Source organism: Ostrea edulis, chromosome 7 (genome assembly GCF_947568905.1).
Source record: "Ostrea edulis chromosome 7, xbOstEdul1.1, whole genome shotgun sequence".
NCBI classification, from domain to species: domain Eukaryota; kingdom Metazoa; phylum Mollusca; class Bivalvia; order Ostreida; family Ostreidae; genus Ostrea; species Ostrea edulis.
This window is the reverse complement of record NC_079170.1, coordinates 61,604,393-61,666,085: the sequence shown is the minus strand read 5'-3', so window position 1 is coordinate 61,666,085 and position 61,693 is coordinate 61,604,393. Positions and strand designations below refer to the sequence as shown.

Here is a 61,693-nt window from a genome sequence, read left to right as displayed (position 1 = left end):
CAATAAAGTTTAACTAAAATATTCTGATAAATAAAATAATAGAATTATTTTATGAATTGTCAATTAAGCTACAATAACAGATTTTCCCCAATTATTTACTGTTCAGCTACTATAAAATCCACTAAAATTTCCCACAAATGTATAAAGTTATTGAATAAATCTTATTTATATTACAAATAGATCAAGAGAATAACCCTCAGTCAATTGTAATTTCTTAATATAATTCCTAAGTAAGATCAAGAATTACCCGATCTTACCAGACCTACCGTACTTACAATATATTACTTTCAGTTATATATAGTATTTATAGAGTTCGGGAATAACCCAAATTCTATAAATGTATAAAAAAAATCTAATAGAAAATCCCAATGAAAAGCATTAATATCCCTACCGAAATTATGCGTCCTGTATGTATAAGAGAAAAATCGAGAGTCCCCGGCAGAGCCACTGCGTTGCCTTTTTATCCCTACAGACCGTCCCCCGGGCAACGCTCGTGCCTAGTGGAAAACCAACGGCAGGGCTCGCCGCTGGACACCGTCCCTGCCGTTAGACACCGGCCCCGCCGTTTGACACCGGCTCCCACGGCAGATGCTAGTAGATCTACTAAGAATAAATTTTAAAATCCTACAAAATATCTTTTACATACGATGAAAAAGAATGATAACCAATACAATTTACATAGTATAGATTCTAGATTTACATATCATAATAAGTTAACATGCTAAAATGAGAATCGGGCTCGAAATACAACAGTAATATAGGTCAATACAGCGATGGCGCCGACGACAAAACCACGAGCTAACAAGGGTAGAAAAGGTAGTTATTTCACTTATAACACAACATTTTGATAAAATAAACGCCTTATAGAAGCAACGCTGACTTAAAAACATTATTGTTTATAGGTCAAAATTAAACTCGAACGAGGAAACAACACACAAACTTCATATAGTTATACATGTTAAAAAAATAGGGTAAGTGTCAAAAGCATATACTCGATCACATACAAATACGATCCTCTCAACTCAAAAATAGGTATCCAAGATACGACATATAATCCGACATTATTTTGATATCACTTATCCCTTTATGTTTACAATAAAAAATGTAACAGTAAATATTTAACATCCAAACGCAAAAAGTGTAACGGTAAATATTTAACATTAACATCGGATACAGCTCCGATAAATTTTCACACTTGTGATGTATGTTCACTATCTTGTGATGTATGTTCTATATCTTGTGATGTATGTTCAATATCTTGTGATGTATATTCGATAATCTTGTGATGCATGTTCAATATCTTGTGATGTATATTCGATAATCTTGTGATGTATGTTCAATATCTTGTTATGTATATTCGATACTCTTGTGATGTATATTCTATATCTTGTGATGTATGTTCGATAATCCTGTGATGCATTGTGGGTAATATGATGCAACAGTGTACTATTAAAGTAAGAACGATTTTCATTGGCTTCTTCTGGTTTCTTTGATTTGATTTGAACATATTTTATTGTCTGGATGTTATAACAAAAGGATTGAGCACAAGTTCTTAAAACTTAGAACGCCTTCTATTATATGACAATTGATTACATATGATAATGTTCAAGAAATGAAACACAAACGTATCAAAGGTAAAAAATGATTAGCTTTCATAAAGCAATTATATAATAAATTATATCTGTAGATATATATGTACAATTGATTAATATATACATGTATGTACAGTTGATTAATATATGCATGTAGTATGTACAAAGTGATCGCTATGAAAATTCCATCAACTAAAAACAACCAGATCTCTTTATAAATAACTGAACATAGGAAAATAATTCTTCATTTTCTGTGGTACTGATTGCGTTATCTCACCATAACAAACATGCGTGTCTACTATATGCAAATTATCCATTCTAAAAATAGCATTAAATATGTCATTTCTTGGAGCGGTGTATTTTGCACATGAGAAAAAGATACGGAAAGCATCCTCTACTTTACCACAAGTACACAAAGGACTGTCAATGATGTTACATCTAAATAAATCTATATTCAATACACAGTTGTGTCTTAGTCTCGTATGGATTACGTTCTAATAGCATTCTCCGAAAGAAAAGAAAAAGGATGGAAGGTGCGATTTTTGGAGGCGCAAACAATTTTAAACGAGCGTAGATTGCCTTGTTCTTGGGGACAAGGAATTCCATTCACGTACCCTCTTGCTACGAAAGATGATTATCTGCATTTAGGAATGCCATATTTTCACGATTGTCTTGTAACGTAATTTGATTCATGTGAACGAATATTTGGTAAAATGTCTTTCAGATACTCGGGTACCATATTGTGATTAATTTTATACATAGGTATTCTTAATTTTGTCAATCTTCTAACAATAAGTGGTTCCCACCCAGTTTCGAAATATAGAGATTCCCGTGATGCCAATGATGTTAGTCCAGTAACCAATCTTGCTGCTAACTGTAGTTTTTCAAGTTGTTCAGAATCTTGATTTGAACACCCACCCCATACTTCAGAGGCATATTAAAGAGGAGGTCTAATGAAAGTAGTATAAAAAATAGCAAAACTTTTCGAACTGACCTTGAACTAAACTTTTCGAACTGATCACGGGAATTCATCAGGAGGAGTAAGCATCCCCTGTCGACCGGTCACACCCGCAATGAGTCCTATATCTTGATCAGGTAAACGGAGTTATCCGTAGTCAAAATCAGTGTGCCAAGAACGGTTTAACAATCGGCATGAAACACGTCAGACAGCTTTTGACTCAATGATAGGCTGTATTGGCAAACTAGATTGTTATAACGACCATAGAATTTAAGAAGATCAGATATTGCTTTAAACAAGTTAATGTGACTGAAGCCTGATTGGTATAAAGGTGTACATAAGTCATACAGAAATACTTTAACTAACAGTTCATTGCAAGGCATTTAAGCTTGGTTCAAAAGATGCAGGTCAAAGAACAAGGGCACTACGTAAAGGGAAGGGGACATGGCCCTTCATTTGAACAAACCTGAATCCCCTTCACCAGAGATTGATTTTTGCCACGTTTGATTGGAATTGGCCCAGTGGTTCTGGAGAAAAAGATGAAAATGTGAAAAGCGTACAGACAGATGACAGACAAAAGGCAATTAATAGCTCACTTGAGGTTTTCAGCTCAGGTGAGCTAAAATATAGGCAATACCCATTCCACAACTTAGCATCCATATTTCTTTTTTATCATGTGTCACTGACATTCTTTTCCTCCACCAAGTTCACTGTCATTTAAAGTTCCAATTAAATTAAAAGTTCTTATAAATTTGGGTGGTTTATTTTGATAGGCTAATAATTCGTCTGAGGGAAGAACCTGATGAAGAAATTCAGCTTGAAAAACTATACAATGTATACCAATTTGAGAGTGTAGAATTATTTGGCATAAAGGATCCTATAAAGATTGAGTGGTTTTCCAAGAATATGCAGGCTGTATTAAAAATATTCAAGTTTTAAGGAAAACTGGAAAAAAAAATCAGATATGTGAAAGATCTTTCACTTAAAGATATTCCCCATCTAACTGACAATATTCTGGATTTCAACAGCATTCCAAAATATATGCCATCTGAAGTAGTTTCAGAAATCATATCAGAAAATGAAATTGTATGTGTATTCAGGACTCCATACACGGTAACAATTATCCCATTGACAAGAACATCTCTTTCTACGGAAATGGTGAATGGGAATTGAAATGTGCGAATCAGAAAATAGATTTATCATTCCTAAACATTTATCCAAAGTATCTCTGCTCTAAGGAGGGTCTAGAATCTATTTTGAAAATTACTGATAAACTAAATATGTGTGAAGGTGTGAAAATAACTACCTTAAAGTCAATTGCATGTAGTAGATTCCAAACAATAGAACAACTTGATTATCACCCAGATAATGAATAGAATGATAATTCTTCTACAAAAATAATTATACGTTTAACTTTGTGCAGCAGATTCTTATCTGTCACATCTAGAAGCAACACAAGTACAAAATGTCAGAAATGGCTGTATCTGCTGAAAATGGTCAGATTTCAAATTAAAAGCAAGAGGAAAAAGAAATTGATAGTGCAGATCAGTGTGTAACAGAGGTAGATATAAGAAAGTTATTGCCTACTGCATCTGACAGCATGTTAACATTGCTTCTGAGCCAGGTTAAAAACCTGGGACGTAATCCAAAGGCCAGAAGATGGCCAAAAGAAATAATTTCCATATGTTAGGACATCTACAATAGAAGTCCTAAGAGTTATGGATGTTTAGAAAAAAAGTAACATGTTAGTACTCCCATCTGCAAAACTGTTGATTTTGTACAAAAACTGTGTTAGTCAAAACGTTGGATTCCGCAATAGAATCTTGGAGTGGATGTTTTATGACAAGATTACAAGTTCCTAAAGAAGGCTTTGTAGGGGATTGTTCTTGACAAAATGTCAGTACAAGAAGATTTGAAGATTGAGAAAAACCAAGATGGGGTAGAATTGGCAGGATTTGTCGACAAAGAAGATGAGGCTAATTCACTAAGGGCAGGCATAAAAGAAAAGAAAAACTTCGAAACCTCGTCCTTTAATTTTTTTTTTAGGACTGACAGGTTTTCGCCCATTTCATAAGTGACCAGATACAGGGCTATGATCTGCATATGCTTTTTTGGGATGCAGTGGACAGATTGCAGATGTTTGGATTTGCATGCTCGTTTACGTCAATGGATGGAGCAGCTAACAATAGATCTTTCATGAACATTAATGTTTCTGACAAAAACAGTAGAATAGTAAACAATCCCTGCAATTTTGAAGAAAAGGTTGCTTTCCTCATGGACTATTCCCATGTAATAAGAAAGGTTAGAAACAATATTTTGGCCAGCGGAATTAAGAAAGGTTGCACACGAAACCTTCAATGAGTATCAGGAGAAATCATTCAGTGGCAATTGTTCCAAGACTGCTATACATGGGATAAAACAAATGCACTCCAGATACATAAAACTGACCAATGAACACTTGTATCCATCCCAGCAATCGAAAATAAGGAACCATCTTGCTGAGGATGTTCTTGATAAAGAAATGCTTCATCTATTCTTAGAATATCAGAGTACATTAGGAAAAAATGGAATAATTTTGGATGGACCCATTAAACTGTTGCAGCAAACCTCAAAGTTGGTGAGAATTTTCCGAGACATAAGACCTGTGATGAGTCTTGATGATGACAGACTAAGTGATTTGCAGCATGCTCTTTCATGGTTCCAAGAATGGAGGGAAGGGATACTGAAAGAGTCACAAACACCACTGATAAAGAATAACTGCTTGATGTATTACTAATGTATGGATGACATAGAATCCTGCATCATTGGATTAATTGAACTTTGTTCTGGTCTACTAAGCAGAAAAGACATGAATATTTTCATCACGCCATCAATGATAAATTCAGACATAGTAGAAAACATTTTCTGCGAGCAGCGTTCCACATACAATGGGGGAAATTCAAATCCAAATGCATATATTGCAGTACCAGAAAAGTCTGAACAGCGGTTTTTTTTAGGACAGTTAACTATTTCCAAAAAAGCAAATTCTTCAAAAAATGGGAGAAAACCCTATCACTGACACTGAGTAAACCCCAACCTATCAAGAGAATATGAAAGTTCAAGTGTTTCTCCTACGGTGCCTATTAAAGTTATTCTTTTATAGAGCAAAAGCATGCTATGAAACAAACTTTAAGGTGACTCACTACACCCTGAAATAGTTTCTCAAATAAGTACAAATTGATTTAATCATAATAGATATGATGATATATAATAAGTATATATTCCAAAAAGGCAGAAAATATGCAAATTTGGATAAAAACATGATTTTCCAAAAATATTATTTCAACACATGTGAACAAAAGAATCTGACATATTTGAACTCAAGATATACGGTTCACCAGCCCAATCCTGGTGAAATAATTTCACAAAACATTTAAATCGCCATCTTGTGACGCAGTGTCATAAAGAGTATAAGCTTTAGTGTAGTGAGCTACCTTAATTAGTTACGGCATCGAATAAGACCATATTTATCATTTCAATTTAAATGATCAAAAACATTTTGCATTTAAGGTATTCAATGTATAACAAAGGAGAATGAACAATTTTAAATGATTTAAATCAAGGCAAATGTTTACTGTTATAATATTGAAAGATTCACATGACTAGTAAATGATAAGAAAGAAATCTTTTTGCACTTAAAACTTTTAAGAAGAGTTATCTGCCCATGATAAAAATAAATAAGAAAAATCTAATTTTCTGAAAATATCTGTGGTAATTTTACTTCATATTTTTTATCAAGAGAAAGTTTATGTGAGATTTGTATGAAAATAAAATTTCTTTTCAAAATATTTTACTATAACATGCTCTTCCCATATACTGCAACATAAAACAAATCAAGCAATACTAATCACAATTTGGTAGCTCCCTGTGGTAGGTTATTCTTATTTTATAAACCCTTCACATTGATACCATGATTACAAATACAAACTCATACCATTCATTTATTAAAAGAAAAATGTTCATTATACATTGCATACCTTATTTCAACTTGCCACCCCCTTTCTTGTCTATTACATATATCTCAGAAGTAAATGGACCAAATGACCATTCTAAGTTAGCAAAATTAAATTTACCTCACTGAAAATTTCTTGAAATATGATTATTGACAGAAGATATATGTATATTATAAAGAAATATATAACTTCATTTGTTATATGAATATGGTAATATATTCCGATATTTTCTACAAAATAGAATCAAGTATTAACTTCCATCGTTCATCCCACTCGAACTGTGGATAGTCTGGGCATTGGCTCCGGATCCATTAAAATTCGTACAGGCAATCTCTGTGGTACATGTGAGGTACGCAATTTTGTTTTGTTTCTTCAATAAATTGTAAATTTCAAGTAACAAAAATATCTTGCCTGTCCCAGCCTCGCCCCCAATATACAAATTGTGACTGGATAAAGCCAAATCGTTTGCACCTTGCTATCCCTCAGTGATCATATTGTGAATAGATTTTACGTCGTATGCGTATATAAGAGACAGAGGTACTTCCGATTTATTCCGCCAAAAAAGAAAAGGTCATGGTCATGGTCAAATATTACCAAGAATATCAACCAATGACATTTGTTTTTGCATGAACTATCAAAATGGCTGGTTTTGTTAGCAGTCGATGTTGTTGCAGAATAAAAGACCCAGATATAGCATACATGGAGAACTTTATCGAAATATGAGTACGTAAGTAGCATAGGTTTAAATTCCGTACAATAGATGCGAAATGCGTCCCACTTCTCTGGATTTCACTGTTGTCATAGGGAAAAACCCACCAGTTGACCTGAACCGGTAAATGTCCTAGTAAAAATAAACGGCCAAAATCTCAGAAAGGATGAAGTATATCTCTGCAATTTTAAGTCCCCGTGACTGGAAATTTGGCATGCAAGTAGTTAAAACATAAATTTATGCACGTAGACCGGCCAATCACGCATATCACACATAGTTTCTGATTGTTTAGGCATTTGAAGCGAGAGGATATTTTTTTCATGTGAGTTAGAGTTAGACCCCTTTCTATGTTTATGGTTACAATGAGTTTCGGGTCAAAATGGGCTTAGCCCCTGTGTATGCATCAGTAAGCTCTGCTACCGATTATATTATATATGACGTCACGATACACCTATTTTTCGCCAAGTCACCCCTGATTAGATGCGATCTTTTCGGAAGTATAGTAAAATGAATTAATGAAGTAAATTATGTTGGCGTGTTATTTCATGTGTGTTTTCAAATTGTCGATTTTTATCTAAATATTTTAATAAATAGTGGTCTCTTTTCGTGAATGAAAGAATCTTGACATCGTCTGCTGTCAGCAACTCGATTGATTGATTAAATATTGCTTAACGTCCCTCTCGAGAATATTTCACTCATATGCAGACGTCACCACTGCCGGTGAGGGGCTGCAAAATCCAGGCCTATGCTCGCCGCTTATGGCCATTGATCAGGGAGGGATCTTTATCGTGCCCAACTGCTGTGACACGGGACCTCGGTTTTGCGGTCTCATCCGAAGGACCGCCCCATTTAGTCGCCTTTTACGACAAGTAAGGGTGCTGAGGACCTATTCTAACCCGGATCCCCACGGGATCAGCAACTCGAACATGCAACTGTCATTGTGTGTATGCAAAAATCTAAAGGTAACTAGTACCGAGTAGCATATATCTATGACGAGATAAGTCTTAAACCTTTGTAAGTTTTGTTGCTGTATTTTGATAATTACGATGACAAACAGTGAACCTATATATGACATCACGATATATATTTTTTGACATCAAGTGCTTTATATTTCTCGCGTTACATAAAAAGAACTTGATACATTGTCAGAATGGGTTAAAAGCATAAGAGGAATATTAAAATCCCGCATTAGACATATCAAAACAAAAGTACGTACCATCTATCCTTCTGTGTTTAGTAAACCAGAAGTGATAAAGAATTAGATAGGTAACATGAGGAATATGTTTTGGTTCCAGCTGACAAAGCTTGTAGCAACATTGTCTTTGTATGGCTCATTATTACAACCGTATTTTAAACGAACTTGGCATTAATTTCACTTTTTGTAATCGTACTTATACTCCAACTGCCCTTTCAAAACAGGAAATTCTTCAAAACCATGCTTTAGTTTTAGACACATTTAATATCTCAGTTAATGGGTCGAATGAATATGATTTGCCGTATCTATACTTGATTCTTAAACTATATACATAAAAACCTTTACAAACAAAGATACATTGCTGGATCCAGTAAATGTTCTACCAAGTCAGAATATTTGCTCCTCACGAAAATGTTAACAGCTGTGAAGGAGAAACTTCAAGCTTACTGTGGGACTACATATGTCGGAAGTGGTGTTAATCAAATGTGGATTCTAAAATATTCTAAAGAACTTTTAGTAAACTTGAAATAGCAAAACTTTTGACTTTTCAACACTATACACAACCATTCCTCACGATAAATTAAAGACTAGACTTTTTGACATCATAGACAGTTGCATCTTCAACAAAAATGGAAAATTGAATTATTCATATCTAGTGATCAATCATCCAAAACTTACTTTGTTAAACATCACTCTGATTCCACGCATAAGTACTCTGAAGTTTAAATAAAAAATATGCTAGAGTTCCTCATTGACAATATTTTCGTGGTCTTTGGTGATCAGGTCTTCCGATAGTCTGTTGGAATTCCCATGGGCACGAATTGTGTTCCTTTGTTAGCTGACCTGTTTCTATATTTATGTGAAGCAGAATTTATTCAAAAACTTATACACGAGAAGAAAAAATCTCTTGCTGTGGCCTTCAATTCGACATCTAGATATATCGACGACGTTTTGTCTATCAACAATAATAACTTTCATTCATATGTCGATTCAATATATCCCTGTGAGCTCGAAATAAAAGACACCACAGAGTCGTCCACTTCTATGGCATGTCAAACGTTGCAATATTTGATTTTTTCCATTTGTATAGTATAATTTTCCATTTGTATTCTATATTTTCCATTTGCATCAAATATCAAATATTGCAACGTTTGACATGCCATACACTTCTGCTTCATACTTAGATATTTATTGAAAGTAGACATTAACGGCAAACTGACAACTCAACTGTATTACAAACGGGATGACTTCAGCTTCTACATCGTCAACTTCCCATATTTCCATTATCACCTGCATACTAGTATGGTGTTTACATCTCTCAGCTGATTCGATACGCAAGAGTTTGTTCTGTGTATAGTCAGTTTTTAAATCGAGGCAAGCTACAGACAAACAAGTTGATGGTACAAGGTTTTCAACAGTCTCGATTGAAGTCAGCATTTCGCAAATTCTATGGTCGTTATAACGATCTAGTTCGTCAATACAACCTATCATTGGGTCAAATGCTGTCTGACATGTTTCATACCGATTGCTATGTCGTTCTTGGCACACTGATTTGGACTACAGATAACTCCGTTTACCTGATCAGAATATAGGGCCCACGGCGGGTGTGACCAGTCGACAGGGGATCCTTACTTCTAGGCACCTGATCCCACCTCTGGTGTGTCCAGGAGTCCGTGTTTGCCCAACTATCTATTTTGTATTGGCTATAGGAATTATGAGATTGATCACTGTTCATTATCTTCACCTTTCATGAATAGGCGGATCAAATGGCTAAAGTCGTGTTGCTAAGGGTCATCGCTAGTCTCAACGGTCAACATCGTAAAACATATTAAATGTAATTGTACATGTAACTATGTGTAGGAAATCATTATATAGAAAACAGTAATGCGACTAAATAGATGTAAGAGCTGATGAGTTTCTATCAATTAAAACTATAAGACAGTGTTACGTTACCGAAAGTCTGTAGATGAAACAGATAAATTGTTTGGAAAGTATCACAAACATTGATGAGCAGACAAATTTTCTTACACCTTCATTTGTATCTGTTTATATTGCCGTGACGTCATAGTGCGTTGTTTACATCGACTGTGTTATTAATATTTCCCGCCTTATATGAATAGTTGGATGAAATGCCTAAAGTCGTGTTGCAAAGTGTAAAAGTCATTTTGATCATGCGTAAAATATTCTGTAACATCTAAACAAGCAATCCCAAACTGTAACATCACAATCGAACCCCCTCAATCCTCAGTTGACCCCTTTCCATTTCATTTGAACAATATTTGATAGTTGTTATATTTGAATATCACTGGGCGTTTAGCCTCAATGGAATTCCATAATACAGAATTCATTGATAAAGCATTGCTTTGTTCAATGTAAAACGAACACAAACCCCGATTTACGCAATGAAAACACTCCAAATGTGTAGACACAGCTAGGGGGATTGGCTGTATGAATAACCGATGGACCCGGGCAGTAACGTTTATAAATAACTTTTTCCGGATGTTTATGCCGTATATCGTCGAAGGTAAAGTTGGTAGGTGTTACTTGATCGAGTTATTCACTGGTTATTGGTATTCTAACGCGCCTTCAGTTTATCCGGATGATCTCTACTCCTGTCTTAAATGCAGTACACCCAAGACGTAAAGATAAGATTCAATTGTGTCCTGCTTATCGAAGTAAAAATCCCCCCAAGACTCCTACTTGACCAAACACAAATTCAACGACGAACATTCAAGCATTGTAAATTTTGCCCACGTCTGCGCATCGGTAGTGTTAGAATAGTGTATGTAGGAATTATAGAGAACGCAATACATCCCTGTTTTTTTTATTTTCGCTATTTAAATGTGACTCCATTGTCAATTTACAGGTATTTAAATGTGAAGCAGACAACACAAAACAATCATATTTTAATCGAACGCCTTATTAACAATAGATAGAAAAAATATACATTTCAATACAAATTGTCACAAAACGTCAGAAGTAGCCTACCTTTCCAGTTATATTAGTCATCATTCTATGTATGGACCTATAGATTATTCATTGCAAACACCTCCCCACTAAAGGACTACGTGGATGCCATGAACATATAATTAATGTGACAATTGTAGATAATGATCAGTTAGCAACAGTGAACATTTATATTCGGCTTGAAAACTTTAAGAAAACTGCATTCAGCCGATACTCTATAGGTAAGTGTGGATAATTTAAACATGCTCTATATAGTCTTTCATATCTCAAAGTAAGATTATATTGAAAACATGGGGATTCTTGATATCCCTATATCTATTAGGGAAAGTTTGCAAATGTTGGGGCTTGATAAATACGTTACATTACATTTATCCCCTTATTTATGATTTAAAGTTTAAAATGTTAATGTATATTATGTTTTGATAACTGCAAAATTTAGAAGGCACAAGCGTATAAATATACAACTTCTAACGCTAGATACGGATCTTACCCGGTTATTCAAAGTACATATTGTTGTATTTTGTAAAATGTTGTTAGATTGAATTTGAATAATGATAATATATTCCAAGCCTGAAGGGAAGTTCATCAATTTCTCTAAAAGACCCATTCGAAAAATATTTATGAATCGTGTGTAAAATGACTATTGTTCAATGTTTCCCATTAAAATGTGAAGCCTATAAAAACTATTTTAGTGTTTTTACCCTGCTATTCTGGGTTTAACACTCGGTCAGCGAGAAAAATGGACTCCAAAAATGAGGGAGAACGCCGCGCGGAATCTCAACAAAGTCGTGAAAATCGGTACAGTGTTATTTATTGAATGTGCTTGAAAGAAAAGAATTTTGTACCTGCCCTTAGATAGAATTAGATAGAATAAAGTCACAGTGCCACTCGTGTGTCGCCTTGATTTCGAAAACAATAAGTATCATATGTTTATTGTTTTCGCCAACCCAGATTTATAACTGTCTGTGTCCAGTGCTATTTGTAATTATATTTATCAGGCCGTATAATTACAACATTAAAATAAACAGATCTGTCAAAGAACGTGAGGAAATATTATGTCTTGATAAATTGATACAGTTAGATTGATAGGTTGGATGCTATGCTATTTGTGTCATGAATTTGATCCCATGACTGACGACGTGATTGAAATCGTACTATTATTCCGAGTTCTACTCAAGAGAATATCTACTCATATACTTGTACATGTATATCAGTACTTCTCTAATTTTATCTGAATCGCAAAGTTCAGAGACATGTACCTGAATTTTGCTTAAGCATGACTTTTCAACTTTACACAACCATTCCTCTCGATAAATCAACGATTAGACTGAACTTTTTGACATTATAGACAGTTACTTCTTCAACAAAAATGGAGAAAGGAAACATTCTGATCCCACACACAATAACTCTCTGAAGTTGAAATTAAAAATATAGAGTTCCTCATTTACAATATCTTCATAGTCTTTGGTGATCAGGTCTTCCAACAGTATGTTGGAATTTCCTTGGGCACGAATTGTGCTCCATTATTAGCTGACCTGTTTTTATTATCTTATGAAGCAGAATTTATTGAAAAACTTCTACTTGAGAAGGAACAATATCTTGCTGTGCCCTTCAATACGACATTTAGATATATTGATGACGTATATTAATCTACTAGCAATAATGATTTTCATCCATATCTCGATTCGATATATCCTCGAGAAATCGAAATAAAAGACACCGCAGGGTCGTCCACTTCTGCTTCATACTTTTATTGAAAATAGATATTGGTGGCAAACTAACAATTCAACTTGATCATAAACGGGATGATTTCAGCTTCTCTGTCGTCAACTTCCCATATTTATGTTGCAATATTCCATTATCACCTGCATATGGTGTTTATATATCTCAACTGATTCGATACGCAAGACCTTGATCTACGTGTGATCAGTCTTTAAATCGAGGCAGACTACTGACAAACAAGTTGATGAAGCAGGGTTTTCAACAGTCTCGCCGAAAGTCAGCATTTCGCAAATTATATGGTCCTTATAACGAACTAGTTTGCCAATACAATCTATCATTGGGTCAAATGCTGTCTGACGTGTTTCATACATGTACCGATTGTTAGGCTGTTCTTGACACCCCGATGTTGACTCCTTTTACCTGATCAAGATATAGGACTTAAAGCTGACATGAATTAATAAATACGTACACCTTTTTCATCTTATCCGCCATATTTCTCTCAGGTAGCCTAATTTACTCTACCCGTATATACCCCAAATGTGATTGTCACACCTGAGTGATTTTTCTAGGTGGACTCGACCAGTGCACATCTCCGATAGTAATATATAGGGAAATGCGAAACAAATAAAATCACATTTTAAAACAATATGCTTTGCTCAAAATTACAAAATATTTATTGTATACCAATGCAACATTCCGAAAGATTAGATAATTTAGAAAAAAAATGCACAAAAAAGTTTTTCTTGCATACTTGCAAGTGCAAGCAAGTATTTGCAGTTTCTTATGAAATAAATGCGAAGAAATCATTTGCCAATTACATACTGATAGAATGGAATAAGCAAAGAGCATAAAATATATTATTTATATCAATTCTTGCAAAATACAGGTCCATGCCATATGCATAATATGTAATGCACATGGCATATTCGCCACAAAAAACTCCGTATCAAATACGGACGTCTATTCAACATCTGTGCACTTACCGAAAATATTAGATTCTCTTTATTCTGATAAATCTACGAAACAAAATGATAAACTCCATTTGTATCTCGTTAGAACTTTACAACACGTTGTCATTCCATTATACAGACTGCGACACACTTCACCCGTGCCAAATAGGGTGTCTTCAATCAGGGGAGATGTCAGAGTCGAAAATTTTTCCTGCATTGAATGCTTGTCTGGTCGAGGTTTTGCAGTTGATAGAAACCGGGAATCTAATCATATACATTGAGCATCTGGTTGGATATATTGCGTGCTCAATTCAAAATTTATCGATGATCATATACAAATTTGGATATACAAATAAGGGAATAATGATCGAAAATATACATCTGTTTAAAAATGTGGGTATTACATTTGCAATCCATAATAAACAGTTGATTACACAAAGACACATATAAAAGGAAATGTATAAACGAAAATATAGTTTTATTGTTTCATTAGGAACCACATAATTATTTACGGTCTCTGTATGTCCATATTCATTGATTGAACAGGAGAGAGAGAGAGAGAGAGAGAGAGAGAGAGAGAGAGAGAGACTGTCCTACTTCGATGTTCAATATCATTTCACAGAAGGAAAGAAAATTGATCACTGATAAGTAAGCTTACAAGCATTAAAAAATTCCAGCTATTTAAAAATTTGTTATTGACAATATATTAAAAACTTAAAGAAGTTGATGCTTATAATTGAATTCATTACAAATTCAAAATATATATATATATACCAGTTTAAACTGCATGTAGAAAATACTGACTTTGTATGTTAGAATAACGGGAAAAAGTAAATTGTCAAAAAAGTGGGGAGAGCAGACCAGCCCAGCCTCCCTGCCCACCCCAACCCCCTGTATATGTGCCTGAAACAACATATCAATTCGTGTTGAAAGAAAGGAGCATATTTGCATTTCATTAAATTCCAAAGGAGCTCGAATTTATGTGTTCCCCTATTAATTATTTTGTATGCAAGATTAGAATCATGCTTTCAGTCAGAGCAGAAATGAATTAATTTTGAAGTACATCTAGTTTGAATGCAGATGTGGGGTTCCTTCTTTTAATTTCATCAGACTCATTAGAACCCCCTCCCCCAAACTATGCAGCTTTGTTTTTATTGATATCTAAATCGGCATATGAATCCGGATACAAATTATATGATGTTTTTTCGTGATCATATAGATATCGATACTAGAAAATGTTTATACTCTTGCCTTTTGCATATCCTACTAATGCATTACAGTAGATTGACACTGTATCATATCAAATAAAACCTCAACACGAATTTTACTGATTTATGAATACTAACATCTTATCGAATACATTTGGATATGAAATTTCGACGTACAGCGGTATGTCTATTTTCAGAATATATCCATTGCGCCAGATCTACGAAATGAAAATAATCATTATGGCATGTTACAGAAACGTTAAAACACACATGCTATAGTCCTGCAATGCATGCATGCGATTTTTCTGAATACATGTATTTATGTATTCGTGAATGAAGTTCCTACGCTTAAAACTATCTTGGCCTTTATGCATTATGTTTTGTGATTTTGGTTTACCATTCCTTACACTGTAAATGAAGGAAAACTTGGTAAAGGGTGCAATTCTACACCATACAATTAGTATGCATGTATGTGTTGAAAAGTAAAATGTACATGTAATAACCAGACATGTATCGTCATTTTTCATGGGGGGGGGGGGGGGGGGGGGGGGGGGGGGGGGTACAACAGGATGAAAAAAATGGAAAATTGGATTCTTCAAAATTTCTTGCCATTCAAAATAATAATTAAAAAAGATGAACGAAAACAGCAATAAAATAAAATAAAAACCCCAAACAAACCAAGATGTTTTATCCGATGTTCAAAGTCCTAAAGTGGGGGTGAAGGGTTAAAAGAGTCTTTTACTTTGACTGCCTCAATAATTTCCCCCTACACTTCATTTTCTTCCATCGTTGGGGGTGGGATGGGGTGGTTAGAGTCCTCTACTATGAGTGCCTCATAATATCTTCATTTTCTTAATTGGTGGTGGTGTGTGTCTTCTACTATTATATCAGAACTTTCAAGCTGGGGTCAAGTTTGGGGGGGTTGGGGGTTGGGTTGTCACCCAATATATTTTTTACTTGCATTACAAAATAACGGCCTCTCACTTCTGTCGGCGCGGGTTCGAAACCCGCTCGCGCCGGTTGGTGAGAAAGTTTCCCAGTTTACTTTCGGAAGGTCGGTGGTCTCTTCCCAGGTACATTGTATCTGGTTTCTCTCTTCCACCAACAAAAACTGGGTGCCACCAGATAACTGAAAAATTGTTGAGTGTGGCGGAAAACATTAGGAAAAAAAATGGATATTGTTATCAAAAGTGGGGGACAGACACTCTTGTCCCCTCCCCTTGATTCTAAGTACTTTGTACTTGACCTTTGTATTTGGGAGAGGGCCTACATAGGCTATGCCTGTTGCCCAATCCTGTTGAGCTTCTCAATAAAATATGTTTAAATAAGAAAAACAATTCTATGTGCTTGATAACTACGCATATAATAAACTCTCAATTATTACATTTTGCATTACTACAATTTGCGTCGAGTTCAACGCAGAATGTAATAAAGCAAAATGGCATAGATATATAAGATCTATTGAGCGCCGAATAAGCATAAAATGAAGTAATTGAAAATAACATTATTTAAAGATATGTTTAATTTTTAATTATTGCGTGCTTTAAATGAATCAAATAAATCTGTATTATCAATTAATGAGAGCAATATTGAGTTACTGTTCTCTTATATTGAATTAACGATATCATTTGTCTTAATAAGAGCGCGATTATTACAAGATCATCGTTTGAATCTCTCTCTCTCTCTCTCTCTCTCTCTCTCTCTCTCTCTCTCTCTCTCTCTCTCCATACACTCATGCAGTGTTGTATATGCAAATTATCTTTGCACAAAGGATTTATGTGCCTAAATGATATCCTGATTTATAAATCTGCAATACTCTGACAAGTAAATCATACAGTATAAGGATTCATGCACAATACAGGGTAACTATTCTACTCTGATACTTCCCCTGATTGAAGATAGCTGATCGGCACGGGCTAAGTGTGTCGCAGTCTGTACAATGGACAATGTTGTTTACTGTTGGAATACAAATGGAGTGTATCGTTTTGTTTCATGGATTATGCTAATAAAGGGAGTTTTACTACTACTTTTGAGTATTTTCGACAAGTGTACACGTACATTTGTACATCCTCGGTCCTTTACAGATATTACGAGTAGACCCAGGTAAATAGTCATCCGCATTCGATGCTTTTTCATGACGAGCGTACATGACCATGTCTTCTTTATACGTACAGTAGCATTTATGTATTTGCATTTTGCTTGAAGTAAGTGTGAATGGTATAGATTTTATACCCTTTGCTTATTCCGTTTCATCAATAGATCTAGATAATAGATGAAATATTTCTCCGCGTTTTTGTATAGTTTTGACATATTTATTGCAAATGTACGCACATTCACGTAAAGAAAAGACATTCTATATTTATTTATCCAAAGGTTTTAGAATGATTTACTACTGTACGATATGTTTATTGTAATTTTGAGCACTGCATGGTGTTTCAAAACGTGATTTCATTTCTTCTTGATGTCCTATAAATTAGTATCGGAGATGTACGTGTTACCTGTCGAAGCTACCCGCACAGGTAAATCGAAGACACTGATGTGAAATGAAGCGTAGCAAAACTCGTCCCCTTATATACCATGCGAACCCTGATACATATAACAATAGAATATCCAACTAATATGGCGGATTAGCAAAGAAATATGGCGGACATATAGAATTATACTATATTTATTAATTCATGTCAGCTTTAAGGCGAGTGTGACCGGTCGACAGTAGATACTTACTCCTCTTAGGCACCCGATCCTACCTCTGGTGTGTCCAGGGGTCCGTGTTTGCCTAACTCGCTATTTCATATTGCTTATAGGAGTTACGAGATTGGTCATTGTTCGTTATCTTCACATTTTATGTAAACATTTCCATTTTTAGATTTTCACTCGACCTATCATATTTCAGGTTTTACTTTTAAATTCAAACATATTGTGTATTAATCGTATCGTGTTGTTTGTGTATCCTATGGTATTGTTTGTATTCCTATTTTATCTTGTTTTAATCCTGTTTTATCTTGTGAAATTTTATAGTATTGTATGTTGATCCTATGGTATTGCGTGTTAATCATATCGTATCGTGTGTTAATCGTATCGTATCTTGTGTTAATCCTATCGTATCGTGTGTGATGCTATATTGCATCGTGCTTTAATCCTATTTTATAGAGTACTCTCTAAAAGAAAAAGAGAGTTCATAATATTTCATGATGTGTTATTTCCAATCAGATGACGCTCGTCATTTCCCGTAAACGTTTGTTTGCGGTTACGGAAACAGCCGAGTAGTTACGATTGGTGTTCATCCTGTCGTATCATGTGCTAATCACATAGTATTATGTGCTAATCTTGTTCTATCGTGTATCAATCATATCGTATCGTAAGTGTATCATATCGTTTTGAGTATCATACCAAGAATAACGTGCTTTAATGTATGCTATCAAAATGCAATGGAGTAGATGTTACATTTTAACACATTGTTTAAATTGACATTTCAGAATGCATTCTATGCAGTCTTCCCCTTTAGATGGCACAGCAAAGACACGTAAGTATTCAGTCCAAATGCACTTCGTGTTGGTCATATGCGGATTTTCATCATCGCGTCGTAGCATACTTCAAGGCAAAGCATGCATTAGTTAGATTGAACGTGTAGATTTAAATCATAAAGTACATGAATGAACAACTGAAGATAGCGCAGAGTTACCAATCTCATGAATGAAGAATACAAAATTAAGAAAAGGAAAAATACGTCCCCCCCCCTGGACATGCAAGAGGTGTTATCAGATGCCTAGGAGGAGTAAACATTCCCTGTTTACCGGCCACAACAGCCATGAGCCCAATATTTTGATCAGGTAAATGGAGTAATCCATAGTTAAAATAAGTATGTAAAGAATAGCATGATAGCTGGTATGAAACATACAAGACAGCATTCGACCTAGCAAAAGGTTATATTTCAAAATTAGATCATTAGAATGACCATACATTTTTTGAAATATTGACATCAAATGAAATTATTGAAACTCCTGTAAAATAAACTCAATTATTGATAGCCTGTCTCGATTTAGATATTGATCATACACAGAACATTCTCTCGCATATCAAGTCAGTTAAGAGACATAGACACCATATACAGGTGATAATGGAATAATGCTACACAAATTGGGAAGTTGACGATGGAGAAGTTGGAGACATTTAGTTGTGTTGTTACTTTGTCGTTGACATCGATGTTCAATAAAATATCTAAATATGGAGCAGATATGGTAAACTCTGTGGTGTCTTATATTTTGAGTTGACTGGGATATATCGAATCGACATGAGAATGAGTATTGTTAATACATGGTCCCAGCAAGATAGTTTTCTTCTCATGTAGAAGCTTTTGAATAAATTCTGATTCATACGAATACAAAAGCTGGTCAGCTAAGAATGGAGCTGCATCTATGAGTATTCCGACATACTGTTGTAAGAACTGATCACGAAAGATCGAGTGAATATTGTCAATAAGGAACTCCAGCATCTTTACAATATCAATTTCAAAGTACTTGTGAACGGTCGCTTAGTAACCGGGAGATCGTGAGTAACCGGGAGATCGTGAGTTCGAGCACCGCTCGTGTTATGGCCACATTAAACCTAAGACCTTAAAATTGATAGTCATTGCTCCTTCGCCAAACCCTCGGCATTTAGAAGTGAGAACCACGAGTCTTTCAGATACGACCTTAAGGTAGCTCACTACACTAAAGGTTATACTCTTTATGACACAACGTCACAAGATGGCTATTTAAATGTTTTGTGAAATTATTTGTATCGATCGATTTGTTTGTCTATCATCGTAGTTCAGTGGTTAAAGCATTGGGCTGGTGAACCGAACTGAAATCCCTTGGTAAGAGAAATTTGTAGAAACGTAATATATGCAAAGCCATTAGGTTTCAAAATGAAAACCAAAGGTCAAAGTATTATGCTTATATGAAATCCCATGTATTTTCACGTGGTGTTTCACTTCTGTGATTTATTGTAGGTCGCATTTCTACCTCAGAAAATGGAGTTCAAACGGAATTATTGATGGCGGATCCTCGTTCGTGGCGTTTCGTTTTATTTCGTAAGCATATGACATTACTTTTATGTGTAAATGAAACATAGCAATGTAACAATTTATCTTTGCTGCAAAAATTGCGGTATTTTAATTCTTTATTCTTTTTTATCTTCACACATTTACTTCTTTGAAAGAAGATAAATCTGTGCTTTTAATTCTATTGCCATAAAAAATCATCCAAATATTCGATATACACAGTATCATTGTCTTTATTTCCGTTTCTGACTTTTCCCGTCTTTGATCATTTACTTACAGATCACTTTGCAATAAGTCTTCTGTTAGACCAGAGATGTATTGTACCCTTCTTTAAAGATATCAACGGCTAGACTTGAGAACAATTTTTTGTGGACTTTTGTTTGTATTGATAATGAACAAAGAGGCTTCTACATTTCAGTTGTTCTCCCTTATATACATTCGCACAAGTTAATTTCACGAATTTCACGAATCATCAAAAACACAAAGACAAGTAGGGACTTGCAAAGAATATTGTTCATCCGTTACTACAAAAAATGAAAATCATATAAAAGTTCCATTTATAATCATGAGAACACACTGTTGAGTAAATGTCGCACTTGAATATAACTCATCTTCATTATCATCCATGATTCAGATCACCATTGCTATATGATTTAAGATCAGTGGCAATGTCTCTGGTGATCTGAGAGTCGAAACTGACAAAATCGTACTCTATATACAAATGATGGAGAATCTTACAAAGTTGAAAATAGACACGTTGTTGTCCGATGCTTTCAAAGCATCGTTTTATACAGCTTTGATAAAATACAGAATATAGAACTTGTAATAAATTGTGATTGCTCAAATGCCGATGAATATTAATGATCATTTGATGAACGTTCTGAACTTACCTGTCTCGATCTAAAAATAACATTTCACAAGATGCAGTGTTGGCGGTGTCGTATTCACTCGTACCAAAAACTCATTCATATTCCGATGTTTATTTCGATTTCATTTGAAATTATCCAAGATCAGTAGCCTTGGTAACATACTGTTATCAACTATCTAAACTTAAATGTATTTCAAATATTTTCTAAATATTTTTTGTTTTCATAAAACTCCGAAGTGTTGACAACGTTATGTAATGACGGTTTGTTCAATCCGACGTTTAACGACAAAATCTATCTAATATATGCTATTTTGAAGACCGGTTACAAAGAAAACTTTAACATTATCAGAAAAATGAAATATAGGTAAAGAAAGTTTGAAGTCTGTAGATATATTTTAGTCATATTTATTTGTTTTAAGCATGGGCCATGTTTGGCATTTTTTTAACCATGCTCTTTAAATGTACATTAAAAGGTGAAGATAACAAACAGTGATCAATGTCATAACTTCTATAGGGAATACAAAGTTAAGAGTAAGACAAAGATGGATCCCTAGACTTACCAGAGTTGGGAGAATGTGTCTTAGAGGATTAAACACCCCCTATCGACTAGTTACACCTGTCGTGAGCCCTACATCTTGATCAGGTAAACGGAGTAATCCCTAGTCAAAATCAGTGTGCAAAACAGCCTAACAATCGGTATGAATGCGTTCATACAATGGCAGATTGTATTGGCAAACTAGATCATTATTACCATAGATTTGCAAAATGGTTATTTAAAAGAGAATGTTGAAACCCGTGTAATAGGAATTTGTTTGTCAGTAGGCTGCCTCAACTTGTAGACTAATACGCAGAATAAGCTGTTACGTATCGAATCAGTTCAGAGACATAAGCACCATATGGAGGTGATAATGGAATACTGCTGGATACATATGGAAAGTTGACGATAGAGAACCAATACAACCTGTTATTTGGTTAAATGCTGTCTGACGTGTGTCATACAAATTGAAACCGATTTTTGCATATTGCTGTTGACTACGGATTATTCCGTTTATACTCGATCAAGAAATAGGGCTCGCGGCGAGTATGACCGGTCGTTAGTGGCCTTAGGCACCTGATCCCACCTCTGTTATGTTCAGGGGTTCGTGTTTGTCCTACTCTTAATTTTGTATAGCAGTTGTGAGATTGATTGTTCGTTATCTTCACATGTTAATCGTTCATTCTGTGCATGGACAAATTCAACGAACAATCTGACTTATCTAGGACTCCAGGGCGATCGTTCTGTCTGTATTGAGTATAGACTATTTTTGAAATGACAACAATTGGAAGCTTTTAGATATCACTGGTGATTGATACAAATTCACAATGTCCAAGGAGTTTAAGTAACATAGGGATACATTGAGGAATCATGGTTTCTACACAAACAATTTGCAGATATTAATCAAATAATTTCATTTCAATAAAAATGGTAATCTATGAAATAATATACAATTATTGACATTTTAAGGTGAAGACGATGCTTGAAATGCCAAAGAAGTATAATATTCATTAATCAGCGCGGTAGCTAGAGCATTATATTTGCTGAGAAAATGTAAACGAGGCTTTATCATGAAAGGTGAAGATAACGAACAGTGATCAATCCCATAACTCCTATAAATAATGCAAGATAGAGAGTTAGGCAATCACGGACCCCTGGATATATCAGAGATAGGATCGGGTGCCTAGGAGGAGTAAGCATCTCCTGTCGACAAGTCACATCCGCCCTGAGATCTATATCTCGATCAGGAAAACGGAGTTATCCGTAGTCAAAATCAGTGAGTAAAGAACGGTCTAACAAACGGTATGAAACAAGTCAGACAGCATTTGACCCGATGACAGGTTTTATGTGCAAAGTAGATTGTTATAACGCCCATAGAAACGAGGCTGTTTAAAGTAGCGATGAAACGATTGTCGCCGACAATCAATTGTCGATCGTTTATGGCTCGTCGATTCCGATTATCGATTCCATTTTTCACAATCGATTGTCGCCCGAACACAAACCTATAAGAAACAAATCAACTAAATATGCATTAATTAATACATTAGAAAAGGGAGGTGTCCGATATCCTCATCATGCATGGATATTGAAATCAACTCAACAATCATCAAGTTGAAAACCACTAATCCGATATTCCTGACTCTTATCCCCACTTTTATATTGTGACATATGCGGGAGAGAGTCAAAGCAGACTCCATATTGAAAAGTGGGAATTCAGCGACACCGTGTCATTTCGCGCCTATAGAACGTTAGAGATCAAAATTACTACATGTGCTAGTAGTAGCTAGACGATGATCAGCGTAATGCTAATTTAAACGTAATCAGACTAATGTGCTAATTTACACGTAACCAGACTAATGTGCTAATTTACACGTAATCAGACTAATGTTCTAATCTACACGTAACCAGACTAATGTGCTAATTTACACGTATCAGACTAATGTGCTAATCTACACGTAACCAGACTAATGTGCTAATTTACACGTAACCAGACTAATGTGCTAATTTACACGTAATCAGACTAATGTGCTAATTTACACGTAATCAGAATAATACCACGTTATCAAAATTTTGTATAATTGTACTCAATCTGTTCTCGATTCAGAAAATGCTTTCCGTTTTCCAATTGAACTGTCTAGAACAACTTCATCATGCACGATAAGTACTAGTAGTGTGTTGTGAAAATGATTCAAGATTGGCTTGCAGGACATACAAGTAGATTTTTTTTTTTACATGAAGTTATGATTACTGTGTCGTTTTGTATTCACAGCACTTGAAGTACAAAACATTATTCGCAACTGGGAATTGAAGAGACGAGAATTGTGACATGTAGGAGAACGCCATATCCAAAATATAAGTATGATGAACTTTTCATAATGAAATTTTTGAAAATTCAACTTTTGATGAGGTTTTTTTTTTTTGTTTGTTAACAAATAACGACGAGAATCAAATTTTGTGAAGTGTCCAGTGCATGCTACGCAGATTAAGTATAAACTCAGATTATTAAACATGCTTTTGTCGTTATTATATGTGATGTTTTGTTTTGTAGCATTCGAAAAGACAAAGCTTTATCTACATCCAGAAACTCTAATCATATGAATGATAATCTTATATTCACATTTTAACTATATTCCCTTATGTAAAGTTATCACAATAATGATGTCGTAATCCTCAATGTATAGCATCTCCTGTTACTATAATATAGAACTATCTTTAGTATCTATCGTGACACCTAGAGAGGATATGTATTAATAGAATATTTCTCTTGAAAAGAAATGCCCTTCTAATAACATTGTGAAGAGATGCATTAGCATTGTTAAAAGAGATGCATGCATAGTCTTTCAATGTTATTATAGGATTAAACATATTAATCACAAACTGAATAAAAGTGCGAAGCACTTTTATGTGAAGTTTGTGAGTAAAATGTCCGGAGTTTACACATCGATAAATTCTTCAAAAAGAATGTTTGATTCTTATAATTTCAATTCACTCACAGTATTAGCAAATTCAAAAAAAAAAAAAAAAAGAAGATTAATTTCCCCGTACTACGTTATTTGTTTTCAGGCGCATATGGATACATCGCGTTTTCGGATTTATTGATGTGTAAACTCTCGTTCAGTTTTATTTTTGTCCAATCAAAACAACTGTAATAAATAACTGCAGTATAGTTTTCAAAGTTATATATATATATATATATATATATATATATATATATATACTGTATATATTTCTTGAGAGAGAGAGTTTACGTGAGCTTAATTTCTCATTTTTTCTTGTGATTTCTATACGTTTATTTACTAATTTGGTGACAGTTTATGTATTTGAGTTTGATTGTTGATATTTTCACCCAAAAGGTGTATTGATATTTTTATCGGGGTTAGGCAATGTACCGCAATGAAGTGCACTAAAAATGATTTCTTATTGCATCTATATTTAGCTGCAAAATGTATTTTGCTTGACAGATGTTGGGTTAAATGTGTTTAAGAGGCCTTTGTTTGGTCAGTGTAATTGAAATTGTGCATGTATGTTAAATCTACTCATGTACATACTGTAGGTATAACGAGTAAGCGGGCGGATCTAGCATTAGTATATATATTAGCCTATCGTTTGGTATCCCTTTAAAAAGATAAAACAAAAGTTGTCGATGTAGACTTTCAAAATCGAAAAAAAATAATCAATATATCAAAAAGTAAGACATTGAAATGATCTTTACTCGCCCTGCGAATCTGTGTTAGGCTATCTAAGATTTATGGAAGTAGTTTACATGTATTTTATTTGATGAACGGGCATACGGCGTTTATGAAACGAAAATGGATACGTTTACCAGTAACATCGAGTATAGAAACATAGGGTGATATTCTTCGGGTTAATGTAGTAACTTACCCTGGATTAGGATAGTTGTTAATCCATTCTACAAGGATATAATCCACAACCTCGCTTTCCCTTACTGGTTTTAAGTTGTTTTAAAACTACACCTCCTTAGCAAAATCTGTAATGGTATATATTCCATTATTTTTTGTGAATAATTAGGAACATGCTGCATTATGCTAATTTAGAACTCGTAGAACTACCAAAAGAGGTTAAGATAACGTTTCTCTAGAAACTACACGTGGGATTTTCGTAATGTCAGCCGCCAGTGATTTAATTATACTTTAAACAACATCAGTATGTCATGTTAGAATTTTCTATATTACTTGCTTGTGTTTCAAGAACCTTTAGAATGTGAAATAATTGAAAGTACATTTGTGATTTTAGATTTCTTATCTGAAAACTCTTTTACGTTAAGTTTTTCAGAGTAGAATATAGGTTTGATTTGCTTTGTGTGCAGGTGCACCAAAGTCTTTTCTAGAAGATTTGGTGATATATTCGTCTATTTGATTATATATGAGTGTTTTTAGGTCTAGGGTAGACCATGATATGACTGTGAAATTGATTTTAAAGCCGGAAACTGGAGAACGCTCACTCGAGGAATTGTTGAGTACCACACGGAAAAGGTCGAACTACATATAAATCCACCACGAAGACAAGTGTAAATCCAGGACGAAGCCACGTGTAAACCGAGGACGAAAACACGTGTACATACATGATGACACAATGCGTATATAAAAAGACAAATTGGTATAAAACTGTCTGGTGTATATTTATAATTGTTGTTTAATACATGTATTGTGATTGAATACTTCGTCACTCTGTAATTATTGTCATGTGATTGTATATTTATGGAGTTTACATTACGATGCCGTGGTTTTAACATTTTTCGTTGGATACGTTGTAATATCGAGTTTAGAATAAACTAGAAAATGAATTGATCAATTTTCCACCAGAATTATTTGGTTTTAAATCGGTCTTTACAAACAACAGTCACTCGGTCATTTTTATCACGTATTCAAAAGAGAAATCAAGTGACAGTCACGTGTCCAATTCAGACTGATACTATCTGTGTAAAGCTGTATGTTGTTACTGTAGTACCATACTATAAATGTTTCACGTTTTTTGTTTAAGTTTTATTTTGTTTAAGAGAAATAAAGATATGAAATACATCTCAGTTATCACAAAATATTTTCGATGTCTTACGCTTTTTCAAACCTAGAATTAGTTGAACAGTTGCGTCTGAGTTATGTACGTCATGTTGGGATTCCCTTCATGCGTGTGGGGCTATTTATAGACGCACAGGCCATGGCGAGAAATGACAACAGACCATACGTTTGAACAACGAAGGAAGAAAAAACAGTTGAGATAGCAGAATTAATTGGATATGATTAATCGATATACTAGACTCCATGTTGAATCGAATATGATACGCATGCGCAGGAGTTCCCACCACGAGTGACAAATGTATTTACAGGTTCCCACTATATTTATTATTTTTTTTTTTTATCATCTAAAATCATTAAAATACAGATAAGGAAGACTTGATTGATTATGACAAGAAGAGAATCTTCTACTGAAATTAGGACATGCATGCCCCTGGGCAAAAAACCCCAACAAAACTGATGCTAAGGATACGGTCAATATTTTACAAAATAATGCAATGTTTAAAATCTTCTTTAATTCGGGGACATCTGAGAAGCTTATGGCCACCTGGGTCAGATGTTCTGGTTATAAGGCTGAATGTTTTGGCTTATATCGTGAAAATCTACCAAAACCTTACTTGAAGAAAAGTTTTTTATCCATATATGGTTATGAAGAGAATGGATCCCTTAATCACCAAGGGTGTGAACTCCACGACCCCTCTGTCAGGCGCTAGGATCGGTTCCAAATGTGTACATGTAAATGAATTGAAAATGCATTTAATAATATTTTTCTTCTACTTTTGTGTATTGTGAATGAATACTCTAAACATGGTTATGATGAGCATATAGCCGTTTACCAAAATTTGTGAAAATTCCCTGATTTTGTGCCGTGGGAATCCGGGTTACAATAGGTCCTTAGTACCCCTTGCTTGTCGTAAGAGGTGACTAAATGGGGTGGTCCTTCGGATGAGACTGCAAAAACCGAGGTCCCGTGTCACAACAGGTGTGGCACAATAAAGATCCCTTCCTGCTCAAAGACCGTAAGCGCCAAGCATAGGCCTAAATTTGCAGCCCTTCACCGCGGCAATAGTGAGTGAAACATTCTCGGGAGTCCCTCAATATACAATGTACAATCAATCAATCCCTGATTTTGCATCAGGGGTTCAGTTTCTAGAAAGTAAAAAAGTAATGGTATATTTTATCTAGTCCTTTCTACGTCATCGTATGCTATTGAAGACCGTGGGATTTATAATCATTGGACTCGATACTGAGAATTCAGAAAGCATCAATCATAAGCATTATTTATAATAGTGAAAATACAGTGTATATGAAGTTTGTTTTTGAAAGCTAAGTACGAATTATTTTAATTATTTAAAGATAATAAACGTTTTCTTTGATCAAGTTCATTGAAGAGTTGTTGTGTGTTTATTACTCAGGTAACCACTATGACCCATGGGCCTCGTGTTTGATAAATAGCAGCGGTATGAGAAAAACCCCCACCCCGATTTATGTATTGTCAATACTGATACTGCATGTATTAAAATGAAGGAAAAAAATATTGATACAAGAAATAAAAAATAAAAAAAAAATGATAATAAGTAAATATGACACAAACAGACCGCCGTATTAAATCAGTGATAAACGTGTAAACACGGCATGCTGATTATAACAGGACGCTCACAATAAGCCATGAGGTCAGAGGTAAGGTCGTTATTTAAAACGTATCGTGTACCAATTTTTATACCAAATAAACCACAATTAGGCATGCATTGTTTTTATGTAAAAAACAAATCACTCCCACGAGTGATCGTTTTCGTCGTGACTTTGGATATTTCTGATTGTCATAACATAGTTCAAATACTAGGCGGATCTCGTTATCTGTAACTAACTCCTGATAGAGCTGTTGTGTTAGGGGAAGGAAACTCAATTAACTACATGTATGTTTACAAAGACTGAAAGAGTTAGCTTACAGGATATAGATAAAATGTTTTATATCCGTGTATTATCCCCGATACTAGATTGATATTAGACAAATTCTTTATTCCAAATTAAAGTGCCCTTCCAGGCATTATAAATAACACTACATTTAAGTACAGACAAATGGCTTTTTTTCGAAATACAATATTGATAGTGTACATGTAGTATTACATCAAATAACACCGGATTGGCGTGGTTTTAGCAAAATGGCGGGTTGGATAAGTATAGTACTTCACAGTGGCGGATTTAGGTGGGGAGGGCTAAAATTTTCAAATTTAAGGTAAATCTTGGGGTCTCTTGTTTAGAAAAATGTAAACGATAAAAGAAACAATAATTTCTTCCACTCTCGGAGAAATAAATGACAAAATCTTTTGATTTATTGAATTACTTTTATTTGGAGAACATAGTACATCCCCCCCCCCAAACCCTTAAAATTTGCGTCATTTTATTAATTTCACCTTATCAAAAATGACAGAAAATAGTAAAAACAATTACATAGGGGACATATTTCAAGCCCTATAAAATCTGTAAAAATCCGGGGGCTTCGCCACCTGTGTCCCATCAGGGCGAAGCCTTGGACCCACTGGGGACCTCAAGGCGGCCCCAGACCCCCTGCCTCATAATGTTGCCCCCCCCCCCCCGCCGCAATTTCTGGATTCGCCCCTGCTTCATGCATGTAATGATAGTAACTGAAGTAGCACTACCGAATCTTTTACAGTGTATGCATTGTTTATCACCACACTGCCTTCTATATACAGTTTTGTCTTGTCTACGTTTTTTTTTTAATAGCCCATTTTATCAGAAGTATGTTCATTATTTTTAAGATATTAATTGTCAACATGTCATCTATAGGCCTGTACGTATGAGGTTTTATTGGGGGAGGGGGGGGGGGTGTTGTGTTAGGGACTACAAAAATCATTGATATGCATAATCAGCTGTTTCAGCTGAGGTTGGAAAAGTTAGGCCTATTTATCGTATTTTCTCACTATGATGTGATGTTTCGGATGCATTTTGAAAAAATACAAATGTTAAGATATGCATAATTTAGAATTTAAAAAATTCCGAACATGATATCCATCAAAGCGTTTTAAAATAACCTTTTAAAAAAATATCAAAAATGTGATAGATCAGGCCTAGGATAGCTTAACTGTGAATGATACCCTATATAAATAAATGTAAATACAAATAAATGAAAAGGAGGGTGTGTGGGACAAACAGTCGACAGTTTTGATTGTTCCATTATGCTGATTTGTTAAGTGTGTCAGTATTACTGCTTCACGATTCTTTATTCAAAAAGAAACACTGGATATGTATGTAACTTGATTATTTGCGGTGTAAATACACTTAAAACACCGGTCTCGCCTTTCAATATTCCAACAATCATCTGTTTAATTGAATGGTAATCACTGAGTCGTTGCAAAAGTTGATTAAATGTGTTATACGTATCTGTACGTGTGTAAAACCCCAAATAAAAATTATTTACAAGTTATGTTTAAATTACCCATGACTTCAGAAATTAAAATTCTGACTCAGTGTGTTTTAAACTGGGACTTCAAATGGTGACATGCATGGAGTGAATATTGTGGGGATGTAACCATGATTTAAGGTACGAGACACAGGTATGCACGTAGATAGTGTTGCTAAGGAAATCCACAAGATTCGATCTTTTATTCATGTGTAGAGTAGGTTCTTAACCCCACCCTCTTCTGATCTTTCAATGCCGTTAATTGTTCTTGATCCTACGGTAAATCTTTGATAGTGTATGATAGTGACTGTATAGCAATCTTAATGGCAAACTCTCTCTTTTCAGGATCATAGTAATGTAAGTCATTGGTGGGCAGGAGCAATGTGTCCATTAACTAATAAAATATATCGCAGAGAAATTCACTATATATATGGATACTCACTTCCGTCCCTACCCAGAGCTGGCTAGACCATCTACTAGCGTTCTCTCACCAGAGGGCGCGTTACGCAAGATTCACACACAGCACAGAACTCTGGGTAGAGAATGCATCTACTAGAAGCCAAGTCTTGCGGCGGAAGTGGGTATCCATATACAGTATAATTCAAAAATCTACTGTATTGCATCTGTAGTGGTCAGCCGAATTCGATCGCCGGTGGCCAGATAACTCAGTCGGTAGAGCACCTGATTGGAGAATCAGGGGGCCTGGGTTCGAATCCCGGTCTGGTCCGTTGCATTTCCCCTCTTCCTTTTACACATCAAATGCAACAAAGCAAGGGAAATATCGGTCAAATAAGAAGATAACCAGAGTCAGGATGTGTGTGTTCACTTGTACCGCCAACAAAGAAGTGACCAAACACAAAACAATACTCCTTGTAGCAAACATTTCTACACGTGTGCTATGGGAGACGTAAACTGAATCAAACTCCATGATTCTTGTTAAACATGACGTCGGAATAATGAAGGAAACGTAAAAGTTCGGGGAAAATGATTTATACAAAATAAATACTTTACAATATTTATTGTAAAGTTTTTCCTCATTAGGTTGATGGATTCAAAGTTAATTTCACATGCATTGATTATAGTTTGTTCAATTAGGACAGAAGAATTCAATGAAATAGAATGTATTTCCTCCTCGCAGACTCTCATAACGTCAAAAGGTCGTTATTAACGTTTCTTAGGCAAACAACTCCATAGTCACTTTATGTAGTTTCCAATCAATTTTTTTTTAAATATCTAACACAAAAGTTTTAAAATATTATGTCTAGTAAATCTATAAATTTGAATGTTTTCTGTATAGTTAATCAATCATATTATGCCTGACCGTAGGACCGTGTTTGAGGGCGAAGCAAAAAGTATTGATATTAGTCTATTTATATCCATAACTGGATAAAAAAAATCCAAATTTATCCGGACATGTACGGTGTTGTCAAGGCATCCTAAACCTTGTTACACGACTTTAGATCCTCCTATTCATTGAACGCGGGAAATGTAACGCAATTGAAGCAAATTTATAAACATACATGTAGGAAACATGGTACAATCAAGGATTGACGATGTGATTCACAAATTATGGTTTACATGCTTTTACGGATTTTATGTAACATCTCAGAACGACGTGAACTTAGGTAGACGAGATTCAAAATGGCGAAAAACATGTCCTTGCGCTTGCATTCGAATCGACGCCATTTTGACCAAATTTTCAAGTTTTATTGGTATGGTTTAATTTTTCATTAGTCTTTTAAACATGTGTATATACGTGTTACATTTGGAGGGAGTTCCGCTTTCACGACCCTTCGTGCCGTGAGAGGGCCTCGCCTTCCATAATGAATAAAAGTTTTTGTCATTGTACAATGTCATGTAAATTCCACGATTCTAAAACTGTTCTTTTGTTTAATTTTTAGTCGTTCCGGTAGAGCAGGATGGGGATTTCGCAAGTGTTGATGGGATTTGCCGGCGTGACGGCGGGTATTGCTGTGATTGGTAATCTGCCGATGTCGTGGTTTATGACGGCCGAGAACGCAACGCTAAAGTATTTAGAAAATGGACGCGTTCAGACGATAGAGAGCAATCCAAGGAAAATCGATGTAAGTAACGTGTGTGTACGGTATGACCGTCCCTCGGTCTCTGTCTGATTTGCTATAACTGTTACAATGATAGAATGACAAATTGTACGTCAGAATGTATTTGTGGCATTCAAAAAAACTAGAATAACTTTTCAAGCAACTGATGAACAAAAAATATGGCGGCGTCCATACGGCTGGTGGAAGGATAATAATTCGGGCCGTTCGAAATATCTATCTGCATACGTCTCACAAAATTTTCAATGAATGTATGTAGAGATTTAATATCATTACTTTTGCCGATTTTGACATATTCCTTTTACATACGTATTATCTATAGAGTGTGGCTTTGCGGACGGGCCTTTGGTCTGTCCAAGTTTCGCTCGGTATTACATATTTGTAGCATTTGATCATTCTCTACCCAGAGTTCCGTGTGATCCTCGCACTACCTTGCGTAACATGCCCTTTGTTGAGAGAATGACATTTGATACCTGTTTTATAATTTGAATGAGTACGATTTGTCTCATGTCGAAATTTGCAGAACTTCATCACCATTTACATTTGTATATATATTAATGGAAATTAAACATGCCAAGCGTAGCGTGGACTCTATTTGATAGTGAAAGTATGTGCTCAATCAAATTATTCCCTCGCATTTTATCAACCACAGGCCAAAGACCTATGGAAAGACAACGGGGTGGTGATTATGGCTGTCCGAAGACCCGGATGATCAATGTGCAGAGAGGTGAGCATTCAGAGACAGACATGTCTACGAGAACGAGATTAGGAAGACCGTGATTTTGATTTTCGTATTATTCCGCAATGTTAACCTTGGTGGTAATTAAACAATGAATATTCCAACAATAGAAAATATAAACATGGATATACATGTACGATAAAATCAGTAACTTTGCGTCTACTAGTATAGTTCAAAACTTTGAAAAGAATAGTTGGTTCTAGTAAACAATTTGATAGCAGTTACTGTAGTCAATTTTGTAAACATAAGAAATTTGACAATAAACGTAGTTAATTTTAGTAAACTTTTGATAACAATAGCAGACTTAGTAAACATTTTTAATAACAACAGTTGCTTTTGATTAACAAAAGATTTCATAATAATAGTTAATTCTTAAAAACACTATGGTTAAAAATAATTAATTTCAATGAACACTTTGATAATAGTAGTTATTTTAGAAAAAAAAAAACCTTTGACAACAATAGCTAATTTTAGTAAAACCTTTAATAACAATAGTTAATTTTAGTGAAACCATTGGTAACAATAATTAATTTTTATTTTTTGTGAAACCTTTGATAACAATAGTTAATTTTCGAAAAACTATTGAGAACAATAGCTAATTTCAGTAAAATCTTTGAAAATAATAGTTATTTGTGGTAAGATGGATGACAAGTTTGATAACAACAGTTAATTATAGTTAAAGCCCGCGATATTTCTGTTACATGTATATATATTATGTCTATTAGGGCTGGATCTCTAAGTAATTAATTTTCTAATTTTTTATCAGAAAGACACAGGTCACCATGGTTCTTGGTACAATAAATGGGGGCCTTGGATCTTATTATTGATAATTCCTCTAGTGTCCGAGAGGCTGTTGGTTTTACAAATGGTCTTTCTTTTAGTGGGGGGGGGGGGGGGTGTTGGATTTACAACTGCTCTTCTTTTTGTGTCCGGGGTCTGTTAATTTTACAGCTGATCTTTTCTTCGTGTCTAGGAGGCCTTAGGTCTTTCCTCTCTGAAGCCACAGTTGGATGCCCATGGAGTTTCCCTGCATGCCGTTGTCAAGGAGACTCTGGGTGTCGATGATTTCCGGCCTTTCTTCAAGGGGGACGTCTACTTGGATCCGGAGGTAATCTGGCTCAAATGTTATGATAAAAATTATATTCTTACGCCAGTACATATTGCTCTCCCCCCAACTTTCTCTCTTAATTGAAACTTCACAATTAGATCCGTGTCCTTTATCGTTATAGTACATATTTTAAAAAAATTGATATGTGACAGTATACTTAAGTGTCCATTTTGACATTGTATATAGGGAACTAAATGTAGACATATATATTGTTGTTAAATTTCATATAACGCAGGGTTTGACATTTACTTTTTTGAGCACTAGACCAGTCAGGCTACTTCAAATGATATTTACTAGACCTGACCTTACGTCCACTAGCCCTGACCAACTTTCCAGAAAAAAACCTGGGGATTTCTTGATATATACATGGAAATGCCTAATTTAAATGAAGTTTGAAATAAAAAGTATTTAATAGTCTTAAAAAATCTTAAGTCTCGTAATTCAATTTGATGATTTTATTTTCAATTAAATGCATTTTCTGTTTCTTTAAATTCTACCCGGCACAAAAATTCTTTAGTCCATTTGCTAAAATAAAATGACCTCAACCGTTTTATTTTTTTCTATTTCATAAGCTTTGTTTCTTCCCAACCTTTTCCTTTTTTTCTTTTCAACATCAAAAATGAAAAATATTTCTTTCGAAAAACGTGAACCAGTCCCTTTAACATTCAAATTATTTGAATAAATGTCGTAAAACATCAATTCCGACAGTGACTAATATATTAGAACTGAAAATAAAGATTATGTCATCACTCGATTCAAAATTGCTCGCAAACTCTTAACAGGTACTTGGGGGGGTTGGGGGGTTGGGGGGGGGGGTTAAGAATAAAATATCTTACGGTTTAAAGTAAAGTTTCTTGTTTATCTTTTCAACACGACTAGTCGGATTAGTTTATCGACATTTTACCCGACTGGACCTATCATTTAGTAGACTCGGTCGGTCGGACGTGCCTTAGTGTCAAGCCCTGTAACGCTTGATGTTTTCTCACTTTAGAAGGTGTTCTTTGGACCGAAGAAGAGATGGTTCCCCGTTTTAGGAATATTAAGATTTAATTTCCTTAACCATGCCTATGCATTGTCCAAGAAAAACATCCCCGGAAACCTGGAGGGGGAGGGACAATTGCTTGGAGGTAAAGTTATGTGCTAATTTAATTAATATCTAGTTTATGTATATGCTGCACTTTTCATTCAACATTGTTCAAATTTGCACAAAAATACACATACTTAATCGAAGATGTATAGTTCCCGTATAAGGAATGCATGGTATATTATGCGAATGCGCGGTATGCGGAACGAGCGTTCAGCGTCGTGTGAACATCGGATGTTAAACCCTTAAGGACATAACGCTACATAGAGTTAGATTAGTAATGGAAATACATTCACAGGTAAAGGCTTTTTGCACCAATATTAATTACTGACATGTAATAAGAGAATCTGCAGTAAATAAAGCACACTGAATTGTGTGATGTTTTACGGCAGTTTCAGGTATCGACCCCAGGTTGACCTTGTTTGTTGAAGTCGTGACTCTCTGACCGATAGAAAAATACAAGTTGTCATTTTCTTTGATAATTTCAGAGATTGATTGATTTTACATTAGAGGGAGTCCGTGTAGACTACTGGGTCCAGTTTCTAATCGATGACCTTATACACAGAGCAACACATTGCTCACAATCACTAATCGATGACCTTATACACAGAGCAACACATTGCTCACAATCACTAATCGATGACCTTATACACAGAGCAACACATTGCTCACAATCACTAATCGATGACCTTATACACAGAGCAACACATTGCTCACAATCACTAATCGATGACCTTATACACAGAGCAACACATTGCTCACAATCACTAATCGATGACCTTATACACAGAGCAACACATTGCTCACAATCACTAATCGATGACCTTATACACAGAGCAACACATTGCTCACAATCACTAATCGATGACCTTATACACAGAGCAACACATTGCTCACAATCACTAATCGATGACCTTATACACAGAGCATCACAATCACTTACAGCTGTTAAAAAAAAAAATGAAAAATAGTGAAACAATAATCCTTCAAAATGATACCATGATTACAAAAATTCCACCATCCATTTACTAGATATGAGAGATGATTGCTATACATTGAATACGTTAATTTCAATTTCACTCATTATCTGCCTTTCTATGGAAGTTTGAAGTACCGTAAATCATTAATGTTGCTCACCATACCCGTTTGTTTGTGATAGCATTAAACTTATCTAGCTCAAATCGACTGAGTGCGTTAGGAATTTGTTGTACTACTGATCCCCCCCCCCTCATTTTAATTGACCAATATTTATAGATATTTACATTTATACAGTCTTCGGCAGTCAGTCTACTAGTTTAGATATTTGGTATACATTGTAGTGACAGGTTTTATCCGCCGTATTATCTGATTATTACAGGCGATAAGCAGATAGGAATCGGAGAGGTAGTGTCTATTTAAATCAAAACTACCATATTAGATCGCGTCAATCAAAAACAAAATAACATTCCATAAATGTTTATTATCAGACCTATCTATCTACATTTCCGATGTTTTTGTCTCTGATATCTTTACACATTGGAATAATAACCATTTCCTCATGAAGACGTTTCCGTTGTAAAACAATGTGTGTATGAATAAAGATAAATATAGTACATGTGCGTGTCTATTTCAACGACTGGGAATTCTTACAGAAATGAAAGCAGAGTGTAAATGTAAGAAATAAAGTACCTTTTTTTTCAAAATCGATGTAGGTATGAACTGCTATGTTTCACACCGGCATACTTTTCCTGAAGCCCTAATTAATGTTCTTCCAGAAGTGTGCCGGTGTAACGACGAAAAGTGACCCCCGTTGAATATTGACCGAGGGGGGGGGGGGGGGGTGTCAAATTTCTTCGTAGAAAATGACCTCCGGTCAATATTCCACGGGGATCACTTTTTGTCGTTACACCGGCGTGAAGCCTCGCAGTTCATACCCTTATGTATTTTTTAAAAAATGAAAAATATTTCCCCAGATATAACGTATGGTCTTTTGATATTCGTCCAGGTGTGTATGTCATTGGTCCGGGACAGAGTGGGATCTATTATCAGCATCACGAAATGGAGTTTGGTGACCACGCTAACCTAACAGACATTATTGAAGCAGCCAAGATGATTGCAAAGGATTCCAAAAAACAATAAACAGGAAATATCATCCTTGTCTAAAATCAATTATGATAAAGGTCTTCCGTGTTTTAACCCCATTATTGTGTGGTAATGACAGAATATGCGGGTAAAATGAGGATGAAATCGTTTTATTTCAAACATTAGCAATTAGTTGGACTGGGAAATTCACAAATGTTGTTAATTACGCCAATTTGTACAGTAACTGTCATGCATAGAGGGTATTTCTGCCATGTATATTTCATACTTATAGAAAAAAAGTATTTAGTGCAATATGTACTACAGTAACATCTGTCACACATTAGTTAATCGTTACTGTAACACAGAGAAATTTCTGCTTAATTTTATAGCAATTTGTGTATTCAACATATATGTTACGATCTCCAGTTGTTGTCGAAGACAACGATTTGTTTAATTTCTACAAACAGGTAAATTTTTTTTTACTTCATTCCGAATCCGTGATTATAAACCAGTGTGAGATTTTTTTTTTTAACTTTTGTAAAGTTTGGAAGGTATTCGAAATAAATGCGCAATACGTTCAAGTACACTCTGTAGAATGATTAATGACGTTCTTCTCCGAAATTCGATGAAGAGAGTGGAACTGAGAGACTACATTTACAGAGCGTGGTTTGTCCTCATTGTGCTTTTATTTCCATTTTGTTTTCATTGCCATCATTTTGCCTATCAATAAATTACATGAAATAAAATGGACTTCGTGCTTTCATTCTTTGGCGCTACTCTTCAATAGCTGAATGGTTTGAAGGATTGTGAGTAGTAATATTTCAATCATATTCATATTTCTGATTTAAAATATGTTGCCCGATTTGTGCAAACTTATTGTAGCCCTGTCTCAGCGCGGATTCGTTCATGTACTCTGGCGGGTCAGGATGAGTGAAATGAATAGCATAAGCCTCTTTCTTCCAGTCAAAATATTGCTCCCGATCGAAGTCATGATAATGATTCCTGAACGTCGGGTGACATTTCAGCTGAAAGCACATGACCTGTAGATGGCGCTCTACATGTACATATTGAGGATATTTTTCGTAGGTTTTGTATGGAAGCTCGAGAGCGTTATGATAGAAATCTTCTGAACGATAATTCAAGAGACTGTCCTGCCAGTATTTCACAAAGTGAGAGTGCGGTTTTGCCATGAAAACACCAAGATTAATGACGTCAGGGTATCCATTACGCGTCATGTGATCAAAATTAAAGATGGCGTCGTAGCCTTTATCGATTAGATCGTCTACAGGCTTCAGCCAAAGAACGTCCCAGTCCATGTAGATGCCTCCATATTTTAGAAGAACGTCGGCTCGTATAATATCACTTTTGTGTTGAGTGTAAAGAACCTTGTGACCGAAAATTGTATCGGGAACTTCTCGGTATATCATGTGTAACCGAGGATCCGCTTTGAATTTATCAAAATACTTCCCATGTAAAAGATTATCACCATGTATGAACACTTTATCTGGTTTTAGAATAGTCATAACACTCCTAAGACTTAGATACATCATGAAATCCATCTCTTTTGAGTGATACCACACTAGGTGTACTATCTTTGGTATTTTGCCTGGAAGTTTTGGAGTGTCTTTTACAATAGCGGGGTCCCCATAAAACACGCGCCGTATTCTGGCTGCTAGTGTGGTGTTGGAGTACATCATATCCACGGGATATACTTCCGATATCTCGCAACATTCGACGTCATCTGTGATAATTTTGACTTTTCCTTTCGGAATAATTTCACAAACATCCGTATTATTAAAACTATTGAATGATAAATCCTGACTTTTCTTCAGCTTGACCAACTGTCGCAGTCGCTCTTCTTTTTCTACTGCAAATATGAAGCTCACCTCGTCCGCATGCTTGTTTAACCCCAGTTTGAAATTGTACTGACGATATGAAGATATGGACTTCATCAATAATAGATTCTCGGAGAAGTATATACCCCCTCTATCGTGCAGTACTGCTATTCCGAACCACACCCCACATCCATTTTCTTGACCATCCCAATTCTCAGGGATTTTGTGAACCGAGAATCCTGCCACAGTTTTTTTAAGTTCTGTCATCCACATGTCGTACTTTTTCTCTGTGAAGTTAAAATGATGAATGCTGTGAAATTCTATAGCATCTGGTCTCATGAACTTCCAGGCACTTAGAATGGACACATAGGTTTCAAACGAAATTGTTTTGTAGTGACACCACACGTAATGAATAGTATTAGGGACGGGTCTACTTTTGAGATCTTGAAGAGATAAAGCCTCGTACCCTGGTAAGGGATCCATATGATATTCTATAGGCGGCATTATCTTTCGTTTTCTCTCAACGCTATTATTCTTAAATTTGGAAAATGTGAGTAATCTTGAAGGACTTTTAGAGTCAATAACTTCCTCAGATTTAACGTAAAAGAACGCAGTATAGATATACAGTAAAAATGCACAAATACTCATGAGTATCAGCAAGTTTCTGCGTAGTTTCACTCTCATTTTGCCGGAAGTTTTCTGTTGCGGATGCAAGGATTGATCATTCCATCTCATATATACTCCATATGTTGTCCAACCCTGAAAAAGGAATGGACTTGTCTTAAATTAAAAAAAACTTTAAAAAACATACAAAAACAGAAAAAAAAACCAACATCGACAGAATTAATTTTCTCAGAAACCCCCCCCCCCCCCAAAAAAAAACAAAAGCAAAAACAAAACAAACCCAACAACACACAACTTCAAAATATTTCCTTGTTTCTAAGTATAAAGAGGAAATTGCTTGAATGACTGTGAATATTGTGACTGGTTATACGAAAATTATGCACGTGTAATTAGATACATGTAAGTACATGCCATGTTATCTGATAAAAAATTAACAAACAGAATATATATATATTACTGTAAAGTACTCTCTTGAGAGCACTTCTATACTTATCATATATACCCGTGGTGCTTATATAATTTATGAATCATTATGTTCGTTGGAGTGTTAACTACACTATAGTGTTAGGCTAGCGTGTCTGTAACCGTTCTTGAATATGAATTTCACAAGATGGTTGTAGGGTAGTGAGTTCATTTATTTCATCAATCATACGGAGTAAAACATATACGAGATGAGATGATATGAGATGTGATGACCCTAAAACAATGACAATATATAAACATACAAACAACACAAAGACAATACTAAGACATGATATTTCAACAATAACAAATACACAGAACATTCAATTAATAGAAATTAATGCTTAGGCCATTAATTTATAGTTTACATTATTTCTGTGATTAAAATATAGTAATTAGATTAGGTCAATTATATGTACATTACATACCGGTTTATGGAACCGAGTTAGCCCCTTATACAGTGTTGAATCAAAACTGGGCTTTATATATACTGACCTATTAAAACAGCAATTATAACAATATTCACAAACCCTTCTTATTTAAGGATACATGAATTAAAATAAAAACTTGCAATAGCTGAATAGATATTCATAACATTTAGCAGCTTCCATTCTTCTCTTTCATACAAGTTTGGCAATTTATTTAAAATATAACTTTTCTCATTCATTAACTACTTATATAGAATAAAATAAGTGATTCTATAGATTTTAAATAGCTTATTTTACTTACAGGTAAAGTTGTTGTATAGAACAATCCAAGTAATTTTAGATTTATGAAATGTAGTAGTCACACCTATGTAGGACAAACTATTCTTCTACTGGTCTAGCAACTCACTAACTACTCACTTTGAAAAAGAATACCTGCATGCACCCTGAAACACACACTTACTCACAAATACACACTCATACACAAACACACACTCATACACAAACACATTGACCCAAACACACACTCACTCACAGACACTTGCACACACATTCACAAATATACAAACATGCAATCACACACAAATATACACACATAATCACTCACACACAAAACATGCACTCACACACAAACACCCACTCACACACAAGCACCAACTCACTCACACAAATACCCACTCACTCACAAACACCCACTCACTCACTCACAAACACCCACTCACTCACACACAAACACCCACTTACTCACACACAAACACCCACTCACTCACAAACACCCACTCACTCACACACAAACACCCACTCACTCACTCACTCACTCACTCACAAACACCCACTCACTCACACACAAATACCCACTCACTCACTCACAAACACCCACTCACTCACACACAAACACCCACTCACTCACTCACTCACACACAAACACCCACTTACTCACACACAAACACCCACTCACTCACTCACAAACACCCACTCACTCACACACAAACACCCACTCACTCACTCACTCACAAACACCCACTCACTCACACACAAATACCCACTCACTCACTCACAAACACCCACTCACTCACTCACACACAAAACGCTCTCACTCATACCCTCTCACACACTAAGACAAACTAACTCTCACACACTCACTAACACACACATACTCAAACAAAAACATCCACACACCAACACGCACTCACACGCTCGCTTGCTCATTCATTCGCTCACTCACCCACACTCCGATTCACACGCATGACCTTGTTACTACGTCCCCTCCAATGACGTAACGCTGGGATAATAAGGGGAGACGACAAACCTACATACATTTAGATTTAATTAGGATATCAATGTCGAATAACATCACAGTGCACTGTACCTGTACTGGTTCCCATATAACATAAACATTTCATCCCATTCAAAGATGTACTCTCCTTCCTTAAATTGAAGCACCCGGATGATATCATAAACGGCGAGGAAATGATAGTTTTTTGAAAGAGAAGAGCGGCGTGGTTATGGATTAATAAAGATATCATCAGCATCCCTAGATCGATGGACATGATTTATACATTCGGATGTTATGTACCAAATTACATCAATAATTAATCTAGCAAATCGGACAGATGATAAATGAACTTTGCAGCCCAACGGGAAATCATATACAGGGCGAAAGGTGGGGGACTCCGGTTTCTTTTATCTCATTTTATTTTGATTATGGATTCTTTTTTTCTGCAAAGATATGGAACTGGAAAATTTGTCATTATTCATAACTAAAGGTATTCCAACAGCTGGTGGATTTGGAACAGATGTTTAGAGTGAGATTCAATTAGGACCACATACACAGTAATATTGCGTTGTCACGAGAATCACGGGAGAATAACGGGAGAATCACGTGATTGAATGACACACGTTCTTGTACATGTATGTCGATTTCAATATATTATTTTCTTCATTAATACTTCATATTCATTATTTGTGGGACTCTTTCTTCCCAAGAAATGAGAACACTAGCTGAAAAGGTCTTTTGTCATGATCAAACAAATTTAGTATTTGAGAATTTGGGTGTATTTCTGGTGGTAACAAGTACACGTCGATTAAGCACGTGATACACAATTCTCTCAGAAGTTTCTCCTGGGCAATCAAATCATCATTCAATCATGCATACATGTCTAATTACATGTCAAATAAAACCACCATATTTACACTCTATTCTTGACATGCGTGTAACATGGGACAAAATCGGTGTATAGATCATGATTGAAGATGTACTCATTTGAAAGGGTTATCATTAACAAAATGCTTGCAACTGAAAATGCGTGAGGATAAATTAGTATCTTTAGTACTAATTGGTATTATAACAGGAGCAAATACATGTACGTCAGTCATAAGCTGTCGATATAACCTCAGTTGAATGAATTATTGTATTCGCTAGTGATCAACTCGTTATAGACAATACAAGTACAAGTCTTGCATTTGTATACCATAATATGTAAAGGCATTGACTGGCAAAAAAATCTTGAAATATCAACGGTTAGATTGTCATCGATTTAAGCAAATTTAGGGCTTCAGAAGAAAATAGCATGCTAATATTTAAAAACAAGAATTTACAAGAAGAGCTTGCTTTGGAAAACATCGAACAAATGATAACATTTTTATCCTAGAATTGCTGGTGTACAAAATATGCAAGTTTGAGAGGCAAGGAAATTTTCTGAAGGAAATTCGGAATTTTCTCTAACTTGGAATATGTCACATGTTAAAACTTATTATTTTGAGTTAGACATAAATCATGATCGATAAAGTTTTCGCCATGCCGACTTCTCAAAATGGGGGTCATTCTCGTGCCCCCCCCCCCCCCTCTCCTTTTTGTTTAGAGGTGACTATAGTACCATTATTTATTCTTTAGTTTTGCCCTTTTTTCTCTGGAAGAATTTTAAATGAGAAATGATGATAGGCAATATATCGTAGCTCTAAACGGCGAAATTGTAATGCGGTAATTTCAAAACCGGGCATTCTAATGCGGTCGAAAATAACATGTTACGAAAATTTACGAGCATACACATACAATATTATGGACAGTCACAAGTTTCACAGTCGTCCTCTACAACTAGCACAATGTTGCTCAGATTACCTATCAAACTCTAGATTATCCCCCTGTGTGGGGTCAGCCAAAGGTCAATCGGTGAATAACAAAATCTCTAACGTAAAAATGTAAAATATCACCACTGTGAATTATAGTTCATTATTAAGTTTTTATACAAGTTCCTGGGTTGTCCCACCTTAAGACTGATTCTATGTAACTATCAAAATTCAGTGGCCACGGTATGTCACAGATTTTTATGAAACTTTGTGTGTAACAATATTATGATAGATATAAAACAAAAAGGACATGCAAAGGTTTGACTTAGCAACGGTTGCCATGGAAACCGATCCTCTAACAACAGCTGGACAAGATATGCACATGTATGTTATATTTTGAATAATCAAAAATTAAACGCTATTGTTTATAAAAACAACAATTGTAAAAATTATTTTGAGCTAGGTTCTAGCTTTTAGAATTTTTTTTGTATTTATTTAATCCTTGAAAACAATAGAAATAATTATTTTTATGATGTATAAGGGTTTGATATATGTAATTTTTAGAGAGGGATAAAATATATTTGCCCAGTCATTTGGTGTAAACTCACATGCTAGTAAAATGTATTGAATCTTACTTTTAAAAAGTACAGAAACACATTTGTGGAGAAACCAAAGGTAAACACATAAACCAGTAGTTTCCTCTGGTGCACAAACCAAAATACACCAGAAAGAGTTATTGCCCTTTGTAACACTCTCTTGTATTGGAGATATGAACAGCCTTCATTTGTTTTCAGTATGGCAGGAGGTGGAAATAGAGTTTTTATTCAATTTGTTATTCAGAAGTTTATCAATATCAGATGCTCTTTGTTCACTTAATTCACTACCACGATCTTTATCTTCAATTGTGCTAAAGGATTCCGGTTTACATGTATTTCATGGAATACAAATCCGTTTGATCTTTGCCATAGTCACCGGACTCTAGCATCCAATCGTCTACGTATTCGTAGAAAAAGTAAATGTTGTGGAATTTAACGCTTTATTGCATCACATCCGACTAAAAAAATGACCAGGGAAACAGAAGGCTGACAGACATATTCATAGAAAATATGAAAAAGCCCTGCCTGTTGCCGTGTTGGAACTTGTATTGACGTAAGTATTCTATTTGATTTAGAATCCAAATTCTAAAGTAAAGGCTGAATAAAATGTATCAGAAAATTTGGCTTTATAGTAAACATATGAGAACCCCAATTTATTTTATACTGCCAGCCAGGCTAGTCAGCTATAGTGGTATACATGTAGACTGAACATTGTAAGTAGTCCTGTCATTTACTGCATGGCCATGGGTGTACAATATAGAATACTAGTTAAGTATGTCCCCAACCTAACATTCACTCAGGGAGTTTCCTATCACATTTACACAGAGTTCAGGATCTGTAAAAATTGGGGAATACTTATAAAATCATGTTTCATGTGGAAATTTTCAAAAGGACTAGGCTTAATATATGTAATCCTAAGTGATGACCTCTCTCTCTCTCTCTCTCTCTCTCTCTCTCTCTCTCTCTCTGACTGTCAAGTTTACAATAAAAACAAACATGTGAATGCCTGTGTGCATTCTAGATAAAGATTGTTAAAATCATATATATTGGTGAGCCAGGCTACTTTCAAGTTTGTTTACCTGTGGTAACCCCCACTAATATGTGATGGTTCTAATCTACAGAAGAAATCACACAAATACTATTATGATTTAACGTTTTCTCATCTCTGTATATTAAATGTAAATTGTAAATCTTCAAATACTTTTGAATTCTTACTTTTTCATCCAATAATCACATATTTTGGCCAAAGTACATGACCACTATTTTATGTAATTAATGTGTGCTTTTCTGTGTTTCAGCTGTATGAGCATCATACTGTGCAAATCACCTAAAGATGGAGTTGACCAAGTTGCTGACTTTTAGGAGGTAAATATTCAGCATTAATGCATACACATTGAATACATAATTTGAAATTCAAATTTGAATCCCAGTATTATAAATCCTAAAACAAATTAATAGATGTGGGGAATGTGGTACATTGGGTTTAGTTTCTTGGTTATAGAGCCTGCATGGAAACTGAATTCTCTAGAATAATCACAGGAGACCATCCATTTTTTATGCGACATGATGACTTGAAACGTTTTCATCACAATTTATTACTTCACTTAATTAGCATACTCAAAAAGACTAGTTGTTTTGTTGTCAATGACGCACATATATATGTACACATGTGTATGAGCTCAGTATCTTTTGTAAAAATGATTAATTCTAATTAGGTCAATGTTGAGAATCACTCAAGTGACCTACATGTTGCTATTTGTGTGCGTCAGTCATCATAAGACGTTAATTGAACATTAATATTTTTTCTTGATAACCACCCTTCCAATTCTTTTCAAATTTCTTTTAAGCATCTTTGGGACAAGGGGAATTAACATAGATTGTAAATCTAAGGACTCTGGATTGACGGTACTTTTAAAAATGCTCTATACCAAAATTGAGAATTTTGTTTTAGAACCAGGGTTTGATTTCTTCAATTTTATGGAGAAAACTTTTTCAGATATACACTTCGTTAAATTGTAGAGTTGGGGAAGGGGGGGGGGGTTATAAGTGTATTTGACATTTATTTGTGTCCAAATTATGCAATTGATACTGAGGATTTCAGTAGTAGTTTGTTTTTAAAACAACAGACACCTAGAATTAAGAGCACAATGAAAGCATACATGTGATAAGGAGGGGGGGGGGGGGGGGGGGGGGTGTGACTTCATAATAATGCCTGAAAATTCTGAACAAGTAAATTTTAACAAAAATTTTACACTAGAGATGCCAATTCAAGATAATTAACATGCTTTGTTTATTGGCATCTGGTGTACATTTAGCAACAAGTAGTGTTGTTCATTGTGAAACGATAAATTGATAATGTACATGTATGCGTTGGTTGTACATGTGTTTTAGGCATATCTTATTGCATGTTTTGTTGTGTTTGGTTGTCGAAAATATTGATAGAAATTAATAATGAAGAATTGCTGATATACTAAGGACATCATGATTCTGATCTAAAGAAATTGAGGACTAGTTAATATTTACATACTTTGTTACATCATGACCATACATTGCTTGCAAGAAAAACACACATGGGCCACATACATGTAATCAGTGACTAAGACATTTTGTTCATTTATACTGTTTTCAAGTCATTACACTTAATTCTTAGAAAAATTCCTTAACTGGCAATTGATTGCAATCAGAAATTGCAAATTTTCTATTTATTCCTTACTTGACACCATCGAATGACAGTAATGTGATGCGAGCTCCCTGTAATCAGGGGGAAATAACTCATATAGCATTGTGAAAAATGTAGCTCATTGATTAGTCATATACGTTTGAAATATTTTATGGTTATACAAGATTTTTTACAATAACTATTGAAAAAGACTCGAACACAATTTATGTTCATGTTATGCATAAATCTTATTAAATCATTGACTCCGCAAAATATTATGACATCACAGGAGGGTGGAACTACCTTAAATAAAGCTGAATGCTTATAAAGGAAAAACAGAAAGGGGTACCAAAATTGCGAATTTCGAAAGCACAGGGTTGTGAATGTGGGTCCAAAAGAGTCATATAGTGTATAACATGGATTTTGTAGCCCTTAGAGCTATAGTGATACTTTGATTTTTTTTAAATTTGATTAATACTCAGGTAACCAATAAGGTTTGTGGACATCTTGTTAATTTATGAGTATTAACACTAATAATAGCTCTTCAATACATCATAAACACATGTATACAAACTGTATCAAAACATAACATCCTTTAGGCCAATTCAACTTAATTAGTAAGATTATCATCCTGGGTCACCAAAAAGTATGGGGCAGACTGTGGGAAGATTTTATTTTTTAATTTTTATTTTCTGAAAAATATATTGATGACAAACGAGTTTTTGTCAACAGAAGTGCATAATTTAATGCCAGATATATAAATCTATGTTATTTCACAGATGATTTTTTAGGGGCGAGTGGGCGGGCATGATAATCTATCAACTAAGTAATTAATTAAGTGGTAAAATTACTATTCTAGCATCATGAATGATCTTGTACATGTAAATTTAGTTTAATCAAATTGAATTAGGTGTGTACTGTATGAAAATGTGAAAAATTAGATGAACTTTTCAATATTTGTTCAACACATTTTTTAGAACTTGAAGAGCAGAAGATGCATTCCATGACTCTTATGTGATATAGAAGACAAAGAAGAGCTCTTGAGAATGGAAAAAAAACTGCGAGTTTTACAGTCAATGAACACACCTCACGACACAAGTCCATCCTGATTCAGTAAACTATTCTTCTAAGGAAACACCATGACTTAGTTAAGATCAAGTTTTGGTGTCAGAAGACTAATGTAACTAAAACATTGCAAAATTAACCTGCAAGTGTCTTATGTGAGCCTACTGAATAAGGATTCATTACTGAACAGTTGAAGGAAAATCACTATTATAATGATTTTAAAAAAAAGATGATTGTGTTGTTTGGATAACATTGTGATCCATGTTTGTTGAATAAACAACTTTGCAAAAATGAGTTGTTCTGTGTTAATATTATAAATTTACTAATTACTGGTATGTCAACATAGATTACAGTAACACTGAACAAACTTCAATAAATTTTAAAGTTTCATGCAGTTTCTGCAGTAGAAAATGACACCTATTGATTTTATGGTCCAAAGGTCACCAGGTGCAATACAATACTCTGTACAATTGATGTCTGACCAGTTTCTTCAGAACCCTTTGATTGATAGTGATATTTCATACAGGGGTTGGTCACTGGTAGTATATGACCCCCATTGATTTTCAGGTCAAAAGATTAAAAATGACAGGGGCCTCCGTGGCCGAGTGGTTGGAGCATAGCGTTCAAAATGACACGGCCTCAGTCTGCGCGGGCTCGAATCCCGCTCGCGCTGGTATTAAGTGAGAAAGTTTCCCAATTTACTTTCGGAAGGTCTGTGGTCTCTTCCCAGGTACATTGTATCTGGGTTCTCACTTTCACCAATAAACACTGGGCACCACCAGAAAACTGAAAATTTTTTGAGTGTGGCGGAAAATGACTAGGTGCAATGTAGCTAGTACTCTATGCAATGGTGTCCCCCCAATATCTTGGGCCTGTTGTTCAATTATGATATTTCATATGTTGGTTGGTTATGAATAGTAGATGACCCTAATGATTTCCAGGTCAAAGGTCAACAAATACAAGGCAGTACAATGAACAATTTATTGGTATCTACCCAATATCTTGAGAAGACTTTTTATAGTTATTGATAATAGTTTACATGACAATACAGTACATGTAATATAGCTCGTTTATGGAAATGATTGCAAAATCTACTTGGTGTTTGGGGAGGAGGGGGGTCCTACTGGATTACAGTTTATGTTTACATGGGTTTTTTTAATCACTCTAACTAATATTTAGTAATATGTTAAACTTCTCCATGTTTATTTTTGAAATATCAATTGCTCATATTGTTCATTTTAACTGAAAATGGTGTAGGTTGTATTATTTGTCATTAGTATGAATTTTTGGCAAAATGCCCAAATCTACAGTTTTCGTACTACAATAGATCAATTGTACTACATTTCACCATTAATCTTTTTATATAAATTAGGAGTCTTTGATATGGACACCCTTTGATGACAGTTGATTATGCTGTATGTATTTTCCAAATTATCTAAATTCATCAACGAAATCCAACAAAAAATCCCGTTTTGGCAAAATGCCCAAATCTACAGTTTTCGGACTACAATAGATCTATTGCACTACGTTTCACCATTAATCTTTTTATATATATTAAGAGTCTTTGATATGAACATCCTTTGATGACAGTTGATTATGCTGTATGTATTTTCCAAATTATCTAAATTCATCAATGAAATCCAACAAAAAATCCCGTTTTGGCAAAATGCCCAAATCTACAGTTTTCATGCTACTACAGATCAATTGCACTACGTTTCACCATTAATCTTTTTATATATATTAAGAGTCTTTGATATGGACATCCTTTGATGGTAGTTGATTATGCTGTATGTATTTTCCAAATTATCTAAATTCATCAATGAAATCCAACAAAAAATCCTGTTTTGGCAAAATGCCCAAATCTACAGTTTTCATGCTACTACAGATCAATTGCACTACGTTTCACCATTAATCTTTTTATATATATTAAGAGTCTTTGATATGGACATCCTTTGATGGTAGTTGATTATGCTGTATGTATTTTCCAAATTATCTAAATTCATCAATGAAATCCAACAAAAAATCACTTTTTGGCAAAGTGCCAAATTATAATACATTGGTACAGCGGTCAGTCACACACTCTTTACCATAGGTGGATATAGATATCATAAATAAGGAGGGAATTTTATGGGGAATCGAGATTTATGGAGAAAATTAGTTGTCTTTTTCAATTTTTTATATACCACAAGGACAAAACATGGGCAAAACGGGCTGAATTTTGCAGTTCAATTAGCCCTCATAGACTGCTGTCGGTTTCCATGGCAACGGATGGTAGAAATTCGGTGGTGGGGTTGAAATTATGTAAGATGGTGCAAGTAAAGTTAATACTGTGAAAATCAAAGAAATCTGTGACATTGAGTGGCCAGACCCTATCTGATTTCTTTGATTTTTACATAGAATTGATCTTAAGATGTATAGAAATGTGATTTTTACACCGAAAGATGGCGGGCAATGAACATAAAGTTGACACAAAACCAAACTCGTGTCACATTTAGATAAACCTTGTACAAAGAAGGCAATGTATAACAACCACGCGTTCATAAAAAAACCCCAAAAAACAAACAAAAAAACAACTTCTCCAAAAAAATATCAGCAATCATCTGTTTACTTGGTATTCACCTCATTATGACCTTGTGGTCATTCATAATATATGAAATGATTTGTTATTTCAGGTAAGCTAAAAAGACTCATAAAGATCAGGTTCACTTGCTCGTAACGATACATTGTCAATCACGTGATATGATTAGAGGTCAAATATTTTATGACAATGTCATATTCTTTGATACTGCTCAAGTCAATTGTATATATTTGTACCCAGGAAAAAAGCATAACATAACTAGTAATTATATCAGAGAGAGAGAGAGAGAGAGAGAGAGAGAGAGAGAGAGAGAGAGAGATTGCTTTTAATTTTTCAGCTGTGAATATTTCATTTCAAAGATCACGGTGATCTTGTGTGTTTATTACAGTCATGTAAATATTTGCATTTCTTATGTTTTCTAAATATTGTAACGATAGCCAATTCCTCATGAATGCATTGCAGTTGTAAACAATGTGCGTTTGTTATAATTATAGCTACAGATGTCAGATTGTTATAATTATAGCTACAGATATCAGATTGTTATAATCATACCTACATATGTCAGATTGTTATAATCATAGCTACAGATGTCAGATGTTTATAATTATAGCTACATATGTCAGATGGTTATACTTATAGCTACAGATGTCAGATTGTCATAACAGATGGTTATAATTATAGTTACGGATGTCATATTGTTATAATTATAGCTACAGATGTCAGATGTTTATAATTATAGCTACAGATGTCAGATTGTTATAATCATAGCTACAGATGTCAGATGGTTATAATTATAGCTACATATGTCAGATGGTTATACTTATAGCTACATATGTCAAATGGTTATAATTATAGCTACAGATGTCAGATGGTTATAATCATAGTTACATAGTTACAGATGTCAGATTGTCAAAACTATATCTACAGATGTCAGGTGGTTATAATTATAGCTACAGATGTCAGATGGTTATAATTATAGTTACGGATGTCATATTCTTATAATTATAGTTACAGATGTCAGATGGTTATAATTATAGCTACAGATGTCATATTGTTATAACTATAGTTACGGATGTCAGATTGTTATAATTATAGTTACAGATGTCAGATGGTTATGATTATAGTTACAGATGTCAGATTGTTATAATCATAGTTACAGATGTCAGATTGTTATAATTATAGTTACAGATGTCGGATGGTTATAATTATAGCTACAGATGTCAGATGGTTATAATTTTAGTTACATATGTCAGATGGTTATAATTATAGTTACAGATGTCAGATGGTTATAATTATAGTTACAGATGTCAGATTGTTATAATTATAGTTACAGATGTCAGATTGTTATAATTATAGCTACAGATATCAGATGGTTATAATTATAGCTACAGATGTCAGATTGTTATAATTATAGTTACGAATGTCAGATTGTTATAACTATATCTACGGATGTCAGATCGTTTTATATGTAACTAATGGTTCGAGATTTCAGATGGCTATAAATAATTGCCATATTGTTATAACAAAGATCTCTAGATACCGGAACGTTATAAAGAAAAGCTTCTGTTGTCTGACGGTTATCACCAAGAGCCCCGGTTATCATATCATTATAACGAAGAGCTCCATATGTCATATGCCCTTAATCAAAATCTATAGATGTCAGATGGTATTAATCAAAAGCTTCATTTGTAAGGCTGTCATAACCATGAGCTTTAAGGACAGATGTCAGATGACCATAACCCTAGCTCTAGTTAATCACAACCAAACGGTCTACATGTAGGTGTGAGATAGTAATAACCAAGAAATCCAAATATCGAATCATAAATAAGCGCTCCAGATATCAGGGTGGTGTAACCAAGCGTCCCAGATATCAGAATGGTGTAACCAAACGCTCTAGATGTCAGGGTGGCGTAACCAAGCGCCCCAGATACATGTATGAGGATGGCGTTATCAAGAGACCCGGATTATTTTTCAGATGGCCATAACCAAGAGACCTGTCCATCAGACGGTCTTAACCAAGAGACCCGGATGACAGATGATCATATATATGGACGCATAGAGCTCCATATGTCAGTTGTGCATACTGAAGAACTCTATGTGATATATGGTCTTAAACATGAGCTCTCAAGGGAACGCAAGTATGATATAATTCATTTGTCTCGCTTATTGATAAAACTTTGTTGCTGGAAAACAGTACATTTGCGAAAGCTGAAGTGGTAAAAACATACTTCAATACGATTTAATTAATTCATATAAATGGATGTGAAAGTGCTTAGATGCACATAAAACAACTATAAATCGTGGTTTAATTTGATGGATCACATAAGAAGTCAATTCCAGACATACAAAAATGAAACCTTACGATGAGCAATTCAGCCCAAGGGAAATGCAATGACTATTTCCTTTATTGATGCGCATGGATTCCTGCGGACTTTGGAGCATTGTCTCTATTTATAAAGATGTTACGATTATGAGTTGTCCGGGGTACGAGTTTGACTATCAAGATGGAAATGGTATAGTTTGTAGAAGGTACAGTGTGATTAGCCTGGTTCCCCATCCCTGTTCTGCGGCCACTGCCTTTAGCCAGGGAGGCAGGGAACCAGGCTACAATTTGACCTGCTACAGCATAGTGACAGATGGCAAATAAACCAAACTCCATAGAATAGTTATTGTCGCTACGCACACATTGGTTGGAGACAAAGACCTAGGTTCAATATAATCTAATTGGGCCCTAGTAAGGATCGCCACATGTTTTATAATAATCAAGGTAAAAATACCAACTATCTACAATGTCTATCAGCATGGGAAAACGATTTTCACTTTCATTTAACGTAGAAATAAACGAATGGGGGTGGGTGGGTGGGGGTGTTAAGGAATGTTTAAATTTTAGGACCAGAATTTGCAGTTCTTGTATTTCGTCAAATTCGATCCTTAATCCAATTCACATTCCTTTAAACTTTACCGCTCACTGGCCTACTTGAATGAAGCCTGGTGGCTATAATAAAGTAATTAGTATACTAATAATTACTCCGTAATCGCAATATCCCTTCAATATTTGATTAACACCGCATAAAAAATCTTAAGTACTGGTATTCTGCATTGTTTACGTATACAGTTTGCACCGACCTACTTACTGCTGGGGTTTAAACCGCTATGGGTCACGCAAAGAGACCTTTGGATTTTCACCAGATACAAGCAAATGGTTTAAAACTCTTTTGCCCAAAACAATAAAAATGTCATATAAAATGTAATTATAATTGATTTACCTGTTTTACACGGTTTCGGGACTCTCGTGGCGATCAAATTCACACTGCAGACAAATTGCCTGGTACTTGGAATTTTTATAGTTGCGTATATGGGAAAAATCAAACGTGGTAAAGGAAAAGGACTAGTATATTGACAAATCGGCTTATCCGATCGGCTCTTTAATTATTCAAACGTGTATTTTCTTGATCGCGATTTAAATGCACGGACATATAGGGAGAAATAGACATTGTAATTAACTGTCTTACAGGAGAATTGTGAACAGGTAATTACAACGATTAAAAAATCTGTAAGAATATAATTTTGATGAGTTTTCTCGTTAATTTATGTGAATTAACGATTCACAATTCACACTTTACATTATTGATATACATCATTCTGATTTTAACCTAAAAGGTTTTTTTTTTTTTTTTAAAATTTCATATAGGCCTAGACCCTCTTATAGTCCTGTTGAATACGTGCTTAGTATAACTTATCACCAAAGAAAACAAGCATGGTAGAAGACACCTTACCCTTTAAGATTGGGTGTTCAGCCTCTTATTCTCTCCTCATTACAAATTCAAATATTTTAACACATTTAAACTTTTCATATTGTCTCCCTGTCAGATAATTTCCTATAGAGCTTTTATGCTATTTGTTAGTGTAAAAACGCAACTTCAAGTATTTGTTCTTCTTTTCATAAGAAATCAATTACAGGAATTTAGAGTCGCTACATTTAAAATTGCTAGAGATATTAACAACATGTCATGTCATGATAGTAAATTGATTCATATTCATTTAATAAATATACAAATATTCCCGAATGACAAAATTTCTTGACGTTTTTAAGCTCACAATACCGGAGGCCAACTAAAGCATATACTCTTTAAAAAAAAATGATTTTGAGTACAAACATTTCTAGTAAATAATCAGAATAGTAAGTTGACTGAACTATATAACTGTATCATTTATTTGAGGCTCCGCAAACGTTCCCTTCTTGCATTTGAAATCTAGGTGATACATGTGTTCCAGTATACCCGAGTAAAGCAGTCATTGTCACTTCATTTGTGGAGGACCATTTCATGAAATTATGATTAGAGATGATCGAATATATATAAAAACCCTAAAAAAAAAAATTCACAACAGGCTTTGGTGAAAATGGGATTTAATGTGCTGCATTTAAACGTAGATTTTAAAAGAAATAAACCATGATGTTCTTAAAACATCAATAATGCATTTTCAGCTTCATGTTATTAGATGATAAAGTTGTGCAGCAGATGAGCAGTTTGTAGTTGACTTGGTGGTAATTGCAATGTACCGTGTGCTTTAGCTATAACAATTACATCACGTCACGTACTCGATATGATAGATAAACAAAATTAATAGCATGCTGTAAAAATGCATTATGTGCAATGATTCACTGGTACATGTACCACGTGCAATGTTGTCTATGTATATACAACGTCTCTGCTATACTTGGTTAAACTATTTTGCATTATTTACAAATCAAAACTTTAAATTATTCAATATGATATAATTTACATGTATACAATTCCGAAAATATGTTTGGCGAAACAAAAATCACCAGCAATATTGATTATATCCCTTTAATCTGAACTACTGAGTATATTTATTTCCCTTTGTTGAACTCTTCCATGTACTTAGATATTCGGTGTACACGCACGCTAGGTACAATTCATACATTACCTTAAGGATTGATTGATTGATTGTATCTTACTTAACGTCTCTCTCGAGAAATTTTAACTCATTTGGAGACGTCACCAAGACCGGTGAAGGGCTTCATATTTAGGATTTTGCTCGGCGCTTACGGCCGTAGTGAGGGTTCTTTTGCGTGCCAAACCTACTGTGATACGGGGCATCCGTTTTTAAAGTTATCTCCGAGGACATGTGACATTCACTCCTGATGCCGAGCGTTTGGTGATGGAACTGTCACTAGCTGTTTTAACGAATTAGGTCTGTCGCGGCCGGGATTCGAATCTCGGCCTTTCGCATGCGGGGCGAACGCTATATACCTCTAGACCACCGCGGGTACATTTTTAAGAACTTAGAAAAGGAAAGAGCGACAACTCAAATAAAATTCTCAGTTGAGCGAGTTGTACAAGAAAAGCCCCCACATTTACTGGCAACGGTGAGTACTGCGCTGACTAAGCTTTTTTTCTAAGTCTTCTCCTGCAGTGGTCATTGTGTGACTATATGAAAAATTCGATATAATATATATATATATATATATATATATATATATATATATATATATGTAATGTGCGTGATGCGAAAATTCTCCATACAGTCGGGCGCTCTTTTTGTAAGCTGATCCACACAGGTGCTTGTGGACATGATCATATACTCCAACCCCTTAGTTTACAAACAAATATCCATAGCATTAAATGTAACCAAATAATATGCGCATGTACCAATAAACGGATACAAAAGGCCATTATTTTGCACCATTAATATATTTCCAAAATCGACTTCAAGTAGATCTATTAAAGGTGCAAAATAATGAGTTTTATTAACGTTTATTTGTGCATAAACGTATTACAAAACGTGTGATTGATTGGAAATGGTCATATAAATTTCAATTCAATCCTATGAATATTTTTTGTGAACTAAAGGTGTATATGATCATTTCTACAGGCACTCGTAAAACAGCTAATTACAGTGTAGAGAAATTAACAAAATGAACATAATGTAGATGTGCATGAAAGGCGTGGGTAAAGGTACATTTTGAAACAAAACCCTAAACTAGAATACAATATTGTCAGTGGGTGGATTGATTAACCTGGAGAACATACCCTCTCAGAAATGATTTTGATAAATTCATTTAAATTGATTAATTCATTAATTTACTTCTGTTTTGTGTATTAAAAAGTCGTTCAGATTTATAGATATTAGTAGTAGTAGCTCGCCATGAGTAATGTTCTTAATTGTTTTATGAAATTATCATTACAATTGAAAAGATAATGAAATTCGTCTCCTATCTCTTTCATATTGCATAGGTGACATAGTCTATTTTCTCTGGGTTGACCACACCATCTACCTGTGTCTATAGGTAGTTTAGTATTACATGTTCTAAATTTACAAAATGTTTTCGATAGATATGTTGGAAGAAGTAGTAAATATTTTTCAAAACAATGAATTTTTGTATATCCTATAATTAAGGCCTTTAGAAGAATTATACATTTCGCTATGCCAAGATTGCTTGAATTGGTCAAACAATGCTTGAAACACTTTTTTCTTAAGCCAGAGAACATTGGGTATTTCTGTTGCTGCCACATATAGGACAGTCCACAGTTGTTTAGAATTTTTATGCCCCCGAGATCGAAGATCGGGGGGTATATTGTTTTTGTCCTGTCTGTCATTCTGTAATTCTGTCTGAACCTTTAACCTTGCTAATAACTTTTGAACAGTAAGTGCTAAAGTTTTGATATTTCACATGAGTATTCCTTGTGACAATACCTTTCCGTGGGTACCAACATTTTTGACTCTGTGACCTTGACCTTGGAGTTTGACCTACTTTTTAAAAACTTTAACCTTGGTAATAACTTTTGAACAGTAAGAACTAAAGCTGCTAGACCTTTGATATTTCATATGAATATTCCTGAATCGTATTACTTCCTGAATCGTATTAGTCCATGATGAGAACGAGATAGGCACATTAGCTATCATACTTCCTGAATCGTATTAGTCCATGATGAGAACGAGACAGGCACAGTAGCTATCTAGCGGGGATTAAAACTGCTCATACTTTATATACAATGTATTTTGAAATATTTAGCACAGTTATTACAATTGCATTGACATGTTAAATACAAGCAAAGTATATGGGGAACTTGATTCTGTAATTGGGAAGTTCATACCTGAGCGGAGGTAGAAATGAATGCTCATTATTAATGAATTTTCTCTGTGCTTTATAATTTTTCACTAATTTTAAGACACGCCTCTGTACTGATAAAATATGCAAAACGTTCAGCATAAAGTTTAAGGTATTCTGTATTCGTAACAAGTCTTTCCAGATGACGTAAGTCTATGTTATAAGAAATAATATACCATGCAAATTATAGAGACTTACCTCCTCCTCTGCAAAAGTCCACTGTTCATCTCTGACGACAAACTAAATCTTAAATTATCCCACTGTCGTTCGGTGGCGTGTAAGGCGAGGAAAAACACTTAACCCACTCTTATTGCAATCACACTAACGATTTCCTGCAGACTGTGCACGAGATGTTTATAATACTTATGTAAGACATCCGAATATACTGTATTTAACTATACAACGTAATGAAGCAGTAGACACAATTTATATCCAAGGTTGTCTTCAATATCTTTAAAAAAAAAACTTTCATAAATATTACAAATTATTTGGTTAATTTAAGTAAAGTTAATTAGTGTATTTCCCTCTCTTTCTCACTGTTTCTGCAACAAAGCAACTGAAGCCCCCAACAGTAAAGGGGTTAATATTATTACTTTCAGCCTCTTTCACATGTGCCCATTTAAAAAAGGTATGGGTTTAACAAATATACAAATATTGCTATTGTAAATTTTGCACTGCTTTACCATATGCAAGCGAACTGTGTATTGGTCAGTATTAAGTTTTCTGTTTTCTAGCACATGTATAAGTCAGCATTAAGTTTTCTGTTTCCTGACACATGTATAAGGCAGCATTAAGTTTTCTGTTTTCTAGCACATGTATAAGTCAGCATTAAGTTTTCTGTTTCCTAGCACATGTATAAGTCAGTATTAAGTTTTCTGTTTTCTATTACATGTATAAGTCAGCATTAAGTTTTCTGTTTCCTAGCACATGTATAAGTCAGCATTAAGTTTTCTGTTTTCTATTACATGTATAAGTCAGCATTAAGTTTTCTGTTTCCTAGCACATGTATAAGTCAGTATTAAGTTTTCTGTTTCCTTGCACATGTATAAGTCAGCATTAAGTTTTCTGTTTCCTTGCACATGTATAAGTCAGTATTAAGTTTTCTGTTTCCTAGCACATGTATATGTCAGTATTAAGTTTTCTGTTTTCTTGCACATGTATAAGTCAGCATTAAGTTTTCTGTTTCCTAGCACATGTATAAGTCAATATTAAGTTTTCTGTTTTCTAACACATGTATAAGTCAGCATTAAGTTTTCTGTTTCCTAACATATGTATAAGTCAGCATTAAATTTTCTGTTTCCTAGCACATGTATAAGTCAGTATTAAGTTTTTGCTGTTTTCTATCACATGTATAAGTCAGTATTAAGTTTTCTGTTTCCTAGCACATGTATAAGTCAGCATTAAATTTTCTGTTTCCTTGCACATGTATAAGTCAGCATTAAATTTTCTGTTTTCTAGCACATGTATAAGTCAGCATTACGTTTTCTGTTTCCTAGCACATGTACAAGTCAGTATTAAGTTTTTGCTGTTTTCTATCACATGTATAAGTCAGCATTAAGTTTTCTGTTTCCTAGCACATGTATAAGTCAGCATTAAATTTTCTGTTTCCTAGCACATGTATAAGTCAGTATTAAGTTTTCTGTTTTCTAGCACATGTATAAGTCAGCATTAAGGTTTCTGTTTCCTGGCATATGTATAAGGCAGCATTAAGTTTTCTGTTTTCTTGCACATGTATAAGTCAGCATTAAGTTTTCTGTTTCCTAGCACATGTATAAGTCAGTATTATGTTTTCTGTTTCCTGACACATGTATAAGTCAGCATTAAGTTTTCTGTTTCCTTGCACATGTATCAGTCAGTATTAAGTTTTCTGTTTTCTAGCACATGTATAAGTCAGCATTACGTTATCTGTTTCCTGACACATGTATAAGTCAGCATTAAGTTTTCTGTTTTCTATTACATGTATAAGTCAGTATTAAGTTTTCTGTTTCCTTGCACATGTATAAGTCAGCATTAAGTTTTCTGTTTCCTTGCACATGTATAAGTCAGCATTAAGTTTTCTGTTTCCTAGCACATGTATAAATCAATATTAAGTTTTCTGTTTTCTTGCACATGTATAAGTCAGCATTAAGTTTTCTGTTTCCCGACACATGTATCAGTCAGCATTAAGTTTTGTTTCCTAGCACATGTATAAGTCAGTATTAAGTTTTCTGTTTCCTGACACATGTATAAGTCAGCATTAAGTTTTCTATTTCCTAGCACATGTATCAGTCAGTATTAAGTTTTCTGTTTTCTAGCACATGTATAAGTCAGCATTAAGGTTTCTGTTTCCTGACATATGTATAAGGCAGCATTAAGTTTTCTGTTTTCTATTACATGAATAAGTCAGCATTAAGTTTTCTGTTTCCTAGCATATGTATAAGTCAGTATTAAGTTTTCTGTTTCCTTGCACATGTATAAGTCAGCATTAAGTTTTCTGTTTCCTTGCACATGTATAAGTCAGCATTAAGTTTTCTGTTTCCTAGCACATGTATAAGTCAGTATTGAGTTTTCTGTTTCCTAGCACATGTATAAGTCAGCATTAAGTTTTCTGTTTCTGTTTCCTAGCACATGTATAAATCAATATTAAGTTTTCTGTTTTCTAAACCATGTATAAGTCAGCATTAAGTTTTCTGTTTCCCGACACATGTATCAGTCAGCATTAAGTTTTGTTTCCTAGCACATGTATAAGTCAGCATTAAGTTTTCTGTTTCCTGACACATGTATAAGTCAGCATTAAGTTTTCTGTTTCCTGACACATGTATCAGTCAGCATTAAGTTTTCTGTTTCCTGACACATGTATAAGTCAGTATTAAATTTTTTGTTTCCTAGCACATGGATGCATTTTGAAGACAAGGATGGAGACGGATATCTACTTATCATGCAGCTATATATTTTTCCATTTCCTGTTTGAATGCTATTTAAAGTAATGTTTGAAGTTACTGACACCCCTGAAGGTCACTGTTCTTTCTAAGGTATATAGGACACGATGCAATTAAGAAAATTACGCAATGTTTTATATTTGCACATTATGCTTTCACATAGCTGAAGACTCGTTAAGAGTAAATTATACTTAATTTGTACAGGGTCTAGTCTGATTGAATATAAATTTTGAATGAACTTGAAGTAAAAATACTCACTTTCATATCTTGTCTATTGTAGCATGCAACCGTGGTTTCTCAATTTAGACTGAGCTATTTGAAAATATTGATTAGTGATGACGACGATGGTGTAGATTTATAGTGCAGATTGCCCAGTAGGGGCCTTGCTACACATGACGATGATGGTGGTCTACCCTCGGATCCCCTGGGAACTTGAAGATACGGGGATGGTTAGGTCCTTCAGAAGGTGATGGATGGGTCCATCTCCTCTTCCTCGAGTCGATCGCCCACGGATCCCCACAGTATAGTCGGGGGAAGGGCTTCTTGAAGATATATTGCTATTCTTCATCTGTGGCCGATCGACCCTTGGATCTCCCTCAGGTAAAATCGGGGAGACGGTCTTCTTGAAGACTGTGTTGAGTACGCGGCAAAGGAGGTCCGGAGTGGAGCCCTCTACTGGATCCAGTGCAAAAACCCACCATCTCTGTGCTTCAATTTGTCTAAATAATTTAGATAGTCGCATAAACTTTCTTATTTATCGGCCGAAAGCAGAAGGATAGTTGTGTGTGCAAACGTATTTATGACCGAAAGTGTTTAAAGTGTAGTTGACCAAGCTCGCACCTCCATGACTTTATGAGAAAGCCACGGAAGACGCGTTAGACAACTGTCTTTAAGAGATAATTGACCTCTAGCACCGATGCGTTATTGTATAAAGAATTACTTGATAAAGTTTAAGTGCGTGTGTGTGTGTGTGTGATTTAAGTTATAATACAGAGAGCATTATATCCTATCAAGGAACATACGCTTATTGATAATAGAGGGGGTAGGATTCTGAATCCTGTATTTAATC

General features: G+C 34.8%; 2 protein-coding genes, 2 long non-coding RNA genes and 1 other non-coding gene across 14 annotated transcripts; 4 read left to right on the top strand and 1 right to left on the bottom strand.

Annotated features, from left to right (window-relative positions):
• Positions 1-11,503: 11,503 nt before the first annotated feature.
• Positions 11,504-26,776, top strand: LOC130048335 (uncharacterized). Of its 3 annotated transcripts, none has more exons than XR_008797168.1 (4): positions 11,504-11,634; positions 18,770-18,816; positions 20,284-20,364; positions 24,007-26,776. It is a non-coding gene; the product is annotated as an uncharacterized LOC130048335 (long non-coding RNA). The 3 variants fall into 3 exon arrangements; XR_008797167.1 differs by having other exon boundaries at positions 11,504-12,211; XR_008797166.1 differs by lacking the exon at positions 11,504-11,634 and adding an exon at positions 16,235-17,396.
• Positions 26,777-28,350: 1,574 nt separating this feature from the next.
• Positions 28,351-38,007, top strand: LOC130048333 (peroxiredoxin-like 2A). 4 transcript variants are annotated; one of them, XM_056144929.1, is made up of 6 exons: positions 28,351-28,450; positions 32,093-32,275; positions 32,922-32,996; positions 33,982-34,116; positions 35,108-35,243; positions 37,185-38,007. In XM_056144929.1, the coding sequence occupies exons 2-6, from the start codon at positions 32,111-32,113 to the stop codon at positions 37,316-37,318; spliced, it is 645 nt and encodes a 214-aa protein (XP_056000904.1). In that variant the 5' UTR covers positions 28,351-28,450; positions 32,093-32,110; the 3' UTR covers positions 37,319-38,007. The 4 variants fall into 4 exon arrangements, with proteins under 4 accessions (XP_056000904.1, XP_056000905.1, XP_056000906.1 ...); XM_056144930.1 differs by lacking the exon at positions 28,351-28,450 and adding an exon at positions 30,209-30,332; XM_056144931.1 differs by lacking the exon at positions 28,351-28,450 and adding an exon at positions 30,249-30,345.
• On the top strand, positions 30,846-30,918 carry Trnas-gga (transfer RNA serine (anticodon GGA)). The gene has a single exon. It is a non-coding gene; the product is annotated as a tRNA-Ser (tRNA).
• LOC130048332 (uncharacterized) lies at positions 36,640-58,000 on the bottom strand. 5 transcript variants are annotated; one of them, XM_056144925.1, is made up of 2 exons: positions 57,905-58,000; positions 36,640-39,855 (listed from the first exon to the last, which is right to left on the bottom strand). In XM_056144925.1, exon 2 carries the CDS (start codon positions 39,829-39,831, stop codon positions 38,083-38,085), a length of 1,749 nt encoding a protein of 582 aa, XP_056000900.1. In that variant the 5' UTR covers positions 39,832-39,855; positions 57,905-58,000; the 3' UTR covers positions 36,640-38,082. The 5 variants fall into 5 exon arrangements, with proteins under 5 accessions (XP_056000900.1, XP_056000903.1, XP_056000899.1 ...); XM_056144928.1 differs by lacking the exon at positions 57,905-58,000 and adding an exon at positions 53,838-53,970; XM_056144924.1 differs by lacking the exon at positions 57,905-58,000 and adding an exon at positions 41,977-42,076.
• LOC130048334 (uncharacterized) lies at positions 44,344-48,540 on the top strand. The gene is made up of 3 exons (XR_008797165.1): positions 44,344-44,822; positions 45,568-45,634; positions 47,906-48,540. It is a non-coding gene; the product is annotated as an uncharacterized LOC130048334 (long non-coding RNA).
• Positions 58,001-61,693: the final 3,693 nt, after the last annotated feature.

What these genes read in the sequence shown, in the direction of transcription:
- LOC130048332 (XM_056144925.1), bottom strand. Translation starts at nt 39,831, where the DNA reads ATGAGATGGAATGATCAATCCTTGCATCCGCAACAGAAAACTTCCGGC.